The 65,015-nt window shown below is 37.6% G+C and overlaps 1 protein-coding gene across 1 annotated transcript; it reads right to left on the bottom strand.

The window, feature by feature from the left end:
• Nucleotides 1-6,140: 6,140 nt before the first annotated feature.
• On the bottom strand, nt 6,141-56,240 carry Ankrd13c (ankyrin repeat domain 13C). Its single transcript, XM_090334617.1, has 13 exons — nt 55,805-56,240; nt 42,847-42,888; nt 36,154-36,258; nt 34,517-34,602; nt 30,794-30,839; nt 27,214-27,280; nt 24,806-24,950; nt 19,767-19,898; nt 16,174-16,335; nt 14,001-14,080; nt 12,032-12,130; nt 8,542-8,642; nt 6,141-6,875 (listed from the first exon to the last, which is right to left on the bottom strand). The coding sequence occupies exons 1-13, from the start codon at nt 56,229-56,231 to the stop codon at nt 6,745-6,747; spliced, it is 1,623 nt and encodes a 540-aa protein (XP_090190743.1). The 5' UTR covers nt 56,232-56,240; the 3' UTR covers nt 6,141-6,744.
• Nucleotides 56,241-65,015: the final 8,775 nt, after the last annotated feature.

Raw genomic sequence — 65,015 nt, 5'->3', positions numbered from 1 at the left:
TTTAACAGGATAAGTGAGTATAAGAAACCAGTAAAGGAGTGAATAATTAAATTTTTAAAAAAAATTTGAATGCAAATATTTGTTTAAGTTACAGAAACTTTAATCAATAAAGTTAAACCAAGTCACATGACCTTTTTTTTTTTCCCCCCCTTTATGCTGGTCCTGGGGTTTGAATTGGGCCTGTGCGCTATCCCCAGAGCTACTTGAGCCATAGGTCCACTCTGGATTTTTGGTGATTAATTGGAAGTAACTGTCTCACAAACTTAACTGCCCATAATGGCTTCAAAAACCACAATCCTGAGCCCTCAGCCTCCTGAGTAGCTAGCAATGGGTAACCTGTTTTTTAAGTCAGAAAATATTGACAGTTTGCAGTAAATGAACACTTTCAGTCTCTGAATTCCAGTGTACTTAATACCTTTTCTAAAAAGGATTATTTGGGATTTTCAATAGTGTAATTTAAGGTGATAGTTTAATTAGAGAGTACTTGTTTTTCAGTGAATATCTTCATGAGTGTTGTGCCCTTCGCACAGCTTTTCAGATGACAAGAAAACAAGTCCACATGACCTACACACCAATTTTTATTCTGTATTTGGTCGTAAAACAGTTTAAAAATAAAGGTGGTTTTGCTAGAAAACTTTGTCCTTATTTAGTTGCCTTTTTTTGGAAGATGTGCAGACTGGCTGTGAGTTTGAACTTTATTTAGTAAAGCTGGTAAGACCCATTTATAAAATAGAAGTGACTTAGAAAGTACTTGGTTGGGGGGGAAAAAAGATGTCCCTTGGTGCCTCTGGGTTAGTTAATGCTATTTGGTTATGCCTTTTATTTCAACAGCTCTGTGAAGGTGTTTCACTTCAACTTGCCAATTCATGTGTACAATGCATCTTGGTTATTGTAACCCTTTCCATCACTCTGTCCCCCATTTGCCCATCTCCCCTCATCCCAGTTTCACTAGCTCTATTATGTATGTATTGATTAGTAGAACTTAGTGGTCATCCTGTCTCAAGGGCTTTTTGAAAATAGGTAATTTGGGGGGCAGTACGTACAGAATTGAATATGAATTGTATGATAATGTTTGAGAAGTCTCTTTAATGTCATTTACATTTTCACAAGTTTCAGTAAGTTCCTGGTAGCAGTGTTGGTAACTTCAAGATAGAAGGCAGAATCATGGACAGTAAAAAAAAAAAAAAAAAAAAGACTTAAAGCTACATGTTAATTTTGGTTTTTGTCATGCCAAACTAAGTGGGCAAGATCCATGCTGTGTGTGCCAGTACTATGGCTTGTACTCTGGGCATCTTGTTCTAGCAAGGTCTGCATGCTTGGTAGTGGCAGTGCTCTACCACTTGAACATACCTCTCGTCAAGCATTTTGCTAGTTAATGCAAGATAGAATCTCTAGACTTTTATATCCATTCTGAATTTGATCAACTGTAACTGATTACAGATGTAAGCCCCTGGCACCAGGCCAAGATCACACTCCTTGAGCACCAGGAAAATAGAATTGGTACTAGTACTTTGTTAAAATATTAGCACTTTTCTAAGATGGAGCTGGTAATGTTCCCATTTTCATTTTATTTCTACTAATAGGTAAATCTGGATATTTGGCAAAACCAAAAGACAATAGAAATACTGATAAGAATATTCTTTACACAAGATAGCAACCTGAGGATGATCTGATATTTTAAGTAACCAGTAAAAGTAGCAAACATTTATATCCTTTTCCAAACAGTATTTTTGTAGTGCATGGTCACTAAAATTACTATGAAGCCTGTTTTTCAAAATATTTGTGCAAAAATAGACTAGGAAGGCAAATTCAATATTCCAAATTTTAACTTAGCAAATGATAGTCTTAATTTTTCTTAAGAATTGGTTTAGCTTTCTGCAGATACACTAAACATAATGTTAAAATGGCCTCAGTGAATGGCCTCATTCACTTAAGCTGAAAAATTTTGTTAAATGCTAAGTTTTGGAAGATATACCAATTGCACAGGATTTCTAACTTTAAGAAACCCACCTGTCAGTTGGGAACAGTAGCTCATACCTGTAATCCTTGCTACTCAGAAGGCTGAGAGAGTCTGAGGATCACAGCAAATCCAACCCAGGCACTAAAGTCAAGAGTCTTCAACCAAAAAACTGGAAGTGGCACTGGGCTCAAAAGGTAGGGTGGTAGCCTTGAGCTGAAGAGCTCAGGGACAATGCCCAGGCCCAGAGTTCAAGCCCGATGGCTTACCAAAAAAAAAAAAAACAAACCCTGTAATTAGAAAAGCAAAACTTCCCCAGGAGTGTTGTGTGTATGTGTAACACTTTTACCTTAAAAATAAGAGATCTTGGAAGGCTTTTAGCGTTCAACCACAGGCAAACTGGCACCAAGAAAAATGTACTGACACCCTGCTCACATCTTTCTGCTTCTAACCTTAATGGCCTGGATGGCCTACAGAAATCAAGAATCTTCATCACGAAATTTTATCAAATCTTGTAGTTGGAGCTGCATGTTAGAATTGAGGTCCTCCCTCAAGGGTAGGAGGAACAAATAATTGCAGGGTTAGCTATTATATCATCCCAAAAGGCAGTAGATAAAAGATAAGTTAACAAGATTTCACTTTTATGCTCCCTAATTTCTGTACAACCTGTATTTCAAAACCCCAAAATGGTGAGGACCGTATGTGAAACAAAGGGAAATAAGTGGATTATTTTTTGTTGCTGTACAGTGTTGCTAGTTTGCCAGTTTAGACTTTCTTGCTAAATTTTCACGTGTAAGACAACAGGGTTTTTTTTTTTTTTTTTTTTGCCAGTCCTAGTGCTTGAACTCAAGACTTGCATACTGTCCTTGAGCTTTCTCAAGGCTAGCGCTCTACACTTGAGCCACAGCATCATTTCTGGTTTTTCTGCATATGTGGTACCAAGGAATTGAACCCAGGGCTTCGTGTATGCTGGGCAAGCACTCTATGACTAAGCCACACTTTCAGACCCAAAGACATTTTTTAATACCTTAGGAACTTAATAATGTACCTTAGTACTTTTAGATACATGGAAAGTGAAATTGTAATTCTATACTGTAGGTAACAGATATACCACTATTCTAAGGGCTACAACAGAAATCTTCATATTTACGAGTGTCAATGATTTATAAAACATGAAAATTTTAGATAGGGACTAAAGATAATGTCCTAGATGACTGGTAAATATGTGCCTTGTAAAAGTGTCTACAGCTTTACAGTAAGAATCAAAACTTGTGGACTAAGGCCAAATTTAGTATTGCTGTATGTGTATTTCTTCTGGAGGCCAACTTTCATTGCCATTTACAGGTTTTCAAATCCAGCAGTGGTTCTTTCACTCAGATTTAAATGCCAACATACTACAAGTTAGATTTCTCATTTCCTCCTCTAACATTTTCTCTAGAAAACTGTTGAAGGAACATAAGTGGATCATATCATATTTAAGAATGATAGTATTTACTCCAGCTTTTTCATGGCCCGCAGAATGAAACAGGACCTTTATCTGCTAGACTTACTCAACACTGAAAATCTATTTTTAGTGTGAGGCTTACCAGTTTTGATCAGCAAAGGAAATAAGTTTTTCAGCTCCTGTTGACAGATGTGTCAGTTTCCAGACCATGATATGTTTTCCTTTTATAAAGGTTAAGGTTTCTCTAGGTAAATGTCTACAAGATGGGCACCGTGGTTCACAATTGTAATCTTGGCTACTCAAGAGGCTAAAATTTGAGGATCACAGTTCTGCCTAGGCAGAAAAGTCCAGGAAACTCACCTTTGTTTCCAGTGAACAGCGCACTGTAAAAAGCTCAAAGTGGTACTGTGGCTCACGGTTTAGAGTACTAGCCTGAGCAAAAAGTTCAAGAACAGTGCCTAGGTCCTTCCTGTGTTCAAGACCCAAGACCAACACCCAAAAACAAGGAATGTCTATAGAGGGAAAATTGTTTCAGAAAATTTCCTAAGACAGAAATCACATCTTTAGGTAGACATGAGTGGCAGGAATATAATGAATTTCTAACTGGCTACTTTTCTAACCTACTTAGCTGAATTACAGCTGTAATTCCTAGCCTCTCAGGAAGCCAGTCTGAAAATTGTGGTTCCAAGCTAGACTAGGCAGGAAAATTCTGAGATTCTTATCTAAAAGCTGGAGTGGAACCATGGCTAGCCTTGAGAAAAAATCCTAAGGGACAGCACACAGGACTCCCTGCCCAGCACCTAGGGGGAAGCGGGGGAGGATCAATTTCTTATGTACCCTCCCTCCCCATCAGTTGTAATTTTAAATTTGCTAGTGGAAGACAGGATTTCATGCTTTACTTTTTTAAAAAAATCTTTAGCTTCATGTGAAATAATCAAAAGACAGTGTTGTGATCTACTTATTTAAACCAGCCTAGAGCTTCATTAACTGGGATTAAAAGGCACATTTTCAAAAATCTAATATTGTGAAAAGTTTATTTGCTTATTTGCATTAACTCCTTTTGTCCACCATCATGAGATACTGACATTTAGTTTTCGTTTGTAATCAGACAAAAGACATTTTGGAATGGACAGTCTGATTCTACTATTTTATAAAGAAAAAAAGATTTAAGTCTTAAAACAAAATCCAAGTGCAAAATGTTTCAGTAGTCTTCCTATCTCCAGTGTACTCCAGCAAAATAGTCACAGCTGTTAAAAAACTGCAATTTACCATGGGTTTTTCCCCTAAGTTGTCTATACTTACTCATAAATGTGCAGCATATTCCTGAAAGTATACCACATTCCTACAAAACAAAGAGAGGCTAAAAAACAATAGTGGTCAAAATGGTCAATGCCTTTCAGAGTCTTAAACTTTACATAACCACTGACTGGACAATTCAATCCTTTGAGCAGCTGATCTCTCACCATTTCCTAAATTCTAAGATCAACTCTTAATCAAAAAAATTTACCTGTAGCTGACGGTTCAAAGCCAGCCTGGCACAAAAAGTCTATTGAGATTCTCATCTTCAATTAATGGCGAGAAAACCAGAAGTGGTACTGTAGGTTAAGTGGTAGAGCATTAGCCTTGAGCTGAAGAGCTCCAGGGCAATATCCAGGTCAAGAGTTCAAGCCCCAAAACCAACAACAACAACAACAAAATCTACCTGTTTTCCCATTCTTTTGTCAAAATTCAACAGATGCACAAGTGTAGTGATAGGTCTTTGAATTTTTAACCATAATTATTTTTCTTCACTATAAAATACATTTAATAAAATGTTGACATATATAACATAATCAGTATGGAAGATGCAGTTTTAAAAATTATAAAATTTTCTTATGGTTGCTTTGGAATTTAAATAAATCATCTCTCCAATAAAGGAGTAGCTATTTCAAATTATCTAAAATTCAGGGGGGGAAAAGTTAAACTAATCACTAAAAAACTCATTCTTGATATATGGGAAAAAAAACAAAAAAAATAAATTAGTATCAGTTAAAAAAAAACTCATTCTTGACACATTCATTGGGACAAATTTAAAAAACATTTAGCTAAATTCCTTAATACAACATGATATACATTATCTTCCCTAATTTTTTATTCTTGGACCTTCAAACCATCTTGTAATAAATATGAAAATTTGGAAGTGTAAAAGTGGGTGCATGATTTTTGACACTTTGGAAACAAACTTAACAAATACTTTCCTGTGACTAAAAATAAATAGGAACTGTCAATGTTGTATACACTTCTGAATTTTATAACTTGTAACAAATATATTGTTAGCATACAAAATGTTTGTAACATTATATTGAAAGCATTAAGTATGTGAGGTTGTCTAAAATATGTGGGTTTTTTTTTTAAAGTGGTATCGATGCATCCATATTCCACTAAAAACATACTCATCAGACTTCTATGGACTGTTTAGGAAGCAAGTTTCAAAATTTGGAATTTGTTTAAAGTGCTGAGACTTGGGAGAGGGTCTTAAGCATGCTAACCATACCTTATCATAAACATAACAAGGACTTTTAAACTAATTTAGAGAACAAAAAATAGAGGTTCTATGCAAGGAAGATTAATAACATTTTTCCATTGAAGAAAGAATTCAGGTAAAAACAAATAGCACCACAATGAACTGCACTAAGGTGCTAAAAGAGGTACCTTATTCCCTGCAGCATGAACGCTCCCTCTGAAATGTATTGCAACATATAAATGCAATTATTTAATGGTTACCATTTGGTTCATTCATCTACAGAAAATTGCATTCCTTCTAGTTCATTATATTGAACAAACATTCAAATTACTGAACTATACATCATGTTACAGAGTTTACATTTTGTGAACACAAAGCGAAGGAATATTTATGTCACCTTGAATATAAGATGACGAGTTTAAAAGGGCTTCATAACTCTTTTAAGACATTTAATTTACATTAATGGTCCAGGAGTGTTTTAGATATATAGATATATAGATATATAGATATATTTATATGCATATATATTTCAACAAGAAATGTAAAAATCTTTAAAAACAAATCACAGCACTGGTAGCTGCTTTACATACGAAGGTCTTAGGGTCATTAAGGTCAAACTATTACACTTATATTAAGTATACTTTTAAAAAGACTGAAAATGGCACATCAGAAAACTTGCTGAAATTCTTACTAGAGGCCCATTTCTTTATATCCTACTACTGATGTGTCAATTCAACATGTAATTCCCTTTACTGAAAGCATTTGTCCCTTCTACTCGGATTCACTTCTGAGAGTCTGTTTTCCTTGTTCTTGATTGAATAGTGTCACTTTCAAGTTCAGTTAAAGGTCAGGAAAACGACTGGGGTCTTCCTTGTAGTCATCAGGAATGGTAAAGATAGAGCCATCAAACTCATCATATCGAAACTCCTGAAAAGTCACAGTGGCTGTTATCGTGGGAAATACAGGTATATCTAGAGAGAGAACAATGAATGACATTGTAAAATTAAATCTGATCATAAAATACTGCTAACACCTTACAACGTAACAAAACACATTACTAACTGAAAAACCAAACAAATCCAAATACATGTCTAACACTGAGCATGTGGGTTTTCAGCAAGGGAAGAATTTGGGTTTTGATGGGTGAGGAAGGTTAGACACTGAGGAACTGAGCATTATACAATCACATTTCTTTTCTATTATAAGAATATGTTGCCAGAGTCCACAAATCTTTTTTTTTTCTTAGAGAACACACTACTACTATGCTTTGTATTCTGTACTATTTGTATCTGTACTATTCTGATATCTGCTTTTCAGAATATAGTACAGATTGATCATTCTCACTCTGAGCTAATTTAACTCTATTAATCCAAGTGAAATACATTATTATTTTTGTTTCTTCTTGGAAAAAAGTTTTCATCTTTGTTATTGTTTTTGTTTTCCTTTTGTCATATTTCTTCATTTATCTGTCTTTGGGACGGTAAGGGGAGCATGGAAATGGAGAAATAAAGAGTGAACAAATGCAACAGTGGTGCTTAGTAGACAATATGTTCAAAATGAACTACACAACTTGTAGATGGGGGCAGTAAAGAAAAGTAGAACAGAGTAAGAAGTTGACATTGTCCAAGAAGAAGTGTCCTTATGACCTTACTTATGAAACCCTAGCCTGTTACATCACCTTCTTTATAACAATTAAAATGTTTTAATTAAATAAAATCAAATTAAAAAACAAAAAAACACTAAAAGTGGTTAGGATGTGGCTCAACTGACAGAGAGCCAGCCTAGGAAGCACAATTCCTTGAGTTCCAAATGCAGTAACAACAAAAAGAAAACCATGGAAGAAAAAAGAATACTGTTATAGGGTATGGCGTTACAATGTATAATAAAAAGAACTAGAGAAATACTGTAACACTACCCCCTATATAACACTAAATGAAACACTAAGTGAACTGAAATACTAAGTGAACTCTGAGGACACAGCACAAATCTGGAATTGCCCAAGTTATAAAATTGCATCTTAATCCCCAAAACTATTCTACTTAAGAATCTCAAAGATTTCAGCTAAAAGGTCTAAAATTTCCTAAAAACTATGAATTAAGTCTATGTAAACTAGTTAAAGTGTCTGACTAGTATAAAGACATACAATAAGGTGAGCAGTGGCTCAAGCCTGTAATCCTACCTATTCAGGAGGCAAGATCTGAGGACCAAGGTTCATCCTGGACACAAAAGGAGGAGACTCTTATCTCCAATTAATCTCTAGGAAATGGAAGTGGGGCTTGGCTCCAGGGTAGGGCAGTAGCCTTGAGATAAAGAGTCCCTGTCCTTTGCTGTAGTTTGTAGTTTGCCTCTTAACACCAAGGTCATTCAATACTTGGAATATTTCTAGCCCTAAATGGCCAGTCACTATATATATATATATATATATATATATACATACACACACATACATATGTATATGAATATATATGTATATGTATATATACATATAAAGAGAGACACACACACACACAAAACACAAGTATCAATGCATTTAGATCAAGAAAAACAAAAGTGTAAGCAACAAGAAAATTTATTTCCTTTGAAATACTTATTCTAATAAACGACTCCAAATTTATAAAATCTGAAATTTTCTCTTACCTAATTTTACAGGAAAGCCTGGAGGAAGCTTCATTTGAACGAATTCTCTAAGCTTGTTAAAGTGCTTGAAGGGAGCTATTACTTCTAGAACATTCAATAATCTGAAAAATGTAAGAAGAAAAACTCTTCTTATTGTTCAAACTGAATTCTATGCATCTTTACATTGTTTTTAAACTACATGACAGCAGCACTAACTTGGAGATTAAACAAATGAGGTAATTATACTTTATGCTTCCTGGTTTATAAATTTTTAATTTATTTACTATGATATGGTTTGTAACCTTTATTTGTACAGCCTTAAGACCTTCCATAGGTGTTTGATATTATGTAACTGACTCCCTTTTAAATGGATTTAAAGACTATACTTGTTTGCTTACTAAAATCCACACATATTTAAGTTCATTAATTAGAATTACTGTTTGCATCACACATTTTCACTATCAATGTTTAGACGTATGGGAAGGGCTCCAATTATTGGTCTAATATTTCTTGATTCCATGCTCTAATAATTTATTAGTGTTTTTCTCTCTGTACATACATAAACATACATATATGTGTATATATGTATATATATTTTAATCTTTTATTTATGTATTTATTTATTTTGGCCAGTCATGGCTTGGGCCCAAGGCCTGAGCACTGTCCTTGAGTTTTCTCAAGGGTAGAGCTCTACCACCTGAGCCACAGCACCACTTCCAGCTTTTTTCTATGTATGTGGTACCGAGGAATCAAACATGGGTCTTCATGCTGCTAGGCAAACACTCTACCACTATGCCAAATTCCGGCCCCCCTTTTTTTTTGGTTTTTGGTTTTTCTGGTCCCTGGGACTTGAACTCTGGGCCTGGGCTCTTCAGCTGAAGGCTAGCACTCTACCACTTAGCCCCAGTGCCACTTCCAGTTTTCTTGTCCTTAATTGGAGATAAGAGTCTCACAGCTTTTGCTCCTAAGCTGGTCCTCAGCTCTAGCCTTCTGAGTTGTTAGGATTTCAGGCGCAAGCCACTGGCTATAAATACTTCTTTTTCTTTTCTTTTTTTTTTTTGCCAGTCTTCAGGCTTGAACTCAGGATGTGGGCACTGTCCTTGGGTTTTCTCAAGGCTAGTTCTCTACCACTTGAGCCAAAGCACCACTTCTGGCATTTTCTGTGTATATGTGGGTCCAAGGAATCAAAGCACTCTACCACTAGGCCACACTCCCTGCCCCTTATGAGTATTAGACATTATATTTAAAGAAAAATCTGACTCACCGAAATTTCTGGTTATACTGTCCAAACTAGAATTTTAGTGTCTCCTAGTATTCTATATCACAGTAGTCAGTGAACTCACTGAACTACGTGTTATTTCTCTTCTAATGTAATGGATTTCATCTTCACACAATATTATCTTTTTTCAACAAGATTCTGATCTCTTAAATACTCTGTATCTGAGACTATCTTAATTTCTTAACAAAATACATTATCAGAACCTTTGTTTTTCCATACTTCTTTTCTTCCTTCCTATGTCCTACTAAGATTTGAACTTATTGGCCTGCACCTTAGGAGGAAAGCACCTGACCACAAGAGCCACACCCTCACCCTTTTGCATAGAGGAAAAAAAAAAAAAAACTACAAAGCCAGGTTGATTTTTACCTCCTTCTGCCTCGTTACCTTTAGATTTTGTATTACTAATTGACAGATGTTTTATTATGCTCATATTCTTTTTTTTTTTTTTTTTTTTTTGCCAGTCCTGGGCTTGAGCTCAGGGCCTGAGCACTGTCCTTGGACTTTCTCAAGACTAGAGCTCTACCACTTGAGCCTCAGCACCACTTCCGGCTTTTTTGTATGTATGTGGTACCAAGGAATCGAACCTGGGTCTTCGTGCATGCTAGGCAAGCACTTTAACCACTATGCCAAACTCCCGGCCCTATGCTCATATTCTTGACTGATCATTCAGTACCCATTTTTATTGAATGCTATCTCAAAAAAAAGCTGGAAGTGATGCTCAAGTGGCAGAGTGCTAGCCTTGAGGAAAAAGCCCAAGGACAGTACTCAGGCCCTGAGTTCAAGCCCCAGGACTGAACCACACACAAAAAATAAATTTTCTGCCATATTCTGACTTCAGTTTATCACATTTGGAAGAGTATTTTGGTAGACCACCTACAATTCTTATATTTAATCATGACTGTACTCCAAAACTATTTTGCTAATTGCACATACACAGAAAAAGCTAGAAGTGGTGCTAGGGCTCAAGTGGTAGAGCTCTAGCCTTGAGAAAGCCCAAAGACAGTGCTCAGGCCCTGAGCTCAAGCCCTAGGACTGGCAAAATAAAAAAACTAAACGTAAATAAATATGGGTGCTATGCTGAAAAAAATATTTTATTGTAGTAAGCTGAGTTATGTTTTGTTTTTAAATATAACGGGCCAGTTTGGAAAGGGAAAGAATTTAGCAAAGAAAATTCTACTTATTTCCAGCCAGCCCATTTTAATGAGGAACCTAATGTGGCAGCTATATCATTAGTGAACTATAGCTACCTAGCGTCTATTTTATTATCTTTCCAAAAGCTATTTTAAAGGGGGAATCTGGTGAATATGAGTCTTGACTGGACATATTCAAGAAGTTCACTGCAATTCTATGTTTAGAAGTGACTAAAAACAATCCATGTTTTTTTTTGTAAAGAAATGATAAAAAATTAATGGCATACATTTACTACAGATTTATCAGTGAAAAAATATTATAGACAAAAATTTAGTTACTGTGAGAATTCCAATATAGACTCTGCTTCAAAGAAAAAAAAAAGCAACTAACTGAGCAAAATATACCATTTGCCATTTTTGGGACTTAAACTCTAGGCCTAGGCGCTGTCTCTGAGCTCTTCAGCTCAAGGCTATCACTCTACCACTTGAGCCACAGCACCACTTCCTGATACTTTTATTTTAAAAATGAAAAATTTAGACAAAAAAAAAAAAGACTAGCCATTAACTATCACTGGGGGAGGGAGAATATTCCTTTTTGTGTGTGTGTGTCAGTCATGGGACTTGAACTTTAGGGCCAGGGGATTGTCCCTGAGCTCTTCGGTTCAAGGCTACCACCCTACTCCTTTAGCCATAACACCACTTCCGGTTTTCTGATTATTAGCTTTGTAGGGCTTTATAGCTTTGTAGTATCCTGGCTGGCTTTGAACTGTGATCCTCATATCTCAGCCTCCGGAGTAGTTAGAAAGACAGGCGTGAGCCACCACACCTAGCATGGGAGGGAGGAGATTCATTAATCTATAAACTTCCATATCATGGTCTACTTTATACTAGTAGTCATGTATTACTTTAATAAAGATTTTGACACTATTCAAAAATTGATCTAGAGAAAATGAAACACATTTTGCTAATCAGAGAATTTCTAGAAAATGGCACTCCTTATGAATGTAACAATTGCTTTGTTTTTAAGAGTTCAAAAGCTTCAAAAGGTACTAGAGCCTTTATCATTAGTAGCTTCTTCCATGAATATAACTAATAAACTTACAATTCAATCCCTAAGGGAAATTCCTGGCTCATGGCTATTGTGGCTTTAAATGTCTTCCTACTTTCTTTGCACAATAGTTCTCTTCCCAGGTGAGGAGCTCTAAAATTAAAAGAAAGAAAAAAAATGTGTTAAGCAACTTGTTCCATTGGAGATAACCAGTCATCTTCCAATGACATTCATACCTAGCTCAATTTTTCTTATTGGCTATAGAAATGAATTAAAATTATGTTACAAAGAATAAGTCGAATATAAGAAATGAAACAAGCATTGAACTGGGAGTTTGGCGTAGTGGTAGAGTGCTTGCTTTGTATGCACAAAGACCTGGGTTCAATTCCTTAGTACCACATATAGAAAAAAGCCAAAAGTGGTGCTGTAGCTCAAGTGGTAGAGCTCTAGCCTTGAGAAAACCCAAGGACAGTGCTAGGCCCAAGCCCAGGACTGACAAAGAAAAAGTGTTTCAAGTGGTAGAATGTTATCATAGAGCACCAAAGTTCAGGGACAGCAAAGCTACAGGATGAGGAGGAAGACGAGGAGGAGGAGGAGGACGAGGAGGAGGAGGAGGACGAGGAGGAGGAGCAGGAGGAGGAGGAGCAGGAGGAGGAGGAGCAGGAGGAGGAGCAGGAGGAGGAAAAATTTTATGTTGATCATTATTGAAAGCAAATTTTAAAGATCTACTTTACTATTTTTGCCATTTTATGATAGGGTCATACTTTATCCTATAAAACAGAAAAGGTTCCACTGAGCTGAACAGAGTATGATAGCTTTATTAGACACAAAAGAGGTCAAAGAAGAAAAAATAAACAGTGTGTCAAAACTAGTTTCCATACAACACTAAAACACAACTCATTGACTGGAATCTCTTGAAGTCGTTTTATAACTTGTTTACAGTTTTTGCAAACTGATCTGTTAGTTTGATTTATGGTACACATCACATAATAGTCTATTTTGATTTTGTGTGATCAGCTAGACCCTTGTGTGGCAAACTAGTTAACTAGTTCAAAAGAATGCCCAGAAACTATATTTAACACTGTAAAGTATTGACAGAGAAATACTAAAGTGAAGTAATGAAAACACATATTTCATTAAGTAACAACAATGATAATTTCCACTTGAACATTCTTCATTCATCATTTTTTTTGGATGGTTCTGGGACTTGAACTCAAGATCTGAGCCTTGTTCCTGAGCCACTTTACTCCAGGTTAGCACTCTACCACTTGATCCATAGCACCACTTTGGTTTTTTCTGAGTAGTTTTATTGGAGATAAGAGTCTATGAGACTCTTCTGCACAAGCTGGCTTTGAATCCCAATTCTCAGTTATCAGCCTCTTGAGTAGCTAGGATTACAGGTATGAGACACCTGGGCCCACCGGTATCATCGTTTCTTTAGAAAATAAACATGTAACAGCTATGTACCAATACTAAACTAGGAGTTATTAATATTGAATGCAAACTATGTGTTAAAGTACTAAAATACTAGGGATACAACAATAGGCAAAAGCCTCAGGAGGGATAGTCAGAGTAGGGTAAAAGAAATGAAAAATTAGCTTAGAAAGGAAAATAGAAAAAAAAAAAAAACAGAATGATCTTAAACACAATGATAGAGAATCAGGATAATAACAAAACACATAAATCCATCATACAACAGAAAGTTTCAAGTAAGTTAACTACATTGGGCAATTTCCTGCATTATATTTCCTAGAAAAAGTCCTACAGTTTTCTTAATGGGTGTAAATTACAGGAAGAATATGGGGTGGAGGCTCTACACTATTTCTAAAGCCTGAATACAATCTGCGATACTCCCCTATCCTTCTTAATCCATATTTTCAGAAAGTAAAAAAAGAAATTTTTCAGATAAAAATATACCAGTATTTTCCCTTAAATTCATATACCTAGGTATTCATACATTTTAACTTTTACAGATTGTTCTTTCTAAAATCCAAAGGAAAATGTAAGTCATAAAACTACCTACTTTCCATTTTCAGCAGATATATACTCTTCCCAAGTAATAGTGTTCTGAGGAGGAGGGGTAAGGGACTGTCTTCGAACAGGCTGCCAAAAAATAAAAGAGAAAAGTGGAGAATGTGAAGAAAGAAACAAGTAACATTTTTTTATACAAAATTAAAGCATACCATAAACTGAAGCTCCCATTGGTAGAGTATACATTTGGATGCAAGTAATTCTGGCTTTAATTACTAGACCAAAAACTAAACAAGGAGGGAAGCAAACTATATAAATTAGCAATCTACTTAATCTCTTCAACATGCTACCTAAAAAGATTTCAAGATAGGTCTGTCACAAGTACTGAGCGAAGATGCCAAAGAGGTTCCAAAAGATTCATATTCTTGTCTCCAAAGGCACCATAAGAATTTTCAGTCAGAGATTAAAAAGCAAGTGAATTTATTCAGCGAAATTTTTTTTTAAAAAAGCCTCATATGTAATAGGCCTAGAAAAAGACATTAAGTACACACCAAAAAATGGGTTCAGGAACTACAGTAAGTATCCTAACATTATACTACTAGATAAAACAGGGCGAGAGTTAGTGGGAAACCATGTGGGTAGCTATTCCAGGAAAAGTGAGACCTGGTTAGTCATTATGTCCATTCTGATTAAACAAGGGATTCCAGAAAAGTGGGTACTGCTGTTATCAGATGAAAGGAGAGACCTGGTCCCCATAAGATATTTTATTGTTGTGCCCAGGATTCCTTCTCATCACAACAATTAACTATCCTCATGTAAGGGAGATCTATCGTGTGAAGCTCTGCTGTTTTGGGGGGTGTAGTTTTAGTCCCCTGTGTTAAAGATGTTATAGATCAGTCCTGTCAACTGCAATACTCAGGATGTCTGACTGAAGAAGAGAGGCCCCAGACAGATGTAAAAGGGAGGCAAGGATGTCAAGTACAAAAACAGTTAAGTTTCTATGCACCTGTTATAATTCTACATTGATTCCAACAAAAATATTCTATATCTTTTTAAATTCTTGTTGGTATTAAAGTAATAATATGCACTCAGTCAATGTTTTGCCCATCTAAAACACTCTTACATTATGCTAACTGCTGAACTCAGTTGTTACAGAGAAGTCTAAGAACTGACTTCAGGAATAAAAGATGCAACTCAGTGGAAGAACAGTTGCATAAGGCCCTGGATTAAATCCCTAACACCAACAAAAAGAAGAGAGAGAGAACTTAAGTTCAGAAGTAGAACATTTGGAATAAGACTCTATATTCAATTCCTAAAACCAGAAACTAAATACATACACACAAACACACATGCATGCACACACACACACAGACACACACAGACACACACACACACACACACACACACACACACACACACTATTTTAAGAAATAATCTAGTTGGTGCAGTGGCTCATGTCTATAATCCTAGCTACTCAGGAAGCTGAGATCTCAGGATCAAGGTTCAAAGCCAGCCCAGGCACTAAAAACCATGAGACTCTTATCTCCAATTAACCACTAGAAAACAGAAAACAGGGCTGTGGCTCCAGGGGTAGGATGGTAGCCTAGAGCTGAGGAGCTCAGTGACAACATCCAGGCCCAGAGTCTAAGCCCCACTACCAACCAAAAAACAACAACAAAAACAACAAAACAGAAAAAAATCTAATTCATTTTATTAGGAAATAAATGGCAAGAGTTGTTATATGTAATATGTTATATTTATTGATTTCCCTTCCCTGTCCTATTAGTCATACTATTATTTGCATTAATATATACTCATTAAACAGATGCTAAATTAGAAGTATTATGAGGTGAAATAACATAAAGACTTGTCATTCTGAAAACCAAATTTCAGTGAAGCAGATTATATGTAAAGGAACATGAATAAAATGCAACACTGTGTTTCATACTAGCAAAATGATTTTAGTCTATTACTTAAGGAAGACTCAAATACCAATTCAGATTCACAAAACACAATAAAGTCAGGGTTTTTTTCCTTTTCTAATAATGATATGACAAAAATGGAAGAATCATGGAAAAATAAAAAGTATTACATAGTAAGTATAATAATATAATGTAATAATATATAAGTAAACTTTTATTTTTACACAAACATCTCAAGAGCCAAGAATGAATGAAATTCATTCTATTTAGGAAGCTACAAACATGGAGAATTAGAAACTATACCTCAAAATTCTGTTCAATTAGGCTTCCACCTTTACTCAAACTTTCCATGATGGCCTTATTTCGAAGAATATCCTCTTCACTGAGATGTTCTCTTCTTTTCCTTGATTCTAAAACAAGTCCATTCACCAGATAGAAATCTGCCAAAAAGTTTCCTACTCTCTCCTAAAACAAAATCAAAGATTCCAAAATAATAAATTTTAAAGTAAGTTTATCCTAGATTTCAAGAAGTTTAAAGGTAGTATATTTTCTATAATCACATAGTTTATAGGTAAAAATAATTCCTTTAATATTTAACACTGTAAGATTATTATAAACAGGCGCAGTAGCTACTCAGGAGATCTGAGGATCACAGTTCAAAGCCAGCCCAAGCACTAAAGTCCATGAGACTCTCATCTTCCAATTAACCACCAGAAAATCAGAAGTGGCGCTGTGACTCAAGGGGTAGGGCAGTAGCCTTGAGCTGAAGAGCTCAGGAACAGCGCCCATGCCCAGAGTTCAAGCCCCACAACCGATCAAAAAATAAAAATAAAAAAAGAGTATTGTATTCTATTAAGTTAAAATATTTAACTATTCAACTGCAACAATAAAGAGAAGTTTAAATGATACAATAATGTATAGTAATTAACCTGAAAATGATGAGTTAAGACTAATTAAAAATACCATAATGTTCCTTTATCTACTTCCAAGTAGCACAAAGTTATCTGAGAACTTATTAAACCAACTATCAAATATTGTAAGTAACAAGGAGGGGTCAGGGATAGCACTGTTCCCATTTTATAGATAGAAAAGTAGAATAATAATAACAACAGTTTAAGTCACAAAGGAATCTTAATAGAAATAGTGATCCTGTGCTTATTTCATGATCAAAACTTAGAACTGCTGATTGCTGCTTTGCAAAAAAGAAAATGGATCATCCTTGCTCCCCAATACAATTACATGTTTAAATAATGAACAGGGGGGAGGGAAACTCAAGTAACATAAATGGTAATAAGAGTAGTAATTTTAATGAAGTTGTAATAAACTTTTTTTTTTCCAGTCCTAGGCTTTATCTCAGGACCTGAGCACTGTCCTTGGGATTTCCTCAAGGCTAGCACTCTACCACTTGAGCCATAGCACCATTTCCAGCTTTTCTATGTATGTGGTACCGAGGAATCGAAACTGGGTCTTCGTGCATGGTAGGCAAGCACTCTACCACTAGGCCAAACTCCTGCCTGTGATAAACTTTCAAGGTTTCCAGACATGGGATGGAATGGAAAGGGGAGGGGAGGGGAGCAAAAACAAGCTTCTCACTTTTACCAGCATGTAAATAACTTAGCTTCAGTGGCCTCTTTACAGATGTTACCAAAAAGCAAAGCATCTGCACTAGTTTCTACCTACAAAATGGGAACCATAAGCATACTGACTCCCTCCTTACCTGTCAAAGATTTAAGGAGATCACCTAGACGCTGTTCAAGAGCTTTGAGCTGCTTAGCAGTAGCACTAGATGAATAGCAGCTTCAATTTTTATCTTCTCTTCAAGTGATCCGTCTAATGCTGTCCAGAAGAACAGAGTACAGACAAATAAGACTTCAAACAACAAACGGATTGTTATGAGGGATTCCACAACCTGGAATCCTGAATGCCATTTGTTGCCAAACAGACTTAGAGAGGAAAACTGATGAGTCTAGAGTCATAGCTCCAATTTCTGGCTAAGTGATAATTAACAGGTTTGAAACCAAACAATGCAAAAGCATTTATCACATGTAAATGACCATATCAGTAAAAATTTTAAGTGCATATTCCTCAACATCTAGCCAAAGGGATGTTGAACAAGAGTAAACACAACATCATGTATAACAGCAGAAGACGAATATGTGATAATTATTTGTTTCCAAAAATAAATTTGCCTGACTAGCTAAAGCCACAGTATGGAATATTACACAGTTCAAAAAGAACAAATACTTCAGGTAATGATTCAGAAACACTTGTCTCACACTAAAAAGAGTCAGCTGCAGAACACTATAAACAACTGACACTCATGAAGAAAAACTAGCAAAAAAAACTAACGTGTTCTATTCATGTACAGAAAATGTTTTAAAGGATATACAATCCGAATGTTTGGAAAAAGGTTCTAGGGTTGTGGGTATTATTAGTCAAGGAAGTTGTTAGGGCTCTATCTATAAAGCTGCTGGATGACTTTATACTAATTTGGTTAAGCTAAGGTACTCAGTTGTTGGTTAAAATTCTAGAAGCTCTTTCGTACATGTAAAAGCAATCCGTAGATTTTTGATAAAGCAGATTATCTTCTGTAATATGACTGGGTATCATCTAATTAATTAACTTAACTCAAGTTCTTAATTCAAATTGAGGTTTCCAAAAGAAAAAGCAATTGTCTCAAACTCAACATAAAAAAAGTCCCAAGTGCAGCCACTGGACAAATGACTGTAGACTGTAATAGCAACTATTTTCTTAATTTCCAGCCTGCTACACTGCCAATTTCCACAATTATATGAGCCAACTCCTTAAAACAGTTATATCCCAGGCTGGGAGTTTGGCCTAGTGGAAGAGTGCTTGCCTAGCACGCACAAAGACCCAGGTTCGATTCCTCCGTACCACATTCATAAAAAAAAGCTGGAAGTGGTGCTGTGGCTCTTGTGGTAGAGCACCAGCCTTGTGAAAGCCCAAGGACAGTGCTCAGGCCCTGAGTTCAAGTCCCAGGACTGACCAAAAAAAAAAACAGTTTTATCTATATAAAAAAAAAGTTATATCTATATAACAGTTATATATATGAAAAGAAAGAAAGAAAGAAAGAAAGAATCAAAAGCAAAAAATTAAGTATAATGAAATTATACAAAAATTTTGTTCTCTGTATAATAAGAAACTTCCCACACAGAATTCAAATAAGTTGAACTTGTTCTGCTGGTTTCTCCAAAGATATTTTTCAACTCTATCAAGAAATATAATTTGGAACTGGTCGCTGGTAGCTCATATCTATAATCCTAGCTACTCTGGAGGCTAAGATCTCAGGATCATGGTTCAAAGCCAGACTGGGCTGGAAAGTCTGTGATACTCTTTATCTCCAATTAAACCTCCAGAAAACTGGAAGTGGCACTGTGGCTCAAGTGGTAGGGACAGCACCCAGGATCAGAGTTCAAGCCCCATGACCCACAAGGGGCAGAGGGGCGGGGGAGGAAAGGAAAAAGGAAAAAGGAAAAGGAAAAGGAAAGATAATTCAGACTGATCTGGAGTCAAACAGAAGCTGTTTTTCTCTTTCTTTTTTCTCTCTCCTCTTTGTCTCTTTTCCCTTTCTCCTTTTTCTCCCACTTCCCTATCCTTTCTCTTCTCTTTCTCCTCTCTCTTTTTTCTTTTCTCTCTTCCCTTTCCTCTTTTCTCTCCACCCTTTCTCTTTCTGAGATGATCTCCTATGTACCCCAGGTTGGCTTAGAATTCAATGTGTGTCCAAGTTGCCCTATAACTCTCATTCCTTCTGACTCAGCTTTCGGAGTACTGGGAATATTGTATGCAACAACACACTTGGCAAATATTCCTGCATTTCCAACATATTATTATGACAATATTAAATACAAGTGTTTAAAAATCTGATTTTTACATACTGTTTTGTCTTCTCGAAAAAGCCATCCAGTTTGGGCACGTGTGAAAGAAATTGATTTGGTTGATAAAGTTGCAGAATAAATATCACTGCTCATTAAAATGTCAACCTCTTCTTCGGTTTCCATCTCTGATTCCTAAAGTAGGGGTAAAAATAGAAAAATCTAGGTTTTTTTTTCAAAGATTACTAGTATTATATATGAGTATATTATCAACTATAACGCACATACTTGAAAGTAAAAAAAACTAATGTGAACAACTAAAAAACTTTGTTATCTAGTAACTTCTCTAGAAGATTATAATTATAACCAATTATTAATCTTTAAAAGCACTTTTTTACACTATAAATACATAATTAAAATAGCGCCAGCCATTACAGAATTGTACAGTCTATACTTTCAAACATTTCTTTTAAGAATAAATGGATCTGAAGCTGGGCTTGGTGGCTCATGCCTGTAATTCTAGCTACACAGGAGGCTGAGATCTGAGGATCATGGTTCAAAAGCCAGCTTGGGCAATAAAGACCCAGAGACTCTTATCTCCAATTAAACTCTAGAAAAAGGGAAGCAGGGCTGTGGCTCAAGGAGTATGGCGGGCGGTAGCCTTGAGCTGAAGAACTCAGGGACAATGCCCAGGCCCAGTGGTAGGGCAGTAGCATTGAGCTGAAAAGCTCAGGAACAGCACCTAAGCCCCAAAGTTCAAGCCCCATGACCCACAAAAAGAATGAAAATATATATGTATATATATGGATTTAAGAACAATGATTGTCTAATGTTTAGTTTTAATTTAGAAACATTCAAGAAGGGATCCAGGAAGAGCACACAAAATACTGAATGTATACATTATTATATGGCAAGTGTAAAATTTTTTAAAAGATAATTATAAAACTTTAATAAAAGAGAAATGACCAAATATCTTTTTAAAATAAGGAACAAAACTATGAGAAAGATTGGTAAAAATGCCTCCCAAGTATCTGAGTTCAGAGAATGATAACATTCACCAAAGGAAGGAAAACAAGAAAGAGATAGTGTGAAGAAAATAAGTGAAGTTTAAATAAGGCAAATTTTAAAGTACCTAGGGGGAAACATGTACTATCTATCTATACAAAAATAGGTATTCAAGAACTACCAAGAACGTAGGATACCTATGTTGTTCTGAGGTTTTTAAAAACAAGAACTCTAAAAAGATCATATCTGTGTTTCAAAGTTAAGCAGAGGGAAAAAAAAAGAGCAACAAAACCTATGGTGACACAGGATGAGGCTAAGTGAAATGAACTACAGGATATGGAAACAAGAGGTTTATCTCTGTTGATGTGAAGTTCTTTCTTTTCTGTTTGTTTCGCCTTATGTTTTATCTCATGTTGTTACTGTATCTGACTTTGGTACCTGGTGTATTGAATATATATTTGTTTATTTGAAAGAGGAAAAAGATGACTGGGAGAGGGTGGGAGGAGGGAAACTGGGAGAAAAACATGGGAAAAGGTATCAGTGTTCAAGAAGTAATGTACACATTACCTGACAAATATAACTGTAGCCCCTCTATATACATCACTCTGACAATAAAATACAATTTTAAAAAAGGAGCAAAAGAAGTGAAGGAGAAATAGAAAAAGGGCAACAACTACCCAACATAAAAAATCTGAAGAAAGCAGAAATTTCAAGAACTGAGTTACTAAGTAGCAAATGCTTAAGGAAAGTCTATTAGGAGCTGGGAGTTTGGCCTAGTGGCAGAGTGCTTGCCTAGCATGCATGAAGCCCTGGGTTTGATTCCTCGGTACCACATACACAGAAAAAGCTGGAAGTAGTGCTATGGCTCAAGTGGTAAAGAGAGCGCTAGCCTTCAGAAAGCTCAAGGACAGTGCTCAGGTCCTGAGTTCAAGCCCCAGGATTGGCACAAAAAAAAGTCTATTAAAAATACTAAACATTAGTAAACATATTAATTTTAGCAATGGACTTATAATAAACATTAGTTAAAATGCTAAACTTGTATCCTTTTCTACATGTCCCAAATCTATTAAGTGCCACCACCACCCCACTATCATCCACTCTTCAAGCCAGCATCACTACACTCACTTTAAATGTGCCATCTTAATTCACTCATTTTACATCACTGACAACTTCTATTATAACAATCCTTGAAAGTTATGTCAGTTTCTTAACCATTTACTACACTATCCTAGTATCATCATCACTCAAATAAATCAGTATAAAAACTATCCTATTTGGATGAGGCTAAATGAAAGGACCTCCAGGATATAGAAATAAGAGCCATATAATGTGTGAATGCTGTTCTTAATGTACTATATTTTTTCTCATCTCTTTTGTTGTCCCTTGGTTATCTCATTGTTACAGTATCTTACCTTGTTATCTGATATATTGTATATATGTTTATTTGAAATAGGAGAGGGAAGGGTGAAAAACAAGATGAGGGGAGGGGGAAAGGGGAGGGAAATGTGGACAAAAACATGAGAAGGGGTAGCAACATTTGTGAAGTAATGCATCTTCTATCTGGAGAATATAATGTAACCCTTTTATTAATTACAATAAAAATATATTTTAAAAAACTATCCTATTTGACAGATTATTTTATGGAGGAAAGCTATAAAGAACTTACAAGTTCTACCCAAATATTTTTTTCTTTTTTTTCCAAACTCACGGCCCATATCCAAATATTTTTGAGAATCAATGGAAAGAAGTAATCTATGATTATAGATATGAGACACTGGCTCCTGCATAAAATACTGATTTTAAATGGGTGGCTAAGAGATTCATTAGCCAGCCAGGCATAAAATATGAATTAAAATCCTGCTGCAAACCAAAAAAGAGAGGGAAGGGGAATGGCTAACGGGGAAGGAAGAAAGGAAGAAAGAGAAAGAGAGAAAAAGAAAGAAGGGGGGCCGGGAGTTTGGCCTAGTGGTAGAGTGCTTGCCTAGCATGCATAAAGACCCAGGTTCAATTCAGCAGTACCACATACAAAGAAAATGGCAGAAGTCTGCTATGGCTCAAGTGATAGAGCTCTAGCCTTGAAAAAGATCAAGGACAGTGTTCAGACTCTGAGTTCGCACCCCAGGACAAACAAAGAACAAAAAAGGAGGAAGAAAGGAAGGAAAGAAGGAAGAGAGGGAGGGAGGGAAGGAGAGAGGGAGGGAGGGCAAGAAAGAAGGAAATAAGAAAAAGAGGGAATAAGGGGAGGGGCGGGGGAGGGAAATGAGAACAAAAACATGAGAAGGGGTATCCATGTGTGTGAGGTAATGCACCTTCTATCTGGAGAAAATAACTGTAATCCTTCTATTAATTAGAATAAAAATATATGAGAAAAAATAAAGTGGCTACTCAGTAAGTGAAAGGCCCTGCATTCAAGCCCCAATAATGTGACAAAAATAAACATACATAGTGTGAAATGAATTCACTTTATACAGGCTTTGCTAATTTTGTAGCAAGTCACACATGGAAATATGGTACACTAGAAATCTAGACAAACCCCCCCCCCAAAAAAAAGAAAGAAAGAAAAGAAAGCAAGGGAAGAAAAATCAAAAACATATAAGATCAAGTCACCTAAATTACTTTTGATCTAAGAGTCTTGTTTAAAAATCATGATACAAGTAGGAGCCAGGCTACTTGGACAACACAGAGAACACCTCTCTCAAAAAGAAAAATTCCTGAGCTGGGAGTTTGGCCTAGTGGTAGAATGCTTGCCTAGCATGCACGAAGACCCGGGGGGTTCGATTCCTCAGTTCCACATACATAGTAAAAAGCCGGAAATGGTGCTGAGGGTCAAGCGGTAGAACTCTAGCCTTGAGAAAGCCCAAGGACAGTGCTCAGGCCCTGAGCTCAAGCCCAGGACTGGCAAAAAAAAAAGAAAGAAGGAAAGAAGGAAAGAAGGAAAGAAAGAAAGAAAGAAAGAAAGAAAGAAAGAAAGAAAGAAAGGAAAGAAAGAAAGAAAGAAAGAAAGAAAGAAAGAAAGAAAGAAAGAAAGGAAAGAAAGAAAAGAAAGAAAAGAAAGAAAGAAAAAGAAAGAGTAAGCTACCAATATATTATAAATTTTTCTTTGGTCTATAGTTAGAAAAGGAAACAAAGGTAAAAAAATGTGCTTTGAAAGGGAGAAAAAAGAAAAGGTAACCAAAGACAAGGAGTAAAAAGAATGGGAAAAGAGCCAAAGGAGTATTCCTATTAAAGAAAAAAAGTTCAGCAACACTGAAAACAGCAAAAGTAATACACTAAATAGTAGATGAACCAGTACGCATCCAACAAATTAAAACTGCAAATAAGAACAAAAAAGCAGGGGTTCATTGATCTAGGAGATAACTAACAAATTTTGAACAACAAACTCAATGAATTAGGATAATAATCATATAATAAAAAAATGGGAGAGGTAGGGCACTAGAGGTAAAGAAATTAATGTTTTGAGAATAAGCGTTCTCAATTACACTTAATGCTCTTAAAGGAATTACATGAGAGTTGGGCCCTAGTGACTCACATAAGTAATTCTAGTTTCTTGAGAAACTGAGATCTGATGATTGATTATTGTGCCAGCCCAGGCAGGAACGTTTGGGAGACGAATCTCCACTTAACTAGCAAAAAGCTAGAAAGAGAGCTATGGCTCAAATGGTAGAATGCCAGCCTTGAGTGAAAGGGCTAAGGCAGAACACTAGGCCTGACCAAAGTTCAAGCACCAGTACACACACACACACACACACACACACACACACACACTCTCTCTCTCTCTCTCTCTCTCTCTCTCTCTCTCTCTCTCTCTCTCTCTCTCTCTCTCTCTCTACATGGAAGTCTGAGAATGTGGCTTAGTGGTAGAGTTCTTCCCTAGCCCTGGGTTTGATTCCTCAGTACCACATAAACAGAAAAAGCTGGAAGTAGCACTGCAACTCAAATGGTAGAGCGCTAGCCTAGAGCAAAAAACAAAAGCTCAGGAATGGTGCCCAGCTTCTGAGTTCAAGCTCTCTATGATTGGCCAAAAAAGGGATTACTTGAAGGCTTGGCTAAATATACTTTTTTTAAACCACTTTGAGAAATAATGATAACATACTCACCTCATGGTGTATCCGCTGATAAACTCTTTGTTCATTGTCTAATACTACAAAAGATTCAGAGGGTGCCGCATCCCCATTGAAAATGAAGCTCAAATCCCCTCGTTGGCACTTCATGTCAGTAAAGTCTATGAGAGTTGTGTCAAGCCTGTGAAAGTGAGAAACAAATAAAACTGTGATAAAACTTCAGTAATAAACAAACTAAGATGCTACTACCATATTTCAAATTTAAATTTACAAAAACTAAGTTTATTCCATGAAATGTAAACAGGAAATGTAAGCAAGACTTTTGTTGTTGTTGCTATTTGTGCTTTCTTTTCCTAATTTGTCCCCTCTGTCTTTAGGAGGGGAAGTAGAGGCACCAAAATGGAGGGGCAGAGTGAACAAATGCAGCACTGGTACTCACTAAACACTATGTATACAATGAATTATACAACTGTACATGGGAGGGAAAAACTGGGAGAGTACAGAGGAAGGGGTAACATTTTCTTACATAACCACTTATATAACTATAATCACTCTATACATCACCTTTACAATAACAATTTTAAAAATGAACAAAAGTTAAAATTCTACTCATATTCCACTTTTTCTGAATTACACTTTTCCAAATATACTTCATTTATCTAGAGAGAAAAACAATGTTTTCCCATGGCTCACGTATTTCCTTCTCTGTGACATTTTTTTCCCAACCATTCCTCAATTCTGCAGCTACCCCATAAAGCTACAGAAAAGGAAAACAACATTTTTTGATCTAAGATGATGTTAATATTTCAGAATATTATTTAGAAGGGCACAACAAGATGATCATATTGTAATTTTGATTCAGACCCATATATACATAGTTATCTAGTATCACCAAATTTTAATTATCTTGCAATTTGATCATTTATCCTACTGCAAATCTTTGGCTCTTTCAAACAACATCTCCACAGTCTATAAGTCTTATGGACCACTTTCTATCAAATACTTAGGGGTTTACAAAGTTTAAAAGTACTCTGAATTAGGCACAAAACTTTAAAAGTCAATAAATCTGGCTTATCTAGCTAACCAGCTACTCATAACACATGGCCCTGAATCTAAGAAACTGGCTACCTTAATTGTCAAAAAAGGTTAACCAATCACTCAGGAAGTTCTTTAAGTCTTTCTGAGAGACCCATGTAAGTAAGCTACTTTGCATGTTTCTTGCCTGCCTTGTTTCTTTCTTTCTGTCTGTCTTTAGCTCTCTCCTCCTCTCTTCTTCAAGAAGATTAAGTCTTTATGAAAAACCCACCAAGCTATTGACTCAATCTTTTCTTTCTTCCTTTCTCTCTTCCTTTCTTTTTTTCTACTTTCTTTTCCTTCCTTCTTTTTCTCTATTTCTCTTTCTTCTTCCTTTCTTCCTTCCTCTGTCCCTTTTACCTGTTCTCCTTCCCTTCCTTCTCTTTTTTGGTTTGTAGCAGGATTTTAATTCATATTTTATGCCTGGCTGGCTACTAAATCTCTTAGGCACCCATTCAAAATCAATATTTTAGGCAGGAGCCATTGTCTCATATCTATAATCATACTCAGAAGACTGAAATTCAGATGAAGGCTCAAGACCCAGGCAGAAAAGTAGTCGACTCAATCTCCAAAATAACCAACAAAAAGCAGGAATGAAGGTGTGGCTTATGTGGTAAGTGTGCTAGCTAGTTTTCAAGTTCCAACCCCAATATTACCAAAAAAAAAAAAAAAAAAAGCAAACAAACCTCAACTTGAGCTTTCTTATCTTTAAATAGAGCTTATATTTAAATATTCTTACTTTTACTTCTAGACTCCTAAACACCCAAATTAGTAATCCAGATATATATAATTATAAATATACATATGTACAGTTTATAAAAATACTTATATGCATGTATATACATACATAGATAAATTGATACACTGACTACTAATAATCTATACATGATTTACAAGTACATACATAAGCTAAAGATACAAAAATTGACAAAAATTTTTGTTAGTAAAATATATTTATTCTCAAAAGATCTAATAACAATTTCAGCTGTAAAAAAAAAGTCTTAAAAGTGTTCATTGAAATGAACAGACTACTGGGGAAAAAAAAAAAGACTGGATGCAGGTATGGATAAACAGAAAAGAAAAAGAAGAGAAAAAGGCCAGAACTATATCTTTCTTAGATGTCCCTTATAACTTAATCCAAGATCAAATTATTCATTCTGCCTATGCAATATTCTGTAGTTAAATAAAAATAGTATACTTTCGTCAAGATTTTATGTCTGTGGTTCCTTTATACGTCTCAAATGAGTAGACTATTTGAATATATTATGGCACTTTTAAGTTATTAAGTTCAAGAATTATAATTATAGGAAAAGTTTCCTCTACACTTTGATTTTCATTTACTGAAGAAATAAAAAGTCAAATTGCCTTACCTGATATTGATACCTTGTTTGTATATTTTACATGCATCAGAAGGCAGAATTCGGGAAAGTAAAGGCACTGTATGTTTAAAAACAAAATTTTAAAAAAATTACCTATAATTCTGAAACATTTACAAGCTTTCAAACAGTTGCGATTTTAAAAGTAGCAAAAGCATCCCATTAGAATCTATCAAATTAGAAACATTACCTTCAAAGTAGTATTTTTCCACACTGAAATAAGTATGATAGGCCTGACACTGATGGCACATGCCTGTTACCTTAGCTACTTAAGAGGCTGAGATCTTCCTTTGCTGTCCCTTGTTATCTCATATTGGTATAGTATCTCACTTTGTTATCTAATATATTGAATTTATTTGTATTTGGATATTTGAAATTTGATAGGGAAGGGGGGAAAACCAAGACGGGTGGGGGGCGTGGGGGGGGAGGGAAATGGGTACCAAGACATGTGAAAGGGTATCAATGTATGTGAATTAACGCACCTTCTATCTGGCAAATATCATGCAACCCTTTTACTAATTACAATAAAAAAAATAAAATAAAAAAATAAAAAAAAAAAGAGGCTGAGATCTGAAGATTGCACCAAAGTCCATGGGACTCATCCATCTCATCTCTAATTAACCACCAGAAAAGCAGAAGTGGAACTGTGGCTCAAAGTGGCAGAGTGCTAGCCTTCAGTGGAAGAGCTCAGGGACAGCACCCAGGCCCCAGAGTTCAAGCCCCATGACCAACCGCCCCCCCCCCAAAAAATGGCACACAATAATATTTGAACAACTTCACCTACTACTACCTATTCTACTTACTTAAGGGCAGTTTCTGCTTATTTTGCTATAACTTCACTCAAAAACAGAGTTAACAAACTCTAGGAGTAAGAGTTAATATAATGCCAATTTGTGTTATCACATAATATTATAAATGAGTTATCAGGGCCCTATGATAACTGAATCCTCCTAAATAAGGAAACAGAAATCTGGAACTATCTGATCTATACCCTTAAATAGAATTTACAGAAACAAAGGGTAATGTAAACAGTAAAGAAATCACTGAAACAAGCCAGTGGAAATTAAGTTAAATGTAAAATATGTGCCTTAGTAATTTAAGTTCATTGTACCTCAGTTTCAAAATCTACAAAACATAAATCATAGTATTATCTATAGATTTCTTCACTCCGATCTAGCTTTATATAACTCATATCAGTATCATACACCAATTCTGATTTTTATTAGTATCCTTTATGTTTCAGTAAACAAGTTATTCTGTAGATAAATACATCTCCATCATGAGCAGTAATAAAGTAAAAAAAAAGAAAATATATGAAGCTCAAAATTTTTATTTAAGACCATGTATCACATGTATGTGTGCATCTAGGCTGTATTTCTATATATGTAAAAGCAGTCACATTTCAAAAACTACTGAAGAATGCTGGACAATGGTGGCTCACACCTGTAATCCTAGCTATTCAAGAGGCTGAGATCTAAGGATCCTGTGTCAAAGCCAACCAAGGCAGAAAAAGTCTGTGAAACTCTTATCTCTGATTATCTACTAGAAGCCCAGAAGTGGTATTGTGGCTCAAAATGGTAGAGCACTAGCCTTGAGCAACAAAACTCAAGGTCAGTGCCCAGGCGCTGAGTTCAAGCCCCATGACTGGGAGGAAAAAAAAAAAACTGGGCGAGGGAGGCTAAGGATCATGACTTGAAGCTAGCCTATGCAGAAAAGTATGTGAAACTCTCACCTCCAATTAATACCAAAATATCAGAAAGGAGGACTAGACTTCCGCAAAAAAAAAGTTCAGGAACAGTACCAAGGCCCTAAATTCAAGCCCTAGGCAATAAATTTAAATAAATAAATAAAAATAAAGAGTTTCTGGGGCTGGGAGTGTGGCCTACTGGTAGCGTAATCACCCAGCAAGCACAAAGCCCTGGGTTTGATTCCCCAGAACCACATATACAGGAAAGGCCAGAAGTGGCACTGTGGTTCAAGTGGCAGAGTGCTAGCCTTAAGCAAAGTATCCATGGACAGTGCACAGGCCCTGAGTTAAAGTGTCAGGACTGGCAAAAAATAAAAATAAATAAATAAAATAATAAAGAGTTTCTAAGCCTAAAGTTGGTGTTGTTTTTTGTTTGTTTTGTTTTGTTTTGCCAGTCCCAGGGCTTGAACGCAGGATCTGAGCACTGTTCATGGGCTTTCTCAAGACTAGAGGTATACCAGTTCAGCCACAGCACCATTTCTGGCTTTTTCTATGTATGTGGTATCGCGGAATCAAACTGTGTATGCTAGGCAAGCACTCTACCACTAGGCCAAACTCCCAGCCCCACAGGATGAATATTCTAAGGATAACAAAATAAAGAAATAAAAACCATTAGTTTATCAATTTAGAAAGTGAATATGTAACACTAAATTTGGAGTGATACTATTATAAATACTTTTGAAGTATTTATATTTCTATTGAAGAAAAAAGGCATCCTTCCAAAATATTCATTTCATACATACCAAAAGGAGTCTTGCAAGAATTTGTATAGTTACAATGATTCCGTTTTTACAATGAGAAATAAGTAAACCACCACTAAGCACTGATGTTCCACATCTGTAATTCTTGCTACCCAGGAGGTGGAGATCTGAAGATCATGGTTAAAATCCAGCCCAGGAAGGAAAGTTAGTGAAACTCTAATCTCCAATTAAATACCAAAAACCTGGCTAAAGTGGTAGAATTCTAGCCTTGAGCAAAAAAGTTTATGGACAATGCCTAGAACCTGAGTTCAAACCCCAGGACCAATACAATACCTAACATCACATGCTTGGACAGTTCTGTTGTATCCGAAGTTACTATTAGTTAAATCTAAGGCTAGTTTCTCTAAAGAGTAAAAATTAACCACAGAATGAAAAAAGAATAATGAATTCTAAGGTCATGTAGTTGAACTTGTCCTATTATAAATATTTTTTAGTTACTCCTAATTTCTGACTTGCTTTTTCAATTAATATGGGTTTTAAAGGAAGAAGAAACATCTCAAAAGTTCAGAACAAGTTTAATTGTCAAGTCTAATAATAGATTATCTACTGTTTTGCAATGCAATGTGTCTAGGCTATATAAAAGTGAATGGCCTTAATTTAAATTCATTGATAAGGTACAGTATTAACCTTATCATTCTTTTCAACAATGAGAAAGATGCTTTGCCTGAGCATTTCTGACATGTACCCCAGTGGTTATATCATGCATATGATTATGCAAGCTTTCTAGAGCACTACTTGTAAATGTAGCTACAATCACAATTCAATAGTTATCACATGTATTACTACTACCTCTTCATCTAATGCAATATATTTTGTTCAACAAGATAAATGGATTATTTTAGAATTTGAATCACTAACAATTATGAAAACAACCAGTTAAAGTGTCAATATATATAAGGGACACCCATTTTAGGCTCACCAAACAGGACTAGAGTCTCTGCACATGAGAAAACAATATACTCAGTATGCAGATAAATCTGATTTGAAGTTATTTAATTACTAAAGATTACTGCAAAACTTTTCCCTGTGTAGAAACATGTATTTTACATTAAAATGAAGCACTTACCCCAGCTTTGAAAATCCCAGTGAAGTTCTAGATAAAAGTCACCTAGCTGAGAAAACGAAATATAAAAAGTTACAAGATCCACTTTAAAAGTCTTTATACCTGCTTAATATTAATAACTAATATCACTGAAATCTAAAGACATGAAGAATAATAATGAAAACTTAATTTTGTTTGTAGAGTTTAAAAAATAGAAAAATCTCAGGTAGTTAGCCTAGTGGTAGAGTGCTTGCCTAGCATGCACGAAGATCTGGGTTCGATTCCTCGGTATCATATACATAGAAAAAAGCCAGAAATGGTGCTGTAGCTCAAGTGGTAGAGCTCTAGCCTTGAGAAAGCCTAAGGACAGTATCCAGGCCCTGAGTTCAAGGCCCAGTATTGGCAAAAAAAGAAAAATCTCAAAATATGGTTACTTCCTGAGGCATTACAATAGCATGCATTACTATACTTAATTACAAGAGAAAATACCACTGCAGAACTTACAAGACTATTTTAATACCATTAAAACTGATAAAACATTTAAATTTGTATCAATAAAGATTCTATTTGTGGGATGGGAATGTGGCTTAGTAGTATAATGTTTGCCTAATATGCATGAAGCCCTGGGCCAGAAGTAGCTCTGTGGCTCCAGTGATAGATAGTGTGCCTTTCTTGAGTAAAAGCAGGTCAGGGACAGTACCCAGGCCTTGAGTTCAAGCCCCAGGACTAGCAACACACACACACACACACACACACACACACACACACACACACACACACAACAAAAAAATCTACTTCTTAGAATGCCCAAAATAATAACTCTAACAGAAAGAAATCTTTTATGAAAACGAAATATATGTTACTAGATCATCATATAAGATCATAAAGAATTTTTTTTCTTTTTTTATTGTAATTAATAAAAGGTTCACATGATATTTGCCAGATAGAAGGTGCATTAACTTTACGTACATTGATACCCTTTCACATGTCTTGGTACCCATTACCCTCCCCCCTATCCCCTCCCACTTTCTTTTCCCCTCTTCCCTATCAAAGAATTTTCTTTTTCCTCTTTTTTTCAGTCAGTCATGGGCTTGAATTTGGACCTGGGCAATGCCCTTGAACTCTTTTGCTCAAAGCTAGCACTCTTCCACTTTGGGGCCAGAGTGCCACTTCTGGACCTCTGATGGTTAGGTGGAGATAAGTCTCATGGATTTTCGTGCCCAGGCTGGCTTTGAAAGGTGATCCTCAGATCTCAGCCTCCTGAGTAGCTAGGATTACAGGTGTGAGCTACCGTGCCCTGCTTCAGTGAGAAATTTTCATTTCAAAAAGGCTACATACCAAAGGGATTGAAGAAATGATTAATTACCATCAAAACAGCAAAAATACTACAACATCAACAAATTAATCTTTCTGATTTCAAATAATGAAGAAAAGTGAATGTTAACATCAGATACCACGGCAACCAGGAAATATTTTTTGAACTCTGTCTATTTATTTCTCTATATCAAAAAATACTATTAATAGCAGCCCTAAAAAAAGGCAAGCTGCTACCACAGCACAACAGGTCTTTTACCCATGCTTCTTTCAGTCGTAAAAAAAAAAAAAAAGGAAGAGGACAGGAGGCATGGTACAGAAGATTGAGCACTGACCATGAGAAAATCTCTGAGAAATCAAGACCCTGAATTCATGCCCCAGTACTAAGTAAAAAACAGGAAGAGATAATAATACCAATCTCTCTCCCTTTGTGTCAAGATACATTTCTTAAAACTATAAAACAAGAAAGACATAAAAATACATTTGTTACATAAGAAAATGTAAACTGCTCCTAGCAACAGCAGCTGCAGTTATTAGAAAATCTTCCATATTCCAAATAATATCGAATTTATTTCCATTCATTAGGACTTACCTCCTTTCTTCCTAGGTCACATCTCATTTGTTAAAAGTAATAAGCCTTCAAATACCAGTTCAAAGAAAATGAGTGCTTCTACTTAAGATTATATATATTTATACATTATAATGACAGAACTCTGCTATTTTTAATCACTGCCTAATTTGAACATATATTTTACCATTTATTGATGCTACATAGCAAGAATTAAGCGCATTTTTTTTTGTCCAGTCCTGAGCTTGAGCTCAGGGTCTGACCAGTGTTCTTAGACGTGCTCAAGGCTAGAGCTCTACCACTTGAGCCTCAGCACCACTTCTGGCTTTGTTTTCTATATATGTGGTACCAAGGAATTGAACCCGGGTCTTCATGCATGCTAGGCAAGCACTCTACCACTAGGCCTAACTCCCGGCCCCTAAGCTATATTTAAAAAAAATACTTTACATGCTGGGCTCCAGTGGCTCACATCTGTAATCCTAGCTACTCAGGAGACTGAGATCTGAGGATCATGGTTCAAAGCCAGCTAGGGCATAAAAGTCCTTGAGACACTTATCTCCAGTTAACCACCAGAAAACTGGACATGGCACTGTAGCTCCAAGTGGTAGAGCACTAGCTCTAGCACTAGCTCTAGCAGTAACACTAGTGGTAGACTTCAGGGATGGCACTCAGGCCCAGGGTTCAAGCCCAATGACCACACAAAAAAATCTAATAACAACAGATGCTGGCAGGGATATGACCAGGAGAGATCACTACTATCTGTTGGTAGGAGTATAAAGTCATTCAACCACTCTAGAAAGCAGTATGGTGATTCCTCCAAAAAAATAAACATAGAGCTCCCCTATGACCCAGAAATCCCACTCCTTGGCATTTACCACAATGCCCAGAAACCAGGGTATACTAAAGCTAGGGTATACTAGCACAACGATGTTCACTGCAGTATTATTTACCATAGCTAAGATATGGAACCAATCCAGATGCCCCTCAGTAGATGAATGGATCACGAAGACGTGGTACTTATACACAATGGAATTCTAAGTTGCCATCAGAAAGAATGACATCGCCCCATTTGTAAAGAAATGAAAAGACTTGGAGCCGGGAGTTTGGCCTAGTGCTTAAAGTGCTTGCCTAGCATGCACGAAGACCCGGGTTCGATTCCTTGGTACCACATATGTAGAAAAAGCCTGAAGTGGTGCTGAGGCTCAAGTGGTAGAGCTCTAGCCCTTGAGAAAATCCAAGGACAGTGCTCAGGCCCTAAGCTCAAGCCCAGGACTGGCAAAAAAAAAAAAAAAAAAAAGAAATGAAAAGACTTGGAAAAAAACCATTGAAGACAGACCAAAAGGAACATAGGCTCAATAGTTTCCTTCATTTGTAATAATTAGTACATAACTAGAATTCTCCTAACAGAGGATCACAATAACTCAAAAGCTATGTAAATATGGTCATACAGGATAAGACTAAACAAAATGAACTCTAAGAAACAAGAAGTTTATCTTTGTGTTTGTTGTTCTTAGTGTACTATGTGAAGTTATTTTTCTTTTTTTCCCCTTAGGGTTTATTTCATGTTGTTACTGTATCTGAATGTGATACCTGGTATATTGTATATATGTTTATTTATTTGAAAAGGGGAAGGTAAGGGAAAAACAAGATGAATGGGGGAGTGGGAGGAGAAAAAGTGAGAGAAAAGCACAGGAAGGGGTAACAATGTTCAAGAAGTTATGTACCCACTACCTGATAAATGTAACTGTAACCCCCTTTATATATCATCCAGACAATAAAATACAATTTAACAAAAAAAAAAACAACTTTACATTGCACTTACAATTGTTTTTAAAGTGAAAAATCAGTAAAGAAATATAACTTACCTCTTTCAAGGCATTCAATAATCGAGGTCGTTTTTCTTCAACACTTTCCCTGGATTGTTGCTTAAGTTTCCTTAAAAGAGCTGTAACTGAAAAGAAAAATAATCAACTTAAGTAATTTTTCAGCAGCATTTTCTTTTTTCCAATACAGGGGATCACACCCAGGTTTTCACTCACTCCAGGCAAGGCCTCCAATACTGGGCCTCATCACTAGTTTCTAATTTAATAACTTTTTACCATCCTAGCAAATACCATTAACTTATAAATACATGGAAACAATGTATATGCTTGTGTATGTGTATTTTAATGTGACAATACTAATATTTCTACAAAGCCAAGAATCAAAGAGCAAGATTTAAATAACTGTAACCCTTCTATTAATTACAATAAAAAAAAGAAAAAAGATTTAAATAAGCAAAGGTCTCAGTGTAATGAAAGAAACTCACACATAGAAATCAGGAAACACTAGGCATACACACATACACACAGACACACACACACACACAGTTAGTAAATCTGGTAAAATTCCCAAGGATAGTATGAAAAAATAAACCACTAAAAACCTGAAACACATTGACACTACCTTAGATTATAAGAACTTACTTGCTTTGCCAAGATTTCTGTCTCAGTTGATGGAAGAGTAATTTTATTTTTAACTAGAGCACTAGCTTTGAGCAAAAAAGCTGAGGGACAGTACCCTGGTTCTCAGTTCAAGCCCCAAGACCAACACACACACACACACACACACACCCATCCTGGAAATAATCATGATATACAATTCTCTAATAAAACTATTTTCTCCCCTTCTACAAAGCTTTATTTATAAAGTTGATCTCGGCCTAAAACTATAAAGAAATAGCACAGTTTATGCTTTATCTAAATTCAACTTTTTATAATTATCCAATAGATGTACTGGACAAAAATAAGACCCATACATAAAATTAAAAAGAAAATTATGGGCAAGAAGAAGGGAGTAGAATAAGCGAGCATTTTCTATATTATGAAACAGTCTCTGGTATGTTTTGAATGTACTCATTTAAAGACTAAACTGAAGTCTTGCTACTAGCTTGCAGCAAAGCCCATATCTACCAGCTAAAGTAAGTAGTCATTATAACACTATGTTATTTTTAATTCTAATTATACAAATAGTTCAACTGTTTACCAGAAATTCCAATCCAATCTCAACTTTTAAAAGAAAAAAAAAAAAAAAGGATCAAGTATTACAAGTGGTTCATGCCTGTAATCCTAGATACTTAGAAGGCTTAGATCTGAGGATCATGGTTCAAAGCTGTCCTTAGCCAAAAAAATCCAAGAGACTCACTTCCAAATTAGCCATTAAAAGAAGCAGATGAAGTGTCAACCTGAGGCTCTGAGCTCTGAATTAAAGTCCTAACACTGACAACCAAAAAGCGAAACAAGTTCAACTATCAGTGAAAAAGGTAGAAGACTACTGCAAAGAACAGAAAAACATACTTCAATTTTTGTATTGTTTAATATGCAAGTTCCTAAGTGACGAGTAATTCATATAAGTTTACATACATATATATAACTGCAAAACATTGAAATTTATACTTAATAAAAATCATTTCAAACATCGCTTTGCAGAATGTTTATCAACAACAGTAATTCATATTGCTTACTCATCTGTCTATCTCCATAGCTGATGGCTTCTGCCAGAGGGCTCCATCCCTGAGCATTTTTCACCTTTACTGGAGCATTGTGAGCCAAAAGTAAATGGGCACATTCTGCAATATAAGTAACATATTATGAAATACCATGCAATTCTGTGAATCTCTATAAATATTATTTAAAAGCTTAATAAATCAAATATATTATCATATATATAATTAAATAATGTATTAATTCCTATGTATCTATAAATCAGGTTACTTCAGATCGAATGACTGAAAAGCACCACCCTACTACCTAAAAACAACCGAATTCTCTGTGCACAAAACACATTTTGTTCACTACCTAATTGTGTCCAAGACCATTTTAATAACATGTCTATAAGCCACAAGACAAGCTAGGAACTTTAAAGACTAATTTACATGCAAATGCCTATTAACTAGTAAGACCCAACCAGGAGTTTGGCTTAGTGGAAGAATGCCTGCCTAGCATGCACAAAGACCCAGGTTCAATTCCTTAGTACCTTAGATTTGGAAAAAGCCGGAAGTAGACCTGTGACTCAAGTGGTAGAGCTCCCAAAGACAGTGCTCAGGCCCTGAGTCCAAGCCCCCGAATTGACAAAATAAAATACTAATAAGACACAAAGGATAATGTGTATACATGAAATATCTAATGGAAAATCCTTATTTTAGGGGAAAAATGTAACTTCAAAAAAGGACCTATAATGTTTCCATAAACAGTAACAGGAAGTCCAGGAGACAGGAAAGGGGACTCAGGGAGGGAGAGAGAGTGGGAGAATACATAATATTCAATATACATATAATAAGTTAAAAGTAACCTGGAGGTAATGACGGGATCAGGGAGGTTGGGAAGGACAGGGAAAAGTGATGAAAGCATTAACACTGATCAAAGATGCATTGCACTCATAGTTGGTATGTGGATATGTTCAACTGAAATCTCGTTTAATAAACAAACAAATAAAAAAATAACAAGCTGGTCACGGGTGGCAGATGCGATATGCTCTGAAGTAATCAGGAAGCTAAGATCTGAAGAACAAAGTTCGACACCACTTGGGTGAAAATTCCAAGAGACCATCATCAATTAACCAAGGATATGTCAGACAGGAAGTATGACTCATGTGGTAAGAGTGTTAACCGTTAGCTAAGAAGCACTGAGTTCAAGCACTGGTTACTTGGACAAAAATAAATAAAATAATTTTTTTAAAAAGCACTTTCAAAGAGTACATATAGCAGATTAAAAAATTTAGGGCTGGGAGTTTGGCCTAGTGGTAAGAGTGCTTGCCTAGCATGCACGAAGACTCAGGTTCGATTCCTTGGTACCACATACATAGAAAAAGCTGTAAGTGGTGCTGTGGCTCAAGTGGCAGGGTTCTAGCATTGAGAAAGCCCAAGGACAGTGCTCAGGCCCTGAGCTCAAGCCCAGGACTGGAAAAAAAAATTTTTTTAATGATTACATAAAAAATTTAGAACTGACACACATAGCAAATTTAGGTAACAATCATACTAACTCAATGATTCAGTGAACATTTACCAAGTGTCTACTACTCTATGTCTCCCCTTTTCCTTCAGTGCTCATGATGCAACCCATGGCCTTGTATATGCTAGGCAAGCAGTGGACGGCCGAGCTACATCTTCAACCACTAAATATCATTTTTGTACAAGGAAAAGAGGATGCAATCTACTTATCACAGAGCTTACCGCATTAGGAAACAGTAAATTCATAAAAAGAAAAATAATAAAATGAGCACTATAAGGAAAGCTATTTTGTCAGTATTAGGTGAGTGGGCTATGGGTTAATAAAAATGGCACTACTGTAGCACTATTCTTAGTGATCAAGGAATATTTATACCAATAGGAAACTTTCTTCTTTCTCTTTCTTTCTCTCTCTTCCTCCCCCCCCCCCCCCCCCCCGTCATGGGGCTTAACCTCTGGGCCTGGGTGCTGTCCCTTAGCTCTTCACCTTAATGCTACTGCCCTACCCTTTGAGCCAAAGCACCTCTTCCAGATAAGGTTTTCATGGACTTTAGTGCACCAGCTGCTGGCTTTGAACCGAGATCCTCAGATTTCGGCCTCCTGAGGAGCTAGGACTACAGGCTTGAGCCACTGAGCCCTGCTTGTGAACCTCTTCTAATCTCCAATAAACTACTCAAAAAAAACCTGGAAGTGGTATTGTGGCTCCAAGTGGTAAAGAATGCTATGTTACTTTTGAGCAAAAGAAGTTTAAGCACAGAGCCTAGACCCAGGACCAGCAAAACCAAACCAAAACAAAAAGTCTGCTAAGTGGTATGTAAAATAAATTACAAGAATGATTATTTTATTTTTGTTTGTAATGGCAAATATATCAGAAACACCAATGTCCAGCACACAATAGTAATTAACACATCTACATTGCTGAAGTAACATGCACACATGTTTAAAGAATAGCTATAAAAGACTGGAACGCCAGGTGCGGTGGCTCACGCCTGTAATCCTAACTGACATGAACCAATAAGAGGAAGGGTAAAGGGTTCTTTGCAATGAATAAATAACAAATTAACAAATGATAACAGAATTGGAAAACATATAAAACAACATCCAATGCAAACTCTGAACTAAATAAAGGCTCTCAGTGAATACTAAAACTCTACATAGTACAAAAGAGGATTTTCACATAGTGTCAAGTATAGCCCTAAATAATTTACTCATTACAGAAAAATTTCCCTTTTATACTGAATATATCTAAAGATCATCAACAAACAAGTCATCAAATTTAGCAGCATTCACAGTGGGATAGCCAAGTGAGATCGGAAAATCATGGTTTAAAGCCTAGCCAGACAAGAAAGTCCATGCACCGACACTTTTTTTTTTAACTTTCTAGAATTTTTATTGTTAAAAGTTAATGTAAGGTGATATAAAAAGGGTTTAGTTACATAAGCCAGGAAAATTTACATTTCTTTTTGGACAATGTCACCCTTTTCTTCCTTCTCTCCAAGTTTTTCCTTCTGTCACTGCCCACAAATTATATAGTTCATTTTCAATATACTATCTAGCAAATATCACTGCTTCATGCATTCATATTTCCCTCCATTTCTTTGTACCCTTAATCCTCCCAAAGAAAGATAAATTTTTAAAAAGACAAAAAATTCTGGTGATATTTTGTCATACTGTTGTAATGATTATTTTTACTTCACTCAAGCATATCTGTCATTTATTAGCTCTATTGAAATATTGTGATAATCTTCAGTATCTTTTCAAAGCATGTTTTGAAAATGTATATGCCAAGCTTACAAATAACAATATCCAAATTTTAAATAAAATGTCTAAAATGTTATATATAACCAACGGAGTCATTAATTCCTAGAGCACTAAACTAGACAGGATATAATATATAAATATACATTGTTATTGGTTATATAAATGTAAGTGAAGGAAATGTTTATGGATTTTCATTTAATTATATGTCAACACTACATATAAAAATTAATGATTGGTAGCCAAACAAATCAATTAATCATTTAGTAAGTAAGCAGATAAGAAAACTAAAATGATTGAGTGATAAATGCATAAACTATTTTTATATCTAATTCTTCCAATGTACCAGAATAATTAAGTTTTCCAACTACAGTTCTGAAATCTTTTTAAGAGACCTGGGTGTTATCCTGGGCAGGCTTCCAATCTGAACAATGATACAAAATTCCCATTTCAGAAGCCAGTTATCAGTACCAATACTGGCAAGATGTGTACCTCATTCAGAATTTCAAGGATTTAGATTTCATATCTGATATCAGCTGGGTTTTCCAAAGTACTGCATTTTAAACTATTTCCTTGAGATTCCTTAGCATTTCTTTTATAAGAAGGATTCTTTTTTATGTTTGTTTGTTTCTCAATCCTTGAAATTCTGAATGAGATTCTTCTTATCTTCAATGAGCCACCAAAACTGAAATGGAACTGTGGCCTTGAGCAAAACAGCTAAGGGTCAGAGTTCTGGCCCTGAGTTAAAGATCTAGTACAGGAATAGAACAAAACAAAGACAAGCTATTTGCTGATTGTAAATCATCTGTCCAAGTGCTTCCCCTTAAGTAACTTATGAAAAAGAACAAGCATCAAATATCTCTTCCTTTGAGTTGTAGCTTCACAACATATATTAGCTTATGAAATTCTAACAAGTTACATGATAAAGAGGCTAAAAGTTTTATTAATATATTTTTCAAATTAAAATTTTACCTGAAAACTCTACTTTCCTCTAGCTATCCATCAATATCCCATGAAACTATTACATGAGGCACATTTTAGAACAGATTGATGTATACTTATCATAAAGTATAATGCTAATATATCCATCTAAAATTAGATCAGGAATGTTTCATTTCACATTTGAATCCTGGTAAATCTACATTCACTACTAACATGCCAAATCAGGAAAGACGTAAAACAGTATTAGATTGGCAAGTTAAAAACTGGCTAACTTTGACAACATCCTTTTTAACAGGTTTCACTGAAAACAGAGAAAGGCAGTACACCATAAATTGAGGTTCTGGAGCCAAATGCTCCAAATTGAATTCAAGACTCCAAGCTGCCAAGCTTTCAGGCTTATGTTTTCTAGCTATAAAATGGGGGCAATTGTACATGGTTATAGTAAGGGATTAGGTGAACAAATACATATAAAATATTATGAACCATCTGGCATATTAGAATATTCTCTTTTGGATAAGTGTTGGGATTTGACTCATAGCTTTGTGTATATAGGACAAGTCCTCTCCACTACCTGAGCCATTTGGTCTATTTTTCAGATAGGGCTTTTTTCCCAGATCAGCCTTGACTACAATTGCTCAACGTCTGCTTTTTTCTTAGCTGTGATCATAGACATGCCAGGAGCATATTTTCTTAAAAATATTTGAAAACCATTTCATAATCCTAACAACTCAGAACGCTGAGATCTAAGGATTACAGTTCAAAACCAGCCAGGGCAGGAAAATATATAAGACTCTTATCTCCAATTAAAGAAGAAGAAGAAGAAGAAGAAGAAGAAGAAGAAGAAGAAGAAGAAGAAGAAGAAGAAGAAGAAGAAGAAGAAGAAGAAGCAGCAGCAGCAGCAGCAGCAGCAGCAGCAGCAGCAGCAGCAGCAGCAGCAGAGCAGCAGCAGAGCAGCAGCAGCAGCTCAAGAGACAATGAACTCACATGCGCAACACACACACAATTACAAAATATATTGAAATTTTAAACATATAGCTGGTACAGACTTCTAATCCCAGTTGTTCTGGAAGATATAGGAATATCTAAGCAGGGCTAAATAATGGTCAAGAGCTAGCCCAGGGCAAAAGCGAGATACTTTAAAAACTAAGTCATATAAAATGGACTATGAGTATATGACTCCAGTGGAAGAAGGCTAACTAACAAGCACAAAACCTTGAGTTCAAATCTCAATATAAAGCAAGGCATCAGTGGCTCATTCCTGACACTCAGAAGGCCTAGATCTGTGAAGCAAGTCTAGGCGGAAAAGTCCACAAGATTTATCTCCAAAATAATCAACAAAAAATTCTGGACTGGTGGTGTGGCTGAACTGGTAGAGGACGGAATAAACAAGTAATCATATTCTTATAATTATGTATCATATAAACAACTTTCTAACGACCAAGAATAGTGGCTTACACCTATAATCCCAAGCCCCTAGGAAAACAGATGGGTAGGACTGAGGCTCAAGGACAGCCTAAGTAAAATCATTGGTGTGATTTTATCTCAACAAACAATCTGGACACAGTGAATCATCCCAGCAATGCAGGAACTGTAGATAAGATAATCTTAGGTCAGCCTAGAACAAAAAGTATAAGACCCTATCTGAAAAACAAAAAGGCTAGGGTTGTGGCTCAAGTAGTAGAATGCCTGCCTAGCAGGCATGAGTTCAAAGACTAGTACCACCAAAATAAAAAGACTTGACTTTAAAATTTAGTTATGGTCTGGGAATATGGCTTAGTGGCAGAGTGCCTGTTCAGCATGCATGAAGCCCTGGGTTCAATTCTTCTGTACCACATAAACAGAAAAAGCCAGAAGTGGTACTGTGGCTCAAGTGGCAGAGTGCTAGCCTTGAGCAAAAGAAGCTCAGGGACAGTGCCATGCACTGAGTTTAAGTTCCAGGCCTGGCCAAAAAGAAAAGAAAATTCAACTAAGGGGAAAAAAAAAGAGTTTTTTTGTTTTGTTTTATTTTATTTGTGGGTCATGAGGCTTAAACTCTAGGGCCTACGTGCTGTGTCTCTGAGCTCTTCAGCTCAAGGCTACTGCCCTACCCATGGGCCTGGGTGTTGTCTCTGAGATCTTCAACTCAAGGCTACCACCCTACCCCTGGAGCCTCAGTGCCACTTCCTGTTTTCTAGTGGTTAGCTGGAGATAAGAATCTCACAGACTTTTGTGCCCAAGCTAGCTTTGAACTGTGACCCTCAGATCTCAGCCTCCTGAATAGCTAGGATTATACTCGTGAGCCACCTGCACCCGCACTCAGGTAGAAAAAAAAGTTTTAAGGTTAGTATAGGATTTCCCTTAGATCTCTTCAGAAAGAGGCTATGGGGAAAAAGGGGGAAATATTTATTATCAGTATCCTAAATTCAATTACAAATGAGGTAAACTTTATAAAACTCAAATAATAAGACTCATCCTGAAATTTTTAAACTCACTGTAAATAAGGAAAATTAACATAAAAAAATATTTACTAACCTTTATTTCCTAACATCACAGCAAGATGTAAAGGAGTGTTTCCTAAAATTAAAAATAAATAAATTAGAAAACAGAACATAACAAATTTTAAACATGATTTTCGTTTCTGCCAAAATTTCACAGAACAATTTTAAGCAAAAATAAACGACTGTAAAAATTACTGTACAACAATGCTGTTTATAGGATACAAATTCAAAGTCCTAGAATGCCAGGGTGTCTAAGCACCCTATACTACTCCATAGCCCCATCTAAAATTAAAAAAACAAAAAATCATTATATCTTTGAGACAGACTTAAGAACAAAAATACCACTTTGTCTCCTTTTGCAAACAATTTAAATATTAATATCCTTGAGGACAAACACAAAACAATTGTCTCAGCAAGGAAAAAAATGTACTTCTGTAGAAGAGTGCACATCAACCAAAAACCTAGCAAGCAAGCTATGTGGGCCTGTTGGCCCACATATCCCAAATGCAGCAGGCTCCTCCCCTCTGTACAAACTGGTAGAGCTCATATTCTCAACCTGCTACAAAATGATTAGCTATAAAATGGGTTTACAAAAGGTGACAATTAAAACACCTTGAAATAATATAAACAGTACACAGCAATCTCAAAACATACCCATACCCTCCGCCATTAGTAGAACAATCTGAGGTGTATCTTCCAGAATGATGTCTTAATTCCACCCTGAAACAACCAACCAAGACAAAAACCTAACATTTCAGAAATTTTTCCTTATCTTAAAACAGTTCTCCTTTTCCTTTCTTTACTTGCTGATACTGTCTTACCAAAATAAACATGTCGAAGCAGAAACTTTCTAGAAAAGGTGGTCTTCCTCAAGAGTAGTTAGGATTACATGCTTGAGCCACCAGTGCCTAATTTCTCTATGTTTAAATGTTTTGCAATAAACTTTATTTTAAAATGTTACTTACAGTACTGGGGAAGGAGCCCAAGACATTGAGCATACTAGACAAGCTGTCCACTACTGAACTACCTCCTCAGCCACAAAATCATTTTCCTGATAAGAACAACTTCCACTGTCTTTTTGTGCCAATCCTGGGACTTGAACTCCGGACCCAGGCAGTCTTTTGAGCCAGAGCACCACTTCTAACTTTTCCTAGGTATGTGGTACTGAGGAATCTACACTCCTGGCCCCTCATTTTTTCTTTTATTTACAAGTTGTCAAGTTTTCCTTTGTAATTGTCCACTTGACATCTACCTTAAAAGAACATTGTAGTAAGCATACATTATTGTGGAGAAATCAAAAGTTCTTAACATTGCTGCTTTAAAAGTAATGACTTTTTTATTTCCTGGCTGCTTTTCAGATTTAAGTTTTTAATTTTCAGCCAAATGACTCTGATGTAGATTTAATTCTTTATTCTACTTAGGTTGGACATCTTGAATTCTGAATCAAAACCTTTCAAGAATTTTGGGAAATTCTCAACAATTCTCTTTTTAAATATTTAGTCCCTTTCTGACTCTTCTCTCCTGGGATTTATTCAATAGAAAACTTTTCTTCCCCTCTGCACTGTTTCATTTTCTTTTCAAAAATTCTACTTTCAACATGTAGGGGAAATATAAGCACAACTACAGAGACATAAAAACTTATGACTCGATAGACATGTTTTATTACTTTGATTAATACATATCTATGGTATACAAACCCTTAGCCTAATTTTGATTATGTTCTAAAAACTAAGTGCCTGTGATTGTACATAGAGAATCACTTCTTGAATACTTGTTTGTTAAACACGTCATTTGAAATATGATGTAAAATCAATGTTAATAAATTCTTTAATAAAAAAATTCTACTTTCAGACTCTAGTGGTAGAGTGCTTGCCTAGCACACACAAAGATCTGGGTTTGATTCCTCAGTACCACATATATTGAAAAAAGCTGGAAGTGGTGTTGTAGCTAAAGTGATAGAGTACTAGCCTTGAGAAAGCCCAAGGACAGTGCTCAGGCCTTTAGTTCAAGCTCCAGGACTGGCAAAAAAAAAAAATTCTACTTCCTTTCTGTCTTTCATTAAGCAATCAATACTTTCTTCAGATCTACATCATGGATCATGAATTCTGTCTTCTGTGACATCTAAACTGCTAAGCACTTCATTTAGTTCTTTTTTTTAAACAGTGAAATAAAAAAAAATCTCATTTCCATTTCTTGGAGTTCATTTCAATAAGCACCATTGTATATGATCATGTACACATAACTATTAAGCCTTTGTGATCCTCTCCTAAAAATATCCTTCTTTAACAAAAGGCGCATGGTATCCTTAATATGTGGCTATTAGATCCAAACAGTACAAGAGCGAGGACTCAATATTTGCATACCCAATGCTATGAACATGGTACTGGAAATATAAACACAACTACATAGACATAAAAACTTATAACTCTATAGACATAATGTTTTATTACATAGATTAATATGTATCTATGACATACAAATCCTCAGCCTAATTTTGATTATGTTCTAAAATTTAAGTGCCAATGATTATATATAGAGATTCCCTTCTTGAATACTTATTTATTAAACATGTCATTTGAAATATGATAAAAAAAATCAATGCTAATAAATTTTTAATAAAAAATAGAAAATTTAAAAAATATCCTTGTTTGTTCTCACTGTGTGAATATTTTTATTGTTGGGATAATTTATAGACAGGTTAGTTACATTCATCAGGAAGTGCATTACTTCCACACACTGATACCTCTTCTCACGTTTTTGTCCCATTTCTATCCCCCCATCCCCTCCCAATCATCTTGTTTTCCCCCTTCCCTTTCCTAGTTCAATCTTTATTTAGTTCTTGATTTCAGTTACTACATTTATCCATTTGAGAATTTAAATCTGGATCTTTTGTATTTAATCCTTATCATTTCCAAGTCTTTTTTTGGGGGGGGGGGGGTGGGTCATACTTGAACTTGGCCTGAGTGCTGTCCCTAAGCTCTTCAGCTCAAGGCTACCACCCTACCCTTGAGCCAAGCCCCACTTCCAGCTTTCCAAAGGTTAACTGGATATTAAGAGTCTCAGGTAGCTAGGATTACAGGCAGCTAGGATTACAGGCATGAGCCACTGCACCTGGATCCAATTCTTTAATACAACATTCTGCTTGTCTTTTATTCCTCAAGAGCACTGTAAATTTTTATTTACTGTCCCCCTTATTAACAATTACAATGAATAAGTCCTGAAAGGTCTGTTTCTTTTTAGTTGCTCCCTAGTTCCCATACAGGTTATCATTTCCTCATAGTCCTAGTTATCTTTAACTATATATGTAGGACATGTTATTTAATTCACTATATAAAAAACTTGAAGCCTAAGAAACAAATCTTCCAGAGATCTGTTTGTGCCAGTCCTGAGTCTTTAACTAAAGGCCTTGCTTGTTGTCCCTGAGCTTTTTTGTTCAAGTAGCACTTTATCATCACTTAAGTAACTGCTCAAATTCTGGACTCTGCTGATTAATGGTGATAAGTCTCATGGACTTTCCTGGCTGGGCTGGCTTGGAACCAGGATCCTCAGATCTCAGCCTCCTGAGCAGCCAAGGTTAAGATTACATGTATAAACTACCAGCACATGGATGATTTTCATTATTTCTGATATGTGGGTTAGGGCACTAAACTAAACTGACTTCTGGATTACCTATTCTAGGGTTTGTTTGTTTTCCTAGGTCTCAGAAATGACTCAAGGCTGTAGTCCAGTCTGTACCAGTTTATTAGCCTTCAGATCATACTTATTCTCATGCTTTAGCTCTTCAAGCTTATAATACACTAAGAGTAGTGTGTGAGATACCCTTCAGAGACAGTCCCTACCCTCATCTCCTGTCCTCAGCAAGGCTGTCAAAAGTGCTCTCAGTCTCTTAACCACTGAAGCAAAATAACCTTAAAAAACTAGGCTCACAACTTCTGCCATGTTGGCCCAGTTTGTATTTAATCAGCTCCCCACTGCCATTCAAATGCAATAATCTATTCTTACTTGTTCCTACTGAAAACTGGTCTTAATTATCTAGTCCACCATTATAAGAAGCAAAAATACCACTTTGATTTTATTTGTACTATTTTGCTTTCTATTTTTAATACTCAATGCGTAAAGACAATTCATAAGCAAGCATGACTATATTTTCTATTAAAATGTAAAGACTTGAAGTTAAATCCCAGCCACACATCACCACACAAAAGAATATAATCCAGGGGCCGGAAGTTTGGCCTGGTGGTTAAAGTGCTTGCCTAGCATGCACGAAGACCTGGGTTCGATTCCTGGGTACCACATACATAGAAAAAAGCCAGAAGTGGTGCTGAGGCTCAAGTGGTAGAGCTCTAACCTTGAGAAAGTCCAAGGACAGTGCTCAGGCCCTGAGCTCAAGCCCTGGACTGGCAAAAAAAAAAAAAAAAAAGAATATAATCCAAAACATTTACTACAAAGATGATAAATACCACATTGTGCTAAGTCAATATTTCAAATGACAAAATAATATAATCAACATCATTATCACCTTGCTAAACTATTCAGGAACTGCTCTACCAACCAAGTTAAGAAACCCAATGTTCTAATGTCCTATATACCTCCAGCTATTATTATCCCCTGAGTTTCTATGTCTTCAACCAAAAGCTAAGCTAACATACTGGTTTTATTCATTTTAAAGTAGACCAAACCCATATGGATTAAATTTTTTTTAAATGTCTAGTATCACAAAAGGAAAAAATAACAAATATTATATACACTATACACTGTCACTAGTACATAAATTAGTTCAAGAACTATGGAAAACAGTAAGAACATTTCTAAAAGCTGAAAATAGAAATATCATATAATCCAGCATCCTCTTTTCAAGGAACTGAAATCATTCTATCAAAGATGGATTATAGTTATAGTATAAGTCTAGCCAAAGAAAAACTCAATACCCAATCTAAACAAACTAAATCATAAGGGCTAGTTGCATGGCTAAAGTAGTAAAGACTTAAATGGTAAGCATTAGTTTAATCTCCAGAACAACACAAGCTAAAAAGGAAAGAAAGGAAAGGAAAAAAGATAGAAATCCTGTCATTTGTAAGCAATGTGGATAGAATGGGAAGGAAAATACTGTGTTCTCACTTGTTTGTGAAAGCTATAAAATCTAACTGTCCAACACAGAAAGACAGCTCTTTCGTGTTCTCACTCATTTGTGGAAACTAAAGGGGTAGATTTCAGAGAAGCAGACAGCAGAATAGAGGCGACTAGAAGACAGGAACATAAAAAAGGGCCCAATTCAACTTACAACTAAATTTCACAACTTTTATCTTATTTGTCCTTTACTACACAGTAGAGCATCATGTATGTGTTCAATTATGGCACCAAGGGCAGACAGACATGTATCTAGCATTACCTCTTACTGTCAGGTATCTGCTTCCTACTTTGCTTGAGTTGACTACTTATACTCAGTGATAGTTAGTTCCTAACTCTAATGTCAACAAAGTAATTACTACCTCCATTTTCTGCTGTCTTTCCAGCCCACTATCCTTCTCACTTTGCTTTACTTTACACTGAACACTTATTAACAGTCACACCACATATTTGTCTGTTTATGTTCTCTCACATTAGAACACAAGCTCCACATTACAATATAAGCTCTGCTAGGAGAAACTTTTTTTCCTCTTTTTATTTATTTATTTTTCATTGTTGGGATAATGTATAGAGGAGTTACAGTTACGTTCACCAGGTAGTAGGTGTATTATTTCTCACACAACTTATTTCTCATGTTTTGTCCCCATTTCCCTCCCCCTACCTCTCCCAATCATCTTGTTTCCCCCCTTCCCTTCCCTATTTCAAATAAACAAATAAACATATATACAATATACCAGGTAACAAAGTCAAATACAGTAACAATATGAGATTAACCATAAGGGAAGAAAAAAGAGAAAAGAAAAAACATAGTACATTAAGAACACCAATCACACAAGATAAAGCTCTTGTTTCCATATCCTACAGTTCTGCTCACTGTATAACCCCAGTACCTAAAATACATAACAGAAGCTCAACACGTATCCACTGAATAAATGAATCAGTGAGCCCAAAGGGAAAAAAAATTCCAAAATCAATGTCAAAAATCTATCTTTACCATGTAAGGAAAAGAAAAGGAATTCACCCTAGGACCTCTTAGTTGTCTATGAAATAAGCATAATAAGATACATCCAAGTTCAGAGCTGAGTAAAGAACAGCCTGAACTGACTCTTGCCAGGTATGGTATGAAAACTTAAAAGATGTTTTAATGGGCCCAGTGAATTAACAAAAAGTTACACAACTCTGAGCCGATGCCCTCCTACTATTCTCTGATTCAGACCCTTTGCCTTGGATTCTAGGAAAGAGAAAATTCAATGGTAAGTGTCTAGTATAGAAGGGAAACTATCACAAACAAGACATGTATTCTTATCTTTTTTTTTTTTTTTTTTTTTTGCCAGTCCTGGGCTTGAGCTCAGGGCCTGAGCACTGTCCTTGGACTTTCTCAAGGTTAGAGCTCTACCACTTGAGCCTCAGCACCACTTCTGGCTTTTTTCTATGTATGTGGTACCAAGGAATCCAACCTGGGTCTTCATGCATGCTAGGCAAGCACTTTAACCACTAGGCCAAACTCCCGGCCCGTATTCTTATCTTAAAGTGCCAAAAACTCTGGAGACCACCTAGTTCCCACTTCTGTTCTTTTCCAGAAAAGGGGTAACAATTCCAACCACAAAAAAAAAAAAAAAGCCCAGCTAAGTGTCAACCTGACCACATCTGTAAATTGGAACTGTTTTAATTATGCATACCTTCCTCAACCCCAGTACAATTCTTCCTACTTAACCTGAAGCCAATGTCTATACCCAAAATGGTGGTGGCTTCTCTCCTCCTTTGTCTGCCCCACAACATGTCTCTATTTGGGGGGGCAGGTGGCCACACCTGTGACTCCTGATTTGGGGCTAGGGTCTAAAAACCCAGTTTTAGCATGTGTACCCAAGAATTCAAATGTGCTGACTTAGAGCAGAGTAAAATAATCCTATATGTTTAGGCTTATCTAAATCTCACAAACCACTGGCTTTTGTTAAAGGATACTTATTACCAAAGGCAAGAATAAGACAGTAATATTAATTGGTATTACTGCTTTGCAAACCTTCAGAGTAAAATATTCTGCTTACGTAGATGTCTGTAAAGAAGCGGGACCTCAAATCTGGATCTGATACCAAACATAGAGATGCCATTCTAGTTTGGATAATCCTCTGGATTTCGTAAAAAAATAACAGATGTGAGCAGGTGAAATTCAATTAAACCGCACATAAAAAATCACAGAGTATACCATCAATAGTCTTCAAATTGCTAGTCTTCAAATGACATTTCAATCTTGCTCTAAAAGTGATTTCTCAGAAATAAATGATATAGAAACAGAACCATGTTGTTTGTTCACCTAGTCCCTAGCCAGTTCTCCAGGAACTGCATTCATTTTCTAATCTAGCACACTGTGTCACTTACACAGCTCTCCTCATTAAAGTGGATGTTATCAGTTGGGGGTGATGACTCACTCTCATAATACCAGAACTCTGGAGCTGAAGTTAAGAGAATTAAAAACTTAAGAGCAGCTGGGCAAAGTGGCTCATGTCTATAATCCTAGCTACTAAGGAGGCTGAGATCTGAGGATCAGATCTCAGGGGCACAAAAGGACCTGCAACTCTCATCTCCCATTAATCTCCAGAAAATGGGAAGTGGGGATTGGTTCAAGGGTAGGGTGGTAGCCTTGAGCTGAAGAGCTTAGCACAGGCCAAGTTCAAGACCCAAAACCCACAAAAAACAACAACAACAAAAAAAAACCCTCAAGACCAGCAATCTGCTCCTACCTATATCCTAGCTATTCCTGAGGCTGAGATAAGAAATGCAGATTTGAAGCCAGGCCAGGTAGGAAAGTCTATGACTTTCCATGGACCCTATTGTTCAATTAACCACCAAAAATCTGAAGCATTAAGCAAAAAACTCAAAATCAGTGCCCAGAACCCAAGTTCAAAGCTTAATACAACAACAACAAAAACAATAAAAGACCAGTCTGGACTAGGTAGCAAGTTGGAGGCCAATCTGGGAGACATAGAGGTGAAACCTTGTTTCAAAACAAAATATAAAAAGAAAAAGGAGTGACATTAACTTGGGACAGCTATACTGTCTAAAACTCGATTTTTAACAAGTCCTCCAGAATTCATCTGCCTCACTGAGGACGCCCAGATGGAACCTAATGTCATCCAATAAGTTGTCCTCTGTTGCCTGCCCTTTTATGCCAAAATTTAAGTCACAATTCTGTGTTTAAGCACCAAGGTTTCAAGTCAGTGTCTCATGCTCTCACCTATTTCCTTGCTCACAACTAACATTCTACCTGTCTCAACCTTACATTTTGCTGATTGGAGAGAAGTCTCTGGGCCAGCTTTGAGCCACAGCTTTCCAAGTCTCAGCCTGAAAAGGAGCTAATGTTCTTTTAAAGGTATCCCATCACTTAAGCACATTCCTGGTTAAAGTTATTTCAGCAGTAGCTTGGGTCAAGATTTGTTTTTGGTTTTGTTTTTGTTTTTTTTTTGGGGGGGGGCTCATGCAAGGTCTAGCTTTCAAAGGCATCTTTTCTCAAAGAGACCTATTTCACATCACTCCTTTCTGTCAACCATAATGAAAGGGTTTAGTGATGAAAGCAATGTGGACAAAAAGCCTCAAAGGGCCATGAAGGACATATTTAGAATAAACAAAAATAAACATACAGCATGTCCACTCAACAAATTAGCCTACTTCCTTAATTCTCAAATGCACAATTTTTTCTTTCGAAAATTAAAACTGCTAGCCAGGCGTGGTGGTTCAAGCCTGTAATCCTAGCTACTCAGGAGGTGGAGATCTGAGGAGCATGGTTCAAAGCCAGCCCCGGCACTAAAGTCCAGTGAGACTGTTATTTCCAGTTAACCACAAGAAAACAAGAAAGAAGTGGTTCTGTGGCTCCAAGGGTAGGGCGGTAGCCTTGAGCTGAAGAGCACAGGGCACAGCACAGCACCCAGACCCAGAGTTTAAGCCCCATGACTGACAAAAAGAAAAAAGAAAAGGAAAAGAAAAATGTGTTTAACTACAGAAAAAGTTTGTTTGTACCACTCCTGGGGCTTAAACTTGGAGTCTGGGTCCTGCCCCTGACCTTTGCTCAAAGCTAATGTTATACCATTTAAGCCATATACACAGCTCCACTTCTGGGGGGGGGGGGGGTGTTTGTTTTTGTTTTTTTGTCAGTTGCGGAACTCTGGGCCTGGGCAGTCTGTGAACTTTCTCAAGGCTAGTGCTCCATTCCTTGAGCCACAGGCAATACTTCTGGCCTTTTCTGTGTATGTGGTAGATAGGACAGCAGCCTAGGCAGACAATTCAGTGATATTCTTACCTCCAATTAAGCAGAAAACACTAGAAGCGAAGGTGTGGCTCAAGTGGTAAATGAGACTGTGAGTGCAAAGCCCCAGCACCAACATGTAAAGTAACTAAATAAAAAGAAACTCTTACAACACACTGGGTCTCAATCAACAGAAATATTACAAAGAAGCTGATTATAGGATTGGAAGGCCAAGCAATTTAGTTCTATTTCTATCTTTCCAACTAATACTAAGTATGTAACTTGAGTAAATATTGCCTCTTTAGGTTTCACTTTCTTCACTTTTAAAATGAGGATAAAACTACCTGCTTTGCAGGGTAGTTGTTACAAATAAATGTGACAATGTAAGTAAACTTTTAGCAAGTCACTGGCATATTCAATAAATTGTTATCTACAATAGATGTAATTATCATCATCATAATTGGCGTCATCATATTGTGGAATGAAACTATGTGATATGTGATATAATTAAATGGCTCTACTAGCCACCTGCATGTGTATATAATTGTTTTGCACCTATCATGTTATAGATACCCAAATATAAGTATTTGTTCTTGTTTGCTCTTTTATAATCTAAAAGGAAATTTATCCTTAACATCTAAATGTAGGATTCCATTCAATAAAATATCAGGAGTAAAACGATGCAATGTAATGGTGAAATTAAGAAACAATTGGGGGGTGAGAGTGTAGATAAAGCTCATACTTGTAATCTAGCTACTGAGGAGGCTGAGACTTGAGGATGGTGGTTTGAAGCCAGACCCAGGAGGTAAGTCCATGAGACTCTTACCTCCAATACACTACTCAGAAAAAGCCAGATGCTACCGTGACTCAAGTGCTAGAGAGCTATCCTTAAGCACAAAAAGGCTCAGGGACAGTGTTCTGGCATTGAGATCAAGCCCCAGAACTGGCACAAAAAAAAAGAAAGTAAAGAAGCAACTAGTTTTCCAGAATATGAGAATTATATGGGGGAAAAGAGGCACTTTTCTACAGCTATGTGAACCACTGCTTATAGTCATAAATAATAAAGGCTAAAGGAAACACAATTTAAAATATGACATTTTAGCCAGGTGCTAGTGACTCACACCTAGAATCCTATCTGCTCAAGAGGTTGAGATTTGAGGATCCCAGTTCAAAGCCAGCCTGGGCAAGAAAACTTTTCTCTCAATTAAGCATCAAAAAAGCCAAAAGTAAAACAGTGGTTGGAACAAAAGAGGTCAGCAATTGCACCAATTTCCTGAGTTTAAGCTCCAGGACAGGCAAAAAGAAAAAACAATTTTAACTTTTTTTTTTTTTTTTTGCCAGTCCTGGGCTTGAGCTCAGGGCCTGAGCACTGTCCTTGGACTTTCTCAAGGCTAGAGCTCTACCACTTGAGCTTCAGCACCACTTCCAGCTTTTTTCTACGTATATGGTACCGAGGAATTGAACCTGGGCCTTCGTGCATGCTAGGCAAGCACTCTACCACTAGGCCAAACTCCAGGCCCCGAAAAAACAATTTTAATGTGCTAAGAAGTTTCAAGTTATACAGGATCTTACTGAACAGAATTTGAATTTAAATGAATGTATCCCTAAATGTTGGTCTAAAAACAGAAAGCCATGGGCTGAGAGCGTATGTAGCCTAATAGTAGAGTGCTTGCCTCACATGACAAAGACCTGGGTTCGATTCCTTCATACCACATACACAGAAAAAGCCCAAAGTGGCACTGTGGCTCAAGTGGCAGAGCAGGAGTCTTGAGCGGACAGTGCCCAAGTCCTGAGTTCACGCCCCAGGACTAACAAAAAAAAAAAACACAAAGCCCAACAATCTAGCAAATTCAGTAAATTCAGAACTGTCAGTGATAGTCATCCATCTCATCTTTCAAAATGAGTTAATGCTCAAAAACAACTTTTAGTTTATTTTCAGCTATTTCAAGAGATTACTTTTAAAGGAAATTACCATAAGATAAAACATAGTTATTATGCAAGGCAATTTTTAAAAAATTCCTTTAACAATCGTTTCCCAAAAGTTATACTACAATTCTCATCAATAATAACAATAACATAATGAAACAAGTTAAATATATAAAACCCAGGACAGTTTTAAAGTCCTTTGAGAGCAATTTATAAGTGGTACTATTATTAATCATAATTTAAATTCAAAAAACAAATGCTGTTTCACAGAACTATAAAATCAATAGAAAAACGTGTGTGTGTGTGTGTGTGTGCTAGTCCTAGGCCTTGAATTCAGACCGGGGCATTGTTCTTTAGCTTTTTAACTCAAGGCTAGTCCTCTACCACTTGTGAAAAAGATCCACTACTTGTAGCTTCTCTGTGGTTAACAGGAGATAAGCCTCAGGGATCATCATGCCCCAGGCTGGCTTGGAACTTGGCTCTTCAGATCTCAGCCTCCAGAGTGGCTTTTACTTTTTTTGGGGGGGGGGGGCACCCTGCAGTCCTGGGGCTTCAACTCTGGGCCTGGGCATTGTCCCTGGGTTCAAGACTAGCACTCTACCACTTAAGTCACCTTAAGCCCCCTTGTTCTATGATTACTGGTGGTAAGGGATGGACTTTCCAGGCCAGGACTCATAATTCCAGTCATCAGATCTCATCCTCCTAAGTAGCTATGATTACAGGCATGAGCCACCAGCATCTAGCTTTTATTTAATTTCTGTTTTTGTCCTAATTTTACATAAGCCAAGCTACCAACAGAATGGAGCTTATTCAGTAGGCATATTTATCAATATGCTCTATGATTTTTTAGTGTCCTACAAAAACGTATACAATTTTCATGCTCATTTAAAAGCAGAGCCATCAACAGTATTTTCTAGCTACTCAACTTAAAAAATCGCCTATTTATGAAATGATAAAACTCAGCATCTGCATATTTACGTTAGTTTTCATTACCAATTTTAGCCTCTGTGCAAGGCCCTGAGTTCAATCTCCAACACCAAGAAAAATTTTAAAACACAGTCATTTTAAAATTCACTGCAGTATGTCAAATCCATCACATCACTCAGTGTAATCACTAAAAAAAAAAAAAAAACAATATCCCCAATGAAAACAACCAACACTACAGTTACTCAAGTAAACTAGGAAAATTAAGAAATCACAAGACTATTTTTAGCAAGTCATCAAACAAAACCATTTCTAATGAAGGTGGTAGAAATACAACGGGCAACGGATAAACAAAATAGCTACTGAGAAAAAATATACAACTCATAAACCAAAAAGGTTGGATTACAAGTTAACCTAAAATTTCTGACAGTCAACGATCAACAATCGTGGGTCTGTCTCAAAGATTAAAAAAAAAAAAAAGCCTCTCTCCCAGAGAGGCACTTTGAAGTGGGCAAGGAGGCACCATTCCTTCTGCGCCCACAGGAAACCATCCTCCTGACCGCTGGCATGCTGCTGCCGAAGCGGTTATGATTTATGGGCGTTCGTCGCAGAGGATGGGTAGCGGCGGCTGGCAGGGAAGGGTCTGCGGCGGCTGGAGGGGGGAGCCTGCGGTTCCCCGAGGCCTGGAGGGTAACGCCACCACTCTAGGCTCGGGGCAGGGGGGCTGGGGGTGGGTTGGAGGGGGGAGGACAGGTGGAGAGGGGCCGGCACTCCTCACCGTGATTATCCTTCTGCCCGATATTGTGCGTGCGGATGAGGGAGGACAGTCTCCTCACGTCTCCCTTGAAGACGCACTCGTGCACCGGGTAATGCGCCGGGCCGTTGCCTCCCTCGGCGACCGCGGCCTCGGGGTGGGTGGCGGCCCCGGGGGCCGGGGCGTGCGACGCGGGGGTCGTGGCGGAGTTGTGCAGCGGCGCGGCAGCGGGACCGCCGGGGGCGGGGGCCGACTTCAGCGAGAGCCGGTGGTGGTGGTTGCTGAAGATCTTGTGGCAGACCCGGCCGCCCTTGCCCACCCTGCCGCCCGCGGTGAAGGTGCCGCCCAGGGCGGCCGCCGCTTCCTCATCGCCGGGCTCCAGCAGGTCGCTCTCCTCCTCCTTGTTGGGCTTGTGGTCCCTCCGCAGGGAGCGGATCTTCTCCCCGGTCATCGCCGCCGCCGGAGGGCCGTGCGGGGATCCCGGAGGTTCACCGCGGACGGCGGGCGGAGCCGGGGCGGCGGCGACGGCTCGGGGCGCTTAGAGCGGCGTCCGGGAGCCGGGGACGCAGCATGAACTCCCGGAGCGCCCCGGGGCCCGGGACGCCCGCATCTCCCGGAGGAAGAGGCAGCGACTCCCGCCTCGGCGCCGAGGGGCGGACGCGAGCTGGCGGGGGCGGGAGGGATGAAGAGAGGGAAGAAGGGAAGGAGGGAGGGAGGGAGGGAGGGAGGAGCCGGAATGCCGCGGCCCGAGTAACCCAGAGTCCAGTCACCGTTGCCGCAGCCGCCGCCACCACGGCCTCACGGGGAAAAACAGGACACGGCCATCTTCCTTCGCTCCTCTCGCGAGAGCTCCCCTAGGAGTGGGGAAAAGGAAGAAACATCGCGATAAGTAAGCGGTTCTTTCCCCCTCCCTTCCCCTCGCGCTCCCGCCCACGCACCAGTCCGATTCCCAGGTCGCTTAGCGCCCGGCGCGTCCCGGGCTGGCAGCCGGCGTCTGGCTTTGCGGGGAGAGTCGGGCCGCGCTTGCCGTGGGCGGCTGGCAACCGCAGCCGTCTGTCGGGGGACATTCGGCGCTGTGACCCACTGCGACTTAAACCTCGGAGGCTGCGGCAGGGGAGTGCAGAATGCTGTCGCCGCACACGGGGTGTGATGTCACCGGGATGCAGGGGACACTCAACGCCACACGCGTTCTACCCTAGCACCTACACTGCGAGCCAGGCATGGAGCTACCTGGACGGACCGGAAAGGAGGTCACGCCTGGCCGCAGAGAGCAGGTGGAGGAGGAGGAAAGACCCGTCTAGGCACCAGGAGTACAGTATTTGGGCGACTGACGTCAGGAGCTGATTGCACCGAAAAAAGTGGGGGGGGGGGGAACAGGAGAGGAGGGGCAATTTTTCCTGCTGAGGTGGCAGAAAAGTCGAAATAGTAGAATTTAAGTGGATGACTTTGGAAAACGATGCGCAGGACATTCGGCAAACTCAGAGGCGGGAGGTCACGCAGATATTTGTTTGGGGGAACGTATGTGATGGATGTTCAGATGGCAAACACCGAAGTCTAACGACCACTGATCAAGTAACCAGAGCTGATGAGCCCTCAAGGAAGAGCGTGTGATCTTTTGGTGGTTCACGGGAGGTAAATCTCGGGGACTTCTATGCCAGGGCTGGCTTGGAACCACATCTCAACCTCCTGAGTACTACCAAAATTATAGGCATGAGCCACCAGCACCTGTCAAGAGTTCACACTTCTTGTGAAAAGCATAATCTTTACAATTACTGGCTGAAGAATATTCAACTTCAAAACAGAAAAGGTGCTAAATGTGTTAATTCTACAATATGGCGCAATTAAGTCTGACTCTAGAGCTACATCCAAAATTTATACTTGCCAGGTGCTGTTGACTCACACCTCAGTTCTAGCTACTCTGGAGGGCTGAGATCTGAGGATCAGAGTTCAAAGCCAACAGGGAGAGGAAAATCTCATCTCCAATTAGCTACAAGAAAACCAGAGTAGTACTGTGGCTCAAAGTGTCAGAGCACTAGCTTTCGTTGAAAGAGCTCATAGACAATGTTCAGGCCCCATGACTGACCAAAAAAAAAAAAACGGTTTATACTTTGGCCTTGTTCTGATGGCTCATTTTTATAATCTGAGCTCCTCAGGAGACTAAAATCAGTGGATCGCAGTTCAAAACCAGCCCAGAGAGGAAAATCCATGAGATTTTGATCTACAGCTAACGGCTAGAAAATAGGAAGTGGCTGTGTGGCTCAAAGTAGTCCAGCTCTAGCCTTGAGCAAAATTGCTAAAGAACAGTGTCCAGGCCCTGAGTTCAAGTTCCACAACAATCCCCACCCCCCAAATTAAAGTTTATACTTTAAATTAGATGTGGCTCTACACACCTATCATCCTAGTAGTTCAGGAGGATGGGATCTGATTGCAGCCTCAGACAGACAAGTTCCTAAGAATCTAATCTCTACCTAACAAACAAAAGAGTTGGCTCACACCTTAATCCTAGTAAGTCAAGAGGCTGAGATCTGAGACTCACAGGTTCAAAGCAAGCACAAGGAGAAAAATCCCTGTGAGACTCACCTCCAGTTAACCACTCAAAAACTGGAAGTTGGACCTGTGGCCCAAGTACTAACATTGAGCACAAAGAATCCCAGAGATAGGGCCCAGTCCTGTCCCCACAACTGAAACAACAGTGGAGCTATGGTTCAAAGTGGTAGATCACTGGCCTTCAGCAAAAATTTCCCAGGCCCTGAGTTGAAGCCCAGATGGAGATGTGGCTCCTGTTGTAGAATGTTAGCCACAGTTCAAGCTTCAAAAGCTGCTGACCTCCCTAAAAAAGATTTAGACTTCATTTTTTTTGCCAGTCCTAGGACTTGAACTCAGAGCCTGGGCACTGTCCCTGAGCTTTTGCTCAAGACTAGCACTCTACCACTTGAGCCACAGTGCCACTTTTGGCTTTCTCTGTGTATGTGGTACTGAGGAATCGAACCCAGGGCTTCATGCATGCTAGGCAAGCACTCTACCACTAAACCACATTCCAAGATCTACACTTTATTCTAAAAATAACTCCCTAAAAAAAGTTTTTTCAGGGATTTTTAAGTTGGGAATATAGCATGGTAATATTTCCCTTTCCGAGAAAAACTATACAGTTTAGGAATATATATATATAGATATATAGATATATATACCTAAAAGAGAGACATAGAAAAAGAGAACAGATTGTAAGTGAATTGCCTGTTCTTTTATTCTTCTTACCCAGTTTATATACACACACACATACAAACCAAAAATAAGCCAGGTGTTTGCAGCATACTTGTGATCACAGCATAAATAGGATTGTAATCTAAGCCTGCCAATGCAAAAGCACAGAGCCCACCTGAAAAGTAACTCAAGCAAAAAAGGGCTAGAGCATACACACATACCTCACATGGTGGAGCACCAGTTTTGTGGGAGTCAGGGCCCTGAGTTCAAGCCCCAGTAGTCAATCATTTAAAACATGAAATCCTGCTGGGTACTGGTGGCTCATATCTATAGTCTTAAGTACTCAGGAGGCTGAGATCTGAGGATTGCAGTTCAAAGCCAAACCAAGGAAATCATTAAGACTCCCATTTCAAATTAACTACCTAAAACCTGGAAGTAGAGCTCTAGCTGAAAGTAGTAGAGGATTAACCTTGAATGCAAAAGGTCAGGAACAGTGCTCAGACTCAATCCCCAAGATTGGCAACAAAAAATAAGGAAAAAAATTAATAAAATCCCACAGTATATACAATGTACCACGCCAACTGTAAACACAGTGATGATATACTAAATAAACAACCACAATTTTTACTACACTGAAGCTAGTCACAATTCATATGGGGACCCAAGAATTAGAACTCATTTGTTCATTTATAAGAAACAGTAAATCCAACTTACATAACAAAAAAGTACAGAGATAAGTCTTCAAGAATGATCTCCAAATTGCTTGTGAGTCTCATGTGACTCCTTCAGCCTAAATTGGCCTTTGGAGTGTCCTTGCCAGCCAGCGTCCCTCAAGGACACATATGGCTGCCAGCCTTGCCAATGGTCTCATGCCAACCGAGACAATACTGTTCATTCTACGTGTCCAGCAAGACACTGATTGGCTCAGGCATAAGTTCCATCAGCCAATCCCTATAAAGCATGGAATGGCACTCCTTACTCCTGGCCAATGAGGACTCCTATCTGAGTCTAAGGTGGGACTAAACGTCCTACACCAAGGCACTACTTCATAATGGGGTTTAGTTGGGAAAGATGGAAAGACAAATCCAATTTCCAGCCGCGATACTGTCGCACCTAGAAACAGACACATGGAAAGGAAGGAACCAACAGTTAGGAGAGTGTTTTATTTTGGATTAAATATAAAAAAAGGATGATCGTTAATTATATGTAAGGAGTGAATAATTTCATGTACGCTTGCGCGCGCGTTTGTGTGCGTGTGTGTGTGTGTGTGTGTGTGTGTGTGTGTGTGTGGTGTGTTTTCAGATCCTGGAGCTTGAACTTAGTGCCTGGCCATTTACTTTTTATTAAAATATTAACTACATAAAATTCAACCCCACCCTCAAGAATCTATCTGAGCTATTGAATTTACTACACAGTACTCGGGTTAGAACATTTTATTTACTGTTGGTATAGCTAAGAATACAAATTATTCTGGGCGCTGGTGGCTCATACCTGAAATCGAAGCTAATCAGCAAGCTAAGATCTGAGGATCCCAGTTTGAGGCCATTCTGGGCAGGAAAGTCTGTGAGACTTTTATCTCAAATTAATCACTGGAAAAACAGGACATGACACCTTGACCGGAAGTGGTAGAGTGCTCTAGCATTGAGTGAAAAAAGCTCAGAAACAATGCCCAAACCCTGAGTTCAAGTCCCACTCTTGATCAAAAAAAGAAAGAAAGAAAAAATCCATATTATGTTAAATTTACCTTGTCTAGTAGGGAGGAAAAAAAAAACCTTCTTATAAATAGGTATGTTTCAACTTTTAAACAGTTTTATTAAATGCTTTGTCTATTCACTGATTAGACCAGACTAAGACTGAGTTTGATCCAATGATGCAACAGTATCAGCACCAAAAAAAACTAAAATAAAATGAATAGGAAATTGTCCAAAAAGAAATGTACTGATTACCTGACTTATGAAACAGTATCTCCTCAGTACAGCATCATTATTTTTATTTCATTTTTGCCAGTCCCGGGCCTTGAGTTCATGGCCTGAGCACTGTCCTTGGGCTTTCTCGAAACTAGAGCTCTACCACTTGAGCCATAGCACCACTTCCAGCTTTTTCTATGTCTGTGCTACCGAGGAATTGAACCCCAGCCTTTGTGCATGCGAGGCAAGTACTCTACCACTAGGCCAAATTCCTGGACCAGTACATCACCTTTATAAAAGCAATTTTTTTTTAATATTTTAAAAATGAAAGAGCTGGTGGTTTACGCCTATAACCCTAGCTCCTCAGGAGGTTGAGAACTGAGGGTCATAGTTTAAAGCCAGCCTTGTCAAGATAGTCTATATGACCCTTATAGCCAGTAAACTACAATACTCAGAAAAAGCCAGAAGTGGTGCTGTGGCTGATGTGGTAAAGGATTTGCCTTGAGCAAAAGAAGCTAAGAGACAGCACTGAAGCCTAGAGTTCAAGTCCCAGGACTGGCGAAAGAAAGAGAGGGGGGAGGTGAGAGACAGGGAGAGGAAGGAAGGAAGGAAGGAAGGAAGAAAGGAAGGGACAGAGGGAAAAGGCAGGCAGGCAGTCAGGCAGGAAGGCTGAGATCTGGAAATTGCATTTTGAAGCCAGCTGGGCAGACAAATCTGAGAGACTATTAACCAACAAAATGCCAAAGGGATTGTATAGTTCAAGTGATAAGAATGCCATCTTTTAGTGGGGCAAAAAAACTCAGGAGCAGTGCTCAGGTATTGACTTCAAGTCCCAGTACCACCACACAAAAATTTTTTTGTTTTATTTTACGAAGGAAGAATGAAGTGGTAATATGGCTCAGGATGTATTGTGCTCATAAACTGACATGTTGAACTGATACCCTTTTGTACTTAAGATCTTTTTTAAAGTTTGTTTAAAAAAAGTTAAAACAGAAGCAATCATATATTTAATAATGGTATTGCACAAAACAAACTTTCTAGTTATACTTTGTAAGCTCTGAAAACCCTTCAATTAAGATAGGTTGTTACCTACTTACTCCAAAAATGGAGATCAGGAAGATCATAATTCAAAGGTAACCCAGTTGAATAAAAAGTTAACAAGGAGGGGGCTGGGAGTTTGGCCTAGTGGTAGAGTGCCTGCCTAGCATGCACGAAGACCCGGGTTCGATTCCTCAGTACCACATACATAGAAAAAGCCAGAAATGGTGCAGTGGCTCAGGGTAGAACACTAGCCTTGAGGAAAGCCCAAGGACAGTGCTCAGGCCCTGAGCTCAAGCCCAAGAGTGGCAAAAAAAAAAAAGTTAACAAGGAAATGATTGTAATTTGAACCAGCTGGCTTAGGAGAGGGGGGGAAACACATGAACCTAACAGAAAAATAACTCAAGCAAAAAAAGAGATAATAGACATAGGCAAGCTGGAAGCCTGAAAGTCATACTTCAGTACCACCATGAACAGACAAGTCTGTTTACTTTGCATACTGATACATTTCTAATGTGAGAAATATTGTGTCTACCTTGCTTTTCCTTCTGTCAAGGTTTGTATTGAAGGTATTCTTTCACATGTATGTAGAGTATGATTACCTACACTCCATAGTGGTTAACCCATGGCTCAAGAGCACTTTGAGTATAATAGATTGTCCACATCACACACAGTCCTTTGTAAAATGTAAATCACAGGGCATGTCAATCAAACATCTATAAATCCATATTTTCTCACACACTTTATTTCCATTTTTATAGGTCTCAGTATTTTTCTATTTCTACTTCCTTTCTCAGAAGCTGTGGTGGGCACTTTCCTTCCCTTTTACTGATTCTGTCCAGTGGTTATCATTGATATCATTGAATTGCTCTTAAGTCACCAGAAGGGGGAAAAAAAAAGATTCTTCGAAACAGGGGTTGACAAGGAAACCAAAGCCAATGGCTCTGGAAGTTCCTGAAGAAAGCAATTCCTCTGAGACAGATAAAACAGAGACAGATCTAAGAGGAAAGGAAGAGAATTTACCAAGAGCTTGAAAGCCATGTCAATGAGATGAAAAGAAATTAAAAAGGGACAGCATTTCTAAATGAAATTGTATTTACATCACCAATAAAGATTAGAGAAAGAGAAAACAGTAAATAAAGAGTTAAGAACAGCAAAGGTAGTTATGTGAATGACTAAATGGAATACATGGATGGATCGATGGATAGACAGATGGACAGACAGATGAATGGATGCAGGAGGGAGAGATGGTTATATATCATATATAATATATATATCTTCTTGGATCTGTTTTATTTTAAAATTAAATCACTTGGTTAAATTACTCTTAATTAGCCTAAGTATTCCCCAAGAACATCCTATCAACACAATCCAAATAGAATCTCCATCAGCAACTCTACTGACCAAATTTTTATTCAGATCTGTGTTTCACTTCCATCTGTAGCTCCTGCGTTTCTCCTCTATTCAGCCAGTCAACAAATATTGATCTTTCTACCTCTTGGGCAGCTCTGAAATCATATCATTTCTCTGGCTTTTCCAGGGTCCTGGCTTGGATTCATACTACCAGTTCAGACTTTTTCCTGTGGTTTTTATTTTTTCTAATCTGTCCCTACATTAAGAAACCACATTCACTCACCATTTGAATTGCCAGATTTATTGAATGAAAACACAAGGCACCCAGCTACTGTTGAATTTCAGGTGAACAATGAGCAAAATTTTAGTGTAAGCACATCTCAAATACTGTAAGAATGTTTATTTACAGTACTTATTCTCACGTATATACATGGTCCCTGACCAGAACTTTGCAGTGGAATGACCTTAGTAAGTGTGCAGTTAATTAATGATGGCCTGCTTTATTTAACATTATTGAGGTATACTGTGAATTATCATTTACTCCATATGTAAAAACAAACAGTGCAATCTACTAAGTAATACACACAACGTTCCTTTTTTTTAAATGACTTTGCCTCTTTGATTTATTTTCTGTCCTTTTACCTGTTTTACAGAATTAACTGCTAACTTTACCAACACTCTTCCTTGCATCTTACTTCTCAGGATTCTTGTCTTGAGCTCTCTCAGACCCTTGATTCACAGCATGTCCTCGTTTTCCTTTGTAGAAAAAAAAATAGAAGCTGTGGGAGAGTTGAGGCTGGAGGAACTGGAACTGGAAAGAGTACAGTTATGTGACACCAGTTCTGATTCTCCAACTTTCCCATTCCAGCTCTCAATTCCTTCTGACCCCCGCATTCCACTGTTACAGCTTCCAAAAATATATAGTTCATTTGGGGGTAATATTGAGAACACAGAAAATAAAAAAAAAAAGTCAGCCAGAGATTCTGCCTGTAACCTCACCATTTGAGAGACTGAGGCAAGATCACCAGTTTGAGGCCAGATCAGGGTACATAGTAAGTCCCTGTGTAAGAAGGGAAAGAAAAAGGGAAAGGAATGAAGGATGGATGGAAGGAAGGAAGAGAGGAAGGAAAGGAAGAAGAGAAAAGGAATGCAAGTACTTATTTAATTACTGAGGCCCCTCCACTTGATAAAATCTAAATATGGTTCACTGCCTGAAAGGAAGATTTGACTACATAATGACAAAAGTGTTTTGTTTGGAAAATACTGGTTGGCAGTGAGGAGCCTCATATGACAGTGCCTCCTAGATAGATTCACCATATCCCAAGTCTTGATTCTCAGGGTGACAAGTAAAAAAATATAATTTCCTGATAATGGTCCTATTTTTCAGGATGGATCTGAGATAGTCCTGGATAAAAGACTAATACGTTAACTAGGCATGGTGGGACACATCTATAAGTCAGGTGCTGAGAGACTGAGGCAAGAAAAACCAAGTTTAAGGCCAGCCTGGAATACACAGGAAGACCCTGTCTAAAAATTCAAAAGGAGACTAAGATGTCATAATGACAGCCTAAAATTAATGGTAGAGTACAATAGACTTGCTCTTTAGCACATCCTTGTAGACAAAATACCTTCAAATCCAAACAAGCAAAGGGCAACTTGGTAAATGGAATCAGAATAATCAGAGTGCATCATTTGGTTCTAATGTTGAATGACACTGTGCTGGAGCCTAATGTGAG

Source organism: Megascapheus bottae, chromosome 6 (assembly GCF_031878675.1).
Source record: "Megascapheus bottae isolate mThoBot1 chromosome 6, mThoBot2.hap1, whole genome shotgun sequence".
Classification (NCBI taxonomy): domain Eukaryota; kingdom Metazoa; phylum Chordata; class Mammalia; order Rodentia; family Geomyidae; genus Megascapheus; species Megascapheus bottae.
This window is presented reverse-complemented; position numbering and strand designations above follow the sequence as displayed.

Excerpts from the sequence above, each read along its gene's own strand:
- Ankrd13c (XM_090334617.1), bottom strand. The coding sequence starts at position 56,231 with ATGACCGGGGAGAAGATCCGCTCCCTGCGGAGGGACCACAAGCCCAAC. Across the intron at positions 12,131-14,000 it reads ATATCTGCTGAAAATGGAAA|AGCTCCTCACCTGGGAAGAG; the intron begins GTAGGTAGTTTT and ends TTTTAATTTTAG. Across the intron at positions 6,876-8,541 it reads AGGCTTTCCTGTAAAATTAG|ATATACCTGTATTTCCCACG; the intron begins GTAAGAGAAAAT and ends TTCTCTCTCTAG.